This window comes from Prionailurus bengalensis, chromosome C2 (assembly GCF_016509475.1).
Source record: "Prionailurus bengalensis isolate Pbe53 chromosome C2, Fcat_Pben_1.1_paternal_pri, whole genome shotgun sequence".
Taxonomy (NCBI): Eukaryota; Metazoa; Chordata; class Mammalia; order Carnivora; family Felidae; genus Prionailurus; species Prionailurus bengalensis.
In genome coordinates this window covers 8,987,993-9,059,682 of record NC_057350.1, presented here as the reverse complement: position 1 = coordinate 9,059,682, position 71,690 = coordinate 8,987,993, and the positions used below count along the sequence as shown (strand labels likewise).

Here is a 71,690-nt window from a genome sequence, read left to right as displayed (position 1 = left end):
CATTAAGTCCATCTGATTATATTGCAATTGATTTACATTTATCTGAAAGCATTTTTTGATCTCTGTGTGTGTGTGTGTAAGTTTATTTATTTATTTTGAGAGAGAATGAGCAAGGGAGGAGCAGAGAGAGAGGGAGAGAGACAGAATCCCAAGCAGGCTCTGCACTGTCAGCCCTGAGCCTGATGCGGGGCTTAAACTCACAAACCCATGAGATTGTGACCTGAGCTGAAATCAAGAGTCAGACACTCCACCAACTGAGCCACCAGGCACCCTGGATGTGTATATTTTTAATACTTTCTTGCTGTTTCTTCTGTTTCTCTCCTTTTGCTGTGCTGACTTTTTTTTTCTCCTTTGAATTTAGCAATTATATAGTCTGGGAATTTACCTTTATAATTTTATATAGTGTGCGTAAGCCTATTTTTTTTCACACTATCAACTTCAGTAACACAACCGTCCTTTTTATTTTGTCATATAAAAAAAAAGATGAGACAATTAGCACAGTAGTCCCTCCTTATTTGTGAGGAATAGTTTCCAACATCCCCAGTGGGTACCTGAAACCATAGATAACACTGAACCATAAATATATTGGGTTTTTTTCCCCTACGCATACATTTATAAATTAGGCACAGTAAGAGATTAGCAACAATAACTAATTGGGGCACCTGAGTGGCTTAGTTGGTTAAGTGTCCGACTCTTGATTTCAGCTCAGGTCATGATCTCACGGTTCATGAGTTCGGGCCCTGCACTGGGCTCTGCACTGACAGTGTGGAGCCTGCTTGGGATTCTCTCTCTCTCTCTGCCCCTCCCCTGCTAGCGTGCACTCTCTCTCTTTCAAAATAGATAAACTTAAAAAATAACTACTAATAAAATAGAATAATTGTAACAATATATTGTAAGGAAAGTTATGTGAATGTGGTCTCACTTTCAAAATCCCCTGTTGCACTGTCCTTACCCTTCTTGTGATGAAGGGAGATGATAAATGCCTCCGTAATGAGATGAAGTGAGGCGAGTGATGTAGGCGTTGTGACATCGCCTTAGGCTGCTGTTAATCTGATGATATGTCAGAAGGGGGATCATCTGCCTCCAGACCCTGGTTGACCATGGGTAACTGAAACCACCATGGGGACTGAAATCCTAGGGAAGGGGAAACTACTGTATTCTTGGATTCTCTTCCCAAATTTTATTTGCTTATTCTGGAATTTTTGTCCTACTTTATATAATTATCAATTAAAAATAACTAAATAGTCCCTACTTTCCCAGGAATTATAATAATTATATTCTTGTTATTAGAATTTCTGTATATTTCATAGAGTCAATGCTCAATGCTTTTCTAATCCTATGACTTCCCCACTTCTGAATTGTTTCTTTTTTTTTTTTAATTTTTTTTAACGTTTTATTTATTTTTGAGACAGAGAGAGACAGAGCATGAACGGGGGAGGGGCAGAGAGAGAGGGAGACACAGAATCGGAAACAGGCTCCAGGCTCTGAGCCATCAGCCCAGAGCCCGACACGGGGCTCGAACCCACGGACCGCGAGATCGTGACCTGAGCTGAAGTCGGACGCTTAACCGACTGAGCCACCCAGGTGCCCCTGAATTGTTTCTTTTTATCTCTCGGATTACATCTTTAAGTATTTTTTCAACTTTATTGAGATATAATTGAAGTACAGTAAATTACACATATACAAAGTACACAATTTTATCAATTTCTGCACACACACACATTTGTGAAACTGTTGCTACAATCAAGGTAACAAAAATTTATAAAAAACACATACAGAACACACATTTACACACACAAGATAACACACATTTCTATATAAGGAAAAGCAGTGCTCAGTTTGGAGGACAGATAACCAAATATCCAATATATACTTAATTTTGTAGACCTAAAAAAAAAAAATAGAATTGAATAGAAAAACAATTAGGAGATATAATAAAAACGAGAGTTTTCTGAAATAAAGAAAGACATAAATTTGTACATCAAAAGAGTTTTTTATTTTTTGGGACAAAAATAATAAAGAACTATAACCTCTTTATGAAATTATTGAAAGATGAGGTTGAAGGGAATATGGCAGAAATAAAATTGTGTATTAAAAAAAATTAGTCTAACTTCAGATTTCTCCTTAGCTATTTTATTTTATTTACAGTTTATTTTATTTATTTTGAGAGAGAGAGAGAATGCGTGAGCAGGGGAGGAGCAGAGAGAGAGGGAGAGAGAGAATCCTAGCAGGCCCTGCACTGTGAGCACAGAGCCCTATGCAGGGCTCAATCTCATGAACCATGAGATCATGACCTGAGCTGAAATCAAGAGTTGGACACTCAACTGACTGAATCACCCAGGCACCCCTCTCCTTAGCAATTTTTAAAAAATTTTTTTTCAATGTTTATTTATTTTTTGGGGGACAGGGAGAGAGCATGAACGGGGGAGGGTCAGAGAGAGGGAGACACAGAATCGGAAACAGGCTCCAGGCTCTGAGCCATCAGCCCAGAGCCTGACGCGGGGCTCGAACTCACGGACCTCGAGATAGTGACCTGGCTGAAGTCGGACGCTTAACCGACTGTGCCACCCAGGCGCCCCTCTCCTTAGCAATTTTAAATGAAAGGCTAAAATGGTACAATGTCCATTGAAGGTTTTGTTTGAGGAATACTATTTGACCCAATTTTCCATACCCAGCCAAATTATCATTCGTATGACAAGGCAGCAGAAAGATGTTATCAAATGGTCAGGAATTCATGAGCTATATCATTCATATAGACTTCTCTAAAATATACTGGATTGAAGCTAATATCATATCAATGGTGAAAGACTGAGTTGTTTTCCCCAAGATTGGGAATAAGGCATATGCATTTTGAACGCTTCTATTCAATATAGTTTTGAAGGTTACAGACATTGCAATAAGGTAAGTTAAAGAAATAAAAGGCATGAAGATAAGAAGTGACACAGTGTACTTATCCCTGTTTGAATATTCTAGAGTTTTATATGGAGCCATACTGCAGTTATCTGGGTATACAGATGCAGCAGGAGATGTTAAGGGGCATGACTAAACTTTTGGAGATGATGGAAATGTTTGTTGTCTTGATTGCTCAAAAGTAATGTGGGTGGGACTTTCCTGTGTTCCTGAACACTATTTCAATCCTTCCCTTAGCATTTATTCTGAAAGATGGGAGGTTAATAACCTATGTTCTCTGTTGAGATCTTCAGTTGCTTAAGACTTTGGGAGGAAGACCAAGGTTGTAGGCAGCTGCATTCTGGAAGCTCTTGCCCTGTGGTTTCTCTCTGAATTTGTTGAGTCCATGGGAAACTGGGTTGATGTCTTATCTTGTTCTGTGCATTTGGAGTTACCTTGGCTTTCAGTTTGTTCCTCTGGTGCGAGAAGTTGAGTAGAAGGTGAGTGGGTGTGATGACGCCTTGCAGCCTAGTTTGTAAGAATTTTGTTGTGGGGACTGTAGTACAATTATTTTTATCCAAGAGCTGCTGCTTGTCTGCAGCTTCCAGAGCTTCCCGTTAGGAAAGGAGGGAGTTGACTCTCTAGGGAGTTGACATTTGAACAGAAGCACGAATGAAGGGAAGGAATAAGCCATTTGAAGATTTAGGGGGACAGCACTCTAGGAAAAAGGAACAGCACATAAAGCTCAGAGCTGGGAGAAATCTTGGTGCTCCTTAGTTGAGAGCCTTTTCTTTAAGTCTTATGTGCCTACTGATCTGCATCGGGAGCTGTTCTAGTGAGGGCTTTTCTGCCCTTCCCCAACCCGCACATGCCATTAACTCTTTCAAGCCAGGGGATGTTTTCAGGAGGGGGAGATTCTTTCAGAATTGCCTTTTTCTCTGAAAGCACTCACTGTGCTCACAAGCCAAGTACTCCTGTGTATACTCTTGGTGTGCCATTTCTCATGCATATCTGGACAATGGCCTTTGTTTTTTTGTTTTTGTTTTTAGCTTATTTACTTTTGAGAGAGAGAGAGAGAGAGAGAGAGAGAGAGAGAAAGCACAAGTGGGGGGAGGGGCAGAGTGAGAGGGAGAGAGAGAATCCCAAGCAGGCTCCAACCAGCACAGAGCCCAACACAGGGCTTGAACTGATGAACCATGAGATTGTGACCTGAGCTGAAATCAAGAATAGGATTCTTAACTGACTGAACCACCCAGGCGCCCCTTGACAATGGTCTTCGAAGTTGAGAAGGGGTTGGGGCCTTTCATAATTTTAGCCTAAATGGAGTTGTCTTTCTCACGGAACCCAGATATCAATTGTCTCGTGTCCTTTTGCTCCTGAATCCACATGTAACGTGTGCCAGCCCAGGCAAGGAACTTCTTCAATTTCCCTCCAAACATTTGGGCAAACAGTTGTCCAAAAGCATGAGTGATTTTGCAGATTTTACTGAAGGTTTAGTAGGGAGAGAGAGGGGGTAGTTATATCTTGTACTTCATCGAAAACAAGAGATCATCATTAAATGTTTTGTTCTTTAGGTCATGTGGGACCCAAGGAATTTAACAAAAATCCCCTACCCCCCCAAGCAGAGCAGACTAACTCCATTTTGTGCTACACCCACCATCTCATGTATAACCCCCAATGACCTACTTATTGCTTAAGATACTCCCCCACCCTAGTCAAGCCGCTGAGCACACCCTTACTGGAAACCGGCTCCTATAGGAATATGGAACCCCTAACCGCCAAAGAACGTAAACCCCACCTTTTGCCCGCCAAACTTGTGCGCCAATTCTGACCGGAGTGATAGGCTAGTTCAAACAGTTACTATAGGGTAAATTGTAATTCAATTGGCCACCTGCGTGTGGACTGACATGACTATGCAACTTTCTGTGTGTGTTACAATCTCATTGGCCACTGGCCCCTATAAAATTGCTACACCTCTTAACCTAGGGGTCCAAGTCCCTGCTCCGCTGTGTCCGGGTATACTTGGGCCCAAGCTCGAGCTTGCAAATAAACCCTCGTGCGTTTGCATCGGTGTCGGCTCCTTGGTGGTCTCTCGGATTCGAAATCGGGGGCATTACAGTCGCTCTTGAGCGAGTGCCAACACGTGGTGGTTTGTGTGTGGGTGGTCAGAGCAGAGAAGCAGGGCTGCTGCTGTCCCTTGCACCTTGCCGGGCTGCAGCCTCAGGCTGTGAGATCCCCAGCCATGGAGAGCCTCTATTACAACATTGAAACAAAAATTGAGGTGAAATTTACATAACATAAAATTAGTCATTTAAAAAAAATCACAGTAACATAAAATTAACCATTTCAAAGGGTACAATTCAGTGCCATTTGATCACACTGTTGTATAACTACTGCATCTATGTGGCTCCCAAACATTTAATCACCCCCAAAGAAACCCCGTACCCCTCAAACAATTACTCTCTGTTCTTCTCTCTCACCCTAGTCCCTGAGAACCACCAATCTGACTGGGCTGCTCCAACAGGGAACACACAGAGCACGATCCATACAAAGGAATATGAATCAGCCATAAAAAGGGAACAAGGTTCTGATACATACCACGACATGGACGAATCCTGAAGATGTTACATAATTGCATATATATATATATATATATATATATATATATATATATGCAATCATACAATATGTAACCTTTTGTGTCCCTGTTCAGAACCTTATTCCTTTTTATGGCTGAGGAGTATTCCATTGTATGGGTACACCTTCTTTTGTTTATCCATTCATCTTCTGATGGACATCTGGATTGTTTCCACCTTTTGGATATTGTGAATAGTGCTGCTGTAGAAACATTTGTGTACAAGCAGTTGAGTATCTGTTTTCAACTCTTCTGGGTGTGCACCTAGGGGTAGAGTTTCTGGGCCACTGTTACATTTTAATTAGAAGGATTCTCCACTCCTCAAGATGTGTTGGTGAAGCCACTCTCTGCGACTTTCTACAGGACTCCCACCCATCCTCGCACACTTTCTCAATTCTTCAGTCTCACCTACTGGAAATACTCCCACAGTCCTGGTCATGGACTCCAAGGTACACGCTGTTAGGGTTTCTTAATCCTGGGCCCTCACACACGGCTCTCGATTTGCAGTTTGGTGTTTCGGGAGTGGAAGGAGGAGGCGCTGAAATGGAGCAAGGGCATCATCGAGAAGGGCTGCTCTGCCGCCGGGACCTGGCCAACGTGGGAGGGCAAGAGCGATCGAGGGGAGCTGTGTTCTCTGGCTGCCACTGGAGCCTCAGCTTCCACAGAGTGAGTTACTTCTGGGGGACCAGTGACCCAGAACAGCACCCCGAGGGAGGGAGGGTCAGTGGTAACACCTGTGGCCCTGGGGCTCGAGCGGAGGGGTCTGACCAGAGTGGCCACTCTCACAGAGTGCCACCTTGCCTGAGCAGCGGGATGGAGTTGGGATGCACAGGACAGGCTGAGGACCCAGCTGCCGCTCCGGGGGCTCCCAGAGCTTCCTCCGTGGGCTGCGCCCCCGTGTGCCATCCTCCTCTACCCCAGGCTTTACGTTCCGGCACACCACGTTGACTCTGGAGTGAATTTGACCCAAACTCCAAAGGCAGCCTCTGGGCTGAGTGAGGCCTCTCCGAAGAATGTTCTTTAGTTGTATAGGCTACCAGATGGTATGGGACCCCAGTCAATCTTGGTGTTCCAGTTTAACCCCGTTTTGTGCCCCTTTCCCTCCACCCTCAGGAACTTGAACTTGCTGAAGCGATCAGTCATTCACACTGTAGTGTGAGTCAACGCTGCTTTGCTAGGGATCCAAGGAGGAACTCACGCTTCTTGCCTTCCTTCCTTCCAGGGAACTCTAATTAAATCATCATAGACCTATTTTTGACCCAGGGCTATGGCAGTTCTTTCACATACAACAGCGAATGCCATGGACAAAATCTCTGCACTGAAGGATCTGGAGTCTAATGGAGGGGTCAGGGAAAAAATGTATATACAAAATTATAAACCAATTACCCGTTCTGAGAAGGGTGGAGGGAGTTAAAGGTATGCCGAGATAGGGCCTAACAGGGATGTTGGGATGTGGATGAGAAGGAACCAATTATTCTTTCTATATGATCTGAGTCCTCCCCCCTCCCCCGGAAGTTTTTGAAACATCTTTTTTTTTTTTATGTTCTGAAATTTCATGAGGTTGTATCTTATTTATCTGTGTAAACTTTATTAATTCTAGGGGCACCCAGGTAGTTCAGTCAGTTAAGCATCTGACTTCGGCTCAGGTCATGATCTCTCAGTCCATGGGTTTGAGCCCCGCATCGGGCTCTGTGCTGACAGCTCAGAGCCTGGAGCCTGTTTTGGATTCTGTGTCTCCCTCTCTCTCTGCCCCTCCCCCCTCACACTCTGTCTCTCTCTCTCTCTCAAAAATAAACATTTAAAAAATTTAAAAAAAATCTTTATTAATTCTATTTAATACTTGTTAAGCCCTTTCAATTTGGAAATTCATGTCTTCTTTCTTTCAGTTCTGGGAATTTTTTTCATTTTTTTGGATAATTGCTATTCATACATCTCCTTTATTATTTTCAGGAACTCCCATCTGTCAGGTGTTTGACCTCCCACAGGGATCCTCTATGTCTTTCGTCTTCTGGTCTGTGGTCCCCTATTATTTGTATTTTTTAAAGCAATCTCTACACCTAATGTGGGGCTCAAACCCATGACCCCAAGATCAAGAGTCACATGCTCTACCAACTGAGTCAGCCAGGTGCCCTTTGATTTGTATTTTAATCTTTGTCATGCTCTGGAGTATTTTCTCTACTTTATGTTTCAATTTGTCTATTTAATTTTTTTTTAAATGTATTTATTTTATATAAAACTTTTAAATATTCTATGAAAAAATGTTAACTTAAGAGCCTTTCCCATTTTCCAATTCTTTTCATAGCATTCTCTTCTTATGGAAGAAGTAAGACCTTGAATTTCTGTAAAAATATAGATTAGAGATTGTATTTATTTATTTACTTATTTATTTTAGAGAGAGAGCAGGGGAGAGGGGCAGAGAGAGAGGGAATCCCAAGTAGATTCCACACTCAGCACGGAGCCCAGCGTGGGGCTCCATCACACAACCCTGGGGTCACGACCTGAGCCAAAATCAAGAGTCAAATGTTCAACCGACTGGGCCACCCAGGCGCCCCTAGAAGGGAGATTTTGAAACATTCTCTTCTCTTCCCCGAAGCATCTATTTTCCTCTGGTGTCAGTTTTTCTCTCTTTCCTGCTACAGGCACAGGCTTTCCTCAAATGTCTGACGCTTTTTTGAAGCCTGAGGCAATGCAGAAGCTGGTGGGGAGTGTGGCTTATGCAAGCAGGACTTGTCAAAAGGCAGGCTTGCCTTTAGCCAAATGGAGCAGGAAGCTGGACTTCTGGAGAACTTCTGAAATGCCAGTAGAGGGCTCATGGTGACGGGCAGACACCTGTGCTACTTGCCCTATGACCTTGTCCCCAGAAAGTGTGTTCAGTTGCTCTAGCCGGATCCTCTGTGTGTGTGAGGTGGGGGTGGGGGGAAGCAGTAAAGGGAGTAACCCCCCCCTCCCAGTTGCAGACCCTCCACTGCACTCCCTGTTGTGCCTTCCACCACTCTGGTTTGATAATTATATTTTCAGGGGTGCGTGGGTGGCTCAGTCCTTTAAGTGTCTGACTTCGGCTCAGGTCACCATCTCGCGGTTCGTGGGTTCAGGCCCCATGTCGGGCTCTGTGCTGTCAGCTCAGAGCCTGGAGCCTGTTTCAGATTCTGTGTCTCCCTCTCTCTCTCTCGCTGTCCCTCCCCTGCTCACACTGTGTGTGTCTCTCTCTCATAAACAAACATTCAATAAAATTAAAAATAAAAAAATTTATATTTTCACATCAGCTTTTTGTTTTCAAGAATAAAAAAAACAAACCAACCCTAACAGTCCTTCTTCTGTTCTCTTTGTTGTGCTTTTTACTATTTTATTATTTACTATTATTTTAATGGGGTCCAAGCAGGGAGAGGCATTTAAACACATAAACTTAGTCTTGAATTGGAAGTTCCCAACTTAAAAAGATGACTTTGGCTGTCTTACGAGAAGGGAGCATAAGAGTGAATCTGGTTCTAGAACCGTCCAGAATTGTTATGACCCCTTCATTAACAAATGAACTTGTATATCCCTCTTAATATTCTTTGCTCTGGAATCTATTCTATCCGGTAATATTAGAGCCAGTCCATCTTTTTTTCTTTAAGTTAGTGTTAACATTGTATATTTTTCTATCCTTTTGCTTTTAACTTATTTTTGTCCTTATTTTTAATTTGTTTTAATGTTTTTTTATTTTTGAGACAGAGAGAGACAGAGCATGAACAGGGGAGGGGCAGAGAGAGAGGGAGACACAGAATCTGAAACAGGCTCCAGGCTCTGAGCCATCAGCCCAGAGCCCGACGCGGGGCTCGAACTCACGGACCGTGAGATCATGACCTGAGCCGAAGTCGGTTGCTTAACCGACTGAGCCACCCAGGCGCCCCTGTCCTTATTTTTAAAGTGGATTTCTATGCAGGCATCATACGGCTGAGTCTTGCTTTTTTTTTTTTTTAATATTTATTTATTTGGGGGAGAGCACAAGTGTGGGAGAGGCAGAGAGAGAGGGGAACAGCGGATGCAAAGCGGGCTCTGCACCGACAGGCTGACAGCAGAGATCCCAATGTGGGGCTCGATCTCACGGACTGTGAGATCATAACCCGAGTTGAAGTCAGATGCTTAACCAACTGGGCCACCCTGGGTCTTATTTTTTTATCCAGTTTGACCATCTCTATTTCTGAAATTGAAGCTACTAGTCCCTGTACATTTAATGTGATTATTGATATGGTTAGGCTGACATCAAAAGGACATAATTCTAATTTATGCACCTGATAACAGAGCTTCAAAATACATGAGGTAAAAGCTCATAGAAGTGTAAGGAGAAGCGGACTGCTCCACAATTTACAGCTGGAGACTCCAACACCTCCCTCTCAATAAGTGGTAGGCCAGGTAGAAAGATCAGGAAGGATATCGAAGAACTGAACAGCACAGGACAGAGAGAAATAGTCGAGGAGGCAACCTGGAGAAGTCTGGAGGGGCTGGGACCCCAATTTGAAGAAGGCTCTTGAGAGGGAGAGAAGCAGAGAGGAAGCAGAACAGGGGAATCGACAAGTAAATCGGAGGATTTGGATAGAAGGTGCAGGAAGCTTAAAGCCTTTTCTTTAAATAGGGATGGAAAGGCTTTGCATTCATTATAAGAATTTCATGCACGGAAGATGAGATGTACAGATGTTTCCGAGCACCAGAATGACACTTCAGAGCCTCTCCCCAAAGACCCTGGTTTAACCCTAACCCTACACATTTGGGCTCTCTACTGTCGACTCTCCTGGTGAAACAAGGTTCAGCCTCCACTTGGAAAAAGGGATGGGCTCTGGGGCCACTGAACAAAATGCATCGCCCTACATTTTCTCCTCTGTTTCAGCTTTGGTCAAGTTGAGTTTCCAATAGCAGAGTGGCCCATGATGCCAGGAGACCCTGTTTTCCACACACTGAGGTCTTGGGAAGTTCTGTGCAAATGGATTTAAAAAAAAATTTTTTTTCTTAAGTTTATTTATTTTTGAGAGAGAGACAGAGTAAAAGTTGGGGGGGGCAGAGAGAGAGAGAGAGAGAGAGAGAGAGAGAGAGAATCTGAAGCAGGCTCCAGGCTCTGAGTTGTTAGCACAGAGCCCAATGCGGGGCTCAAACTCACCAACTACAAGATCATGACCTGAGACAAAGTTGAGGCTTAACTGACTGAGCCACCCAGGTGCCCCTGTGCAAATGGATTTTAAAATAAACTAACTCATATGTAAAATATGTGAGAAGAGTTGTATATCTAAAAGGATTCAATGGTGGCTTTTTGTGAATCATAAAGCTGTGCGTTCAGCTACAAGTCTCTTCTTGAGGAGCTGCCATGTTCAAGGCCATGGGAATCAAACGGTGACTAGATCAGGAAGGCTCACAGTCTTGTGGGGAAAGGAGGTGAGCACGGGGCAAGTTGTAAAAAACAAAACACAACAAGATGCACATACCCCAATGATTAGTATCTACCCGGAGAAATGATCATAGAATGAATACAGCTGCATAACTACCACTCAGGTCTAGAGAGGGAACGTTACCAGCACCCAGAAGCCCCCCAACTGCCCCCTGCCAATGAACAAAGTAATGATACTGATTTGCCTTCTCCCTCCTGAAAACAAAAGTTGCTGTTGCTTCACTTCCTTGCCAACACTGGATATTGTCGATCTTTTACATTTTAGCCACTCTAGCGGGCACGTGGCAGTATCTCATTGTGGTTTTAATCAGAACCGGATTTTAGGGGCGCCTGGGTGGCTCAGTCGGTTGAGCGTCCGACTTCAGCTCAGGTCATGATCTCACAGTCTGTAAGTTCGAGCCCTGCATCGGGCTCTGTGCTGACGGTTCAGAGCCTGGAGCCTGCTCCGGATTCTGTGTCTCCCTCTCTCTCTGCCCCTTCCCCGCTCATGCTCTGTCTCTGTCTCTCAAAAATGAATAAACATTTTTAAAAAACTTATTAAAAAAATCAGAACCGGATTTGATGTTAGAATAACAAAGTCGTGTGATATTCTCATGCCAGTCATTGCAAAGGGGGATGGTGAATTTCGTAATGAGGTATCTGTGAAGCCGTGAATGGAAAAAGAGGCTCCTTCTCCCGCTGAGAGGGTTGTCTGGGGAGAGGCTGGGGGTCAGGTTCTGTCTAGGCTCAAGGACTCCCAAGTGTAGCACTGGGTCCCCTTATTCACATAAGCTCCTCCCCAAGGCAGACACCAGCTTCCCTAGACACCTGCTGAAGCCACTAGACCCAAACTCTCCTATGCTGTCCTGGCTGTTAAATCCTGCCTTCTTGCTATTTACTACGCTGGGTGGGAAATCTATGCAAATGCTTTATTTTGGAAAAATGCTTGGGATGACTGAAAAAGCCCTAGACCTCCCCAGAGCTGGAGGCGGCTGATGCTGCTGGCAGGAGCTGGTGGGCCGCCCTGTGGGACAGAAAGCTTGGGCCGGTCCCTCGGTCGCCCAGCAGGGATGGCGGGTGGCAAGCTTTTAAGTCGAGAGCCCCTCAGGAGAAAGGAATTAAAGTGTAGAGTGTGCGCCGTGCTGAGCTTTTCTGAGGTGAAGCTGCCAGAGGCAGAGGTGTGAGGACGATGCAGGTGAATCGCCCCCAGGGGCTGGGCCCACCCAGATTTATGGGGTGACCTCCACTGGCCTTTCCCAGGCAGGAAATGGGCTGCTGGCTAATGCCTTTCCCCTGCCACACGCACCTGCAAAGGCCAGTTGGTAGTATTTTAAAATAACTTACTAGAATGAAATTTCTGTGTTTTCATTTGGATAGTTGCCCAGCAATCGGCTTTGTGCTTTTTGATTCAAGAAAGAAATGGCTTCAAATATCCAGGACCTCAGATTTCAATCTCTCCTCCTCTGTCTCCATCTCTGTCTCTGTCTGGCTCCGTCTCTCTCTCGGTCTCTCAGTCTCTCTCTTACACACACACACACACACCGCTGTGTCTCGTCCTGGGGGAGAAAGGCATGTAGATACTCTAGGACACTGCAGAGGATTTAATCCTCTAAATCTTAGTTCAACCAGGTTTCCTCGTGTGTCTTTCCCCCTCCCCACCCACCGCCCCAGGCTACCTCTGCTTGTTCCTCCCTCTCCAGTGCACAGTGACTGCCAAGCTACTGGGCGTTGTTAATTCTAATGTCATTTGTCTAAAACTGATGTTTCTGGCAGAAGAAATGCGTAACGGGTTTGCCTTTGCTCTTGGCCTGACTTGGTTTTGCAAGGCTGCTCCCGGGGACTCGTTTTCTGTTCCCTCCCTCCTGTCTGTGGATCATGCGAATGGCAGTGCCTGGAAACCTACTATGGGTACTTATGCCTGGTGCTTCCCTGGCCACCATGAGGAGCTCCTGCTGGGTCTATAACAGGTGGGAATACTGCCTGCGGGCCATTGCAATTCCTTCCCCTGGGGCCTTGAGACGACTCTTCTTGAGAAGTTCAATGTGGAGCCAGGTTCCTGCTGTCTTCAGGAACTGTGCTCCAGGTCTGGGCTGCTGTTCTGGGGTCTCCCAACCCCTACAGATACACATAAGGCCACTGGGGTGCCCGGGGAAGCTCTTAGGCCTTATTTCATTTTAATTTAAAAAAATTTTTCTTAAACTTAGTTATTTTAGTAATCTCTGCACCCAGCGTGGGGCTCGAATCCACAACCCTGAGATCAAGAGTTGCATTCTCTTCTGACTGAGCCAGCCAGGCGCCCCTCGGTTTATTTTAGTAAACTATTACGTAGGTGCAGAAGGAAATTTGAATTTCCGCTTGCACAAACTCTTCTCATGTGAAGGGGCTTTGAGTGTATCTTTAAGTCATTCGAGCAATTTGCTTTATTTATTTATTTTTATTTTTATTTTTTTATTTTAGCCCTCGGGACTTTATCACTCCTGGAAATCACAAATATTTTCACACCAAATAACAGTCGTTGCAAATGTCTTAAAATACTATTTATGCTCGTTACTGCTTTGGCCTTCCAGTATTTATTGGCGGATATTGTCATTTAGTGCATTTGAAAAGGAGCACAAATATTGCTATGCCACACTTTGTAAATGTGTTGACAACCATGTCAATTATCATTAGTTTCCTTTTGAAATCTTACATAGTTATCTTTTTTCTTTCTGTTCAGAAGCATTTGGGGCACCTGGGTGGCTCAGTTGGTTAAGCGTCAGCCTCTTGGTTTCGGCTCAGGTCATGATCTCACGGGTTCATGAGTTCGAGCCCCATGTTGGGTTCTGTGCTGGCAGCCGGGAGCCTGCTTGGGATTTTCTCTCTCTCTCCCTCTTTCTTTGCCCCTCCCCTACTTGCTCTCTCTCTCAGAATAAAGAAATAAGTAAACTAAAAGTACTAATGTGAGGTGGAGTTCATGGGAACCTATACAGAACCCGGTGAGAGGACCCCCAATGTATTACCTCGGGAGGGATCGATAGGTCTGCCTTAGTGCTTACACAGGAAGAGCGGGAACTGCGTATTTTCCTTGCGGGCTCTCGCAACCTCTGCACTGGACACAAGACTGTTCTAGTGCATTCGCTCTCCACTCAGGCAGCTTGCTGCTTCCACCTGGCAGCCCCCTCAGCTTTCCCTTTGCTTGTCTTAAGCCCAGCTGCCTCCCCTGCCAATGGAGCCAGCCACCGCACCTACATCCCGCGTGAGCGTGAAAGTAGAGGAGTTAATTTAACACAGCTGATCACGCCCTTCTCCTCGGCTTCTAGAACGTTCTCTTCAGTTCTCCTCACTCGCTGGGCATTCCCCCTCTGGCTGCTGGCTCCATCCGCCTCATCCTTCCAGCCTCGAGACGTGAATCTCTCTTGGCCTCTTTGATTCCTCATGTGTGTTCACTTGCAACGTGATCCTTTCTAGCCGCTGGCTTGCATGACATTCCTGGGCCGATGGCTCCCAGAGTGACCTCTTCCTGAACTCCGGCTTCATATGTATATCCAAGACCCACTCCACGGCTCCACTTGACGCAGCTCAGACCAAACACCTGGAGAACGATTTAGTCTCCCTTCCGGGACCAGAACCTTTTCTTTCCGGAATCCCCTTCATTTTAGAAAACAGCAGCCCCATTTTTCCAGGTGATCCAGGCTCAAATCTTGGCATCATCCTTTATGCCTTCTTTTTTTTTTTTTTCACACTCACAACCAAACCCGCCAGTAAATCCCACTGCTCTGCCTTCCGGTGCATCCCGATTTCTTCCCCTTCCAACCTGCCACCTGGTCCAGACCCACATCTCCTGCCTGGATTGTCACCATTCATGCCGTTCCTTTTGCTGGGCAGGGAGAAAGCAAGGAGGGACCAAAGCAGGGAGAAGCAGGGTGGCACTGTGGCCAACCATGGGACTTTGGGGTCGGACACTGACGGGTGAAAATCCTGGCCCTGTCTTCAGTTTATCGCTATAAGGTAATGGACGGTTACCACACAGGTTGTGAATGAGCCATAGTTCTTAAATTGTTTCCATTTAGGGCGACAGTGGCTGACACGAAAGCAGGCTTCTCTGGGAACTCATGAAAGCAATCAAGGTGTGTCATCCAAGAGGGGACACGCAGGTGCTCTGAGTACAGGAGGGGTGTGGCTCCATCTTAGGAAGTGGCTTCCCAGAGTCAGGGATGGGGACAAAGCGTTCACAGGGTGGAGGTTTCCAGTGTCTGTTCACATAGGGCCCGGGAGGGTCTGGGACACGACGTGGATGACTGGGGATGCACGGGCTGTGGCCTGGGAGGAGCATCGGGAGGCCCTGGGCTGTAAAGGCATCGACGCTGGCCGTCAGTGGGTAACAAGGTGTCCCCAAGGAATAAAGGCTCCTGCAAATCCAGGGCCTCCCTTAGTGCTGGGGCCCTGAGACCTAAATGCAGGGGAGGGAACCAGAAAACATGGCTGGCTTTAGACCTCTCTGGATCAGAGCCAAGTTTGATTTGATTTAGAGAAGCAAAGAAATGTAGCATTTCTTATCCCATAAGGGTCTTGCTGTAATTTAAATCCATAACAACTGTCTGACTCAAGTTTCCTTTTTATTCTGAAATTTGGGGTTGTGTGTTATACCTCCAAAAGGAGACCAGACTGTTGTCAAAGCAGACTTAGTTAAGACCAGCCAGTCCCAAAGATTTGGGCAAAACCAAAAACATGCATCTATGTGACGGCCCTGGTGGTAATGTGGCAAAGAGGGGCTGGAGCAGGGCCTGGCACTTGTGTTGGGAGTGAAGGAGGAAACTGGGAACTCATCCCTATACCCCGTTACTTGAGGGAGGGAGTCAAGGTCTTGTTCAGATCTACTTCCTGTTTGGGCTGGCCAGGCTATAGGACGGAGCCATCCATGTGTCACCGTCTTGTGTGTCACTTCCTGCTTCCTATGGGGATTCAAATTTGGACCTCGGGGTCTGACATCACATTTCGTCAATCCAGCCAGAGCCAGAAGCTCTGTGGGATGATGATTGTGGAAAGAGCTGTATGTGGTCCTGAAATAATCGCTGAATTATTTGCAAATAGTCTGGACACAAAAGTAATGAGACTATGGGTCACGTTGCTACTTGAGTGAACGTATTGGTCCCCTGCTCACCTGTCTTTTAATCCTGGGTCTTTTACTCACTGGCGCTGTGACCCTGGGCAAATACTGATCAAGCAACTTATCTCTTTATATTTTCATTTCCTCCTTTCTTTTTTTTTTAAAGAATATTTTTAAAGTTTATTTATTTTGAGAGAGAGAGAGAGTGAGTGGAGGAAGGGCAGAGAGACAGAGGTAGAGAGAGAGAGAATCCCTAGCAGGCTCTGTACTGTTAGCACAGAGCCCAATGCCAGGCTTGAACCCGTGAACTGCGAGATCCTGACCTGAGTGGAAGTCCAATGCTTAACGGATTTAACTTCCTCCTTTGTAAAATGAGGTTAAGAATAGCGTTTATCTCATTGGACCAGATTAGTAAACAAAAAGAATGAACTGGGCATATAGTAAGTGCTCAATACACTCTAATCACTATTATTATTGGTCTTTCACCTGAGTAGGAGATACGGACATATTTAATTTAGTTGTGACAGAATTCGAGAAAGAGTTTGAAAAGAGAAACCTATTTTTTTTCTTTAGTTTGTACTAAGTCTATTACCTAGAATAACTTCACCAGGCACATTCTAGACCATGACCATCAAGGTAGGACTAACAGAACATCATGCTATTTTTAGACTTTCTTTGCCTTCTTTATTGGTTCAGATTGACTGATTTGTGTAATTTAAACCGTAGGTTAAAATTGCTGGTTTCAACCTGCACGAAATGATGACGTTTCGGGTGTAAATCCCTGGTCTGAAAGGAATGGCAGATCCCAGCTCGCGTAGCTTCTCTGCGGTCGGATAAAAGCTAAAATGGACCGCACCCGTCCTTCCGAACAGACATGGCATTTGTTGCCTGGGGTCTGAAGGTCAGCAAAAAACAGTACGGATCTGCTCCATTAGTCCCTCATTTTTCATGCTGTTACGAGTCAGCAGTGGTGCAGTTCAGTAGCTCTAACTGGTAAGGCCCAAAGGGACCAGATGGGCTCTCAGTGCTTGTACATTACTGGTGAGAGCTTCCATCTGGGGGAGACACCAATGGCAGGAGAAGCCCACGGCGGCTGGGATTCCCCGTCACCATCTCCGTGGCCTGGTCTGAGGGCCTAGAGGACCTTGTCAGGAGGAAGCATGAAGTTCGTAGAGTATAAACCCACCTCTGGCCTTACTGGATCCGGGGGCCCCAGGCTGCGGCCTGCCTGGCCTCTTGACCCTTGTCCTGGAGCCTCTCCTTCTAGCCCCTCCCGGTCCGGGGGCAAGGGTTTCACCAGGCCACGGCAGCAAGCCTGGCCAGTTGGCTCCGGGTCTGTGCTGACCTGCTGTGGCTCTCTTCCCTGCAGGCAGTAATGCTAGAGCCCTGGAGCCCTGGTGGCCCTTCTACAAAACCCCTTGAGAATGGAGGAATTCGTGAAAGTGCCACTCTGTGGGTAGGTCTCAGTCTCCACTCTTCCCCCAACAGGGTATTTTCTTTACACGTTCAGAACTTGAGGTTCGGGACAGAGACAAGAGCAGGGCACCATCAGGGCACATCATGGGCAAGGCTGTGGAATGAAAGGACACGGAACAGGACCAAGCTCCCCGGACCAGCTAATGGGACAGCTGTAAGAGTCTAAGTGTGAGTGAGTGAGTGAGTGTGTGTGTGTGTGACCACGTGATTTAGATCACAACCAGAAAACATCATCAGTGTTCTGACAGCAGTCAGAGCTCATGTGGCCCTGTCAGCAGTTCTTTCCAGCTAAAGAAGTCAACAGACTCTGGTACCTGCTCTGAAGGCAGCTGGCATCATGCTTCTGTCCCCAGAAAAGCCAGCGGTGATCTGCGGGGCAGTCGGGCTTGAGCCGTGCTCCTAACTGGGCTTCTTGCCAATGCCTCGGGAGCCAAGCGGCCAGGCACCTTTTGCTCTGTCTTTTTTCTTCTGACTTTTGCTTCCTTACTAGTGGAGGCTACCAGGAGAAAACGACCGTTATCTTTACTTTGTGATTTAAAGCAATCATCTTTTCCCCCAGGGACCCCGTACTTCCTGCCCTGCCTCTGGGCTTAAGCTGGAGTGACGGTTCTTGGTGAATATCCCTCAAGCATCATTTCCATGAATATCAGCCCGGCCCTCCTCTGATTTTCCCATCGTATGTGGGTTGTGGCCACCCTCTGAGGGTCCCCATTGCTTGGCGATATGGAGTCCTGACAGTAGGTTGTGGTTACAAGACCTTAGCAGACAGAACAGACTGGAAACAGAAACAAATACTGTCCATTTCATTAACAACCACATCCAAGAGGTTTATTCCTGTATCGCAAACAAACCCCACTGACCCAACTCCCAAGTCGCTTTTCATTCAGCTGTTATTAAATCACCCACATAAATACATATAATAAATACAAAAACAGAAAGGATTTTTTTTTTTTTAAGTCTTTGGTATACAGAGCTCTTCTCCCCTCTCCTATCTTCCCTTCCTTCCCTGTGTTCTCAGCCCACTCCCTCATATTCATATTAATTCCTCTGGACAAAAAAGTAGCCCGGAAGTAAACTCTGTGCTGGGACCCTGCATCGGAGCCAGTCTGGGTCCTGGTGCCGCTGTGGACTCGGGGAGGGACGGGCCCCGGGGACTCACACATAGTCGTTCAGTCTGTACCCGCTGAGCGAGGCCGAGGTGGCCGAGGGGGCCCGGTTGTCCTTGAAGGCGGCGGGGGGCCGGTAGGCGGGCGCGGTGGCCGTCGCGGCCCTGGGCTGGGCCTGGTAGGGCCTGGAGGGCCCCTCGTCCTGGCAGGACAGGCAGAGCAGCGTGCCGCCGATGAGCGACAGGGACGAGGAGATGAAGCCGAGGTACAGGGCCTGCCCGATCTCGAACTTCATGCCGCTGGGCAGCAGCGGGTTGTAGAAGTTCTGCACCACGTCGTTGGTGGTCCAGGACACCGCCACCAGGCAGAGCAGGCCGGCCAGGATGAAGAGCGCGCCGCCCAGCGCGGCGAACGTGGTCTTGGCGGGCGTGCCCTTGGCGCAGCGCGTGCACTTCATGCCCACCACGGCGCAGGCGCAGGCCACGCCCGAGAGCAGGCAGGAGATGACCATGAGCGCGCGCGCCGCCTGCAGGTCGCGGGGCAGCGCCAGCAGCGAGCGGTAGATCTGGCACTGGTAGATGCCCGTGCTGTGCCACACGCACTCCATCCACAGCCCCTTCAGGTAGGACACGGCCGTCAGGATGTTGGTGCCCACGTGCGCCGTGCGGCGCCAGTGCGGCAGGATGGTGGTGATCAGCGTGCCCACCAGGCCCAGGAAGCTGAGCAGGAAGCCCAGCAGCTGCACGGCGGTGCTGGCCATGGCCCCGGTGGCCGGCTGCCGGGCTCGCTCAGGCGCCCGCCGGAGTCCTAATGAGGCCGGGAGGCGGGGCAGGGAGAGAAGGGAAATGGGTTAAAGATTATCTTGCTGCGTTTATTTCTGCCCCCGAAACTGAGTTTTCCGCGGGCAGTTGCTAGGACAATTAACATATTTTTCAAAACAGTTTCTGACACTTCATTGGGTGCAAGGATAAGCTGCCTGTCCAAGACATTTTCCCTGCAAGGCCGGAAGGGGAAGGGATGACAGCAGAAATCTGGCCCGCCTGCCCTTCCCCGGCGCCCCCCTCCCCGCCCCGCAAGGGCAATCCAGAGCCCCAGTTTCTGATCTATCAGCACTTAGCAAGCCGGCGTGGAAAGTTCTACCTTCTGCCTACCCTTAAACACTTCGGCTGCGTTTGAATCTCATTTCGTGCTGCTTGGTCCGTAATCACTTCCATTGTTAAACCCACACGTGGACTGGCAAGAGCTAAGGTGTGCGCTACCTGTGCCTGAGAAATTAGCCCCAGACTGCCTGTCAGGATGAAACGTCTCCCGAAAGGGGGTGACTTCCCTGGGCTCTCAGCGAGGGAAGAGTTTAATACCCACAGGCAGGTCTGACGCTTTCTTCCAGAACCCCAGAGCTGGATGTGAACTTCGAGATTGCGCACTGATGTCAGGGGCCAGGGAGTGACCAAGGTCACAGCTCCTTAGGTGCCGGGGCCAGGACCACAAACCAGGGCACCTCCCCTCACACCTGTCTGCGGAGCGGTGTGCTTGTCGCTACCTGACTCGCAGAGAGACGGGAATGCGGAGCCATTTCAGAGGTTTCAGAAATTCTAACCATGGCCAAATCCAGAATGCTTCTTGGGGGCAAGGACCCGGCACCTATGTAGTGCCAGACGAATAGGGGACACTCGGGAAGTGTTGGAAGGGAGGAAGGAGAGAGGCAGGGAGGCAGGGGAATGGACGCGACGAGGAGAGGAAGGGAGGAGGGAAGGCGGGCAGGTGAGCAGAAAACCCTGGTGAACACCACTGGGTCCTCTCTCCTGCCCGGGGCAGGGTACCAATCCACCCTGTCACCCCCACCTGCTGAGTGACTCGGGGTGTCTGTGTGGGCTCAGCTTCTTTCTCTAACGTGAGGGAGCTGGACTCCATGGCCCCAGAGTGTTTCCTGGTTCTGGAAGCTTCTCTGCTGATGACCAGTCGCTTCAGCATCCCAAACCAAGGAAGAACTCCGTGGGCAAAACCTACTTCCTTCATCTCAGTTAAGCGCAGGAAGGCTGCAGGGAGCGAAATGTGGGCTGGGGGGGGCATCTCCCAGGTGGCACAGAGGCTCACTGCGACTGTCTTTAACCCTGGGTCCCCTTGTGGAGAAACCCCCTACTAAATTACAGCGCAGGATTTGGTTAGTAACACAAGTGACATTGCCATGGGGGGCCCGTACCGTCATCTTGCGGGATTTAGAACTACCGGGCTTCGATGTCTCAGCATTGCAGCGGGTATTTCTTAGTTCCGTGCTGCTTAACAGACAAACAAAACTAGGGGACAACGAAACAGCGTGGTGCCCAGCAGGACACGCAGTGGTCAATGTTAGGGTTTTCACAGGCGTTTTAAATGATGCTTTCTTCAGGACGCGGTGGTCTCCACACGCACTTCACCCTGACAGGCCACCTGCGCCTTGTCATGATGCTGGCTTTCTTTAGACTCTGCTCCAAGGCTTCTTCCCTCCACTTAGCGAGCACCCACTCTGTGCAGGGGCTGGGGTCGGGGTGGGGGGCGCCCGACAATCTCTGCTGTCCAGAGCAGGGCGGGGCCGGCTGTCTTGCAGCCACTGCCGGGGAGGAGATGGCACCCGGGTAGGGGGTCACTCCGATGGATGAGGCAGGGCTGCTGCAGTGAGCCCCCCGCCCCATGTGCTGAGTGCCCCAACAGAGCTACCACCAAAAGTGCCCATTTCTGGGCCTGAGGGATGCCGGGCACTTTGCAGAGCACTGACATAACGTTGCCCCATGTGTCCCCGTAGTAACCCGGTCATGCAGCGACTGTTCATCCTGTTTTACACATGGGGGAACCGGGTGCAGGGGGTGAAGTTCTCTGCCTGGCCTGGCTGGTCTTTTCCCTGGTTTAATTCCTCCTTCAAATGCTACGCGTCGTGAGTCAATAGGACGGACGTTGGCATGAAGACTGAGGGGTGGTGTCATCAGTGTATTCTGGAGAGTCAACACTTGTCCCACTTGTCCCCAGAGAACATTAGTCTTGATCCTTTTGCAGTGGTTCAGGTGGCCAGGGTGACCCAACGGTTCTGGTTTGCTGGAGACTGAGAGGTTGCCCAGGGCAGGGGACTCGCAGTGTGAAACTGGGACAGTCCCAGGCCAGCCTGGACAGTCGGTTCCTACACGTAGCCTGGAGGCTCCCAACTTCTCCAAGTGGCCTTTGAGATCCTTCCAGTCCTGCATGGAGGTTGTCCCCAGGCTGATGGCCGCTCAGGCTGTCCCTGGTCCCGGCCATTCTGAGGCTTCTCAAAGCTCTTGCTTGTCAAGGTCAATCGTTAAGTACACTGATCCTCAAGAATGTGGCATAAAAGCTAAGCCCGCTTGACCCCGTTAGTCTAGGGAAGTGGACCAGAAGTTTATTGGAGGTCTAAATATTTATGGAGAGCTGTGACTGCTAATTTTAGAAACCATTAGGTTGCTATTTTTAAACTTGTACTAGAAGGATTTGCTAATTTAAGAAGTGAGTGTTAATGAGCCCCCAACTCCCAGACACCAGCTCCCCACCCCTTCCCTGGAGTTACCAGCAGCTGCTACTGGCATTAGGTCATAATTCAACTTCCCAGCAACCACTTTTCTCCGTGGGGCCATTCAATGGAAAAACAATTTCAAATGAATGCACCTCCTCGGAAACCACCTAAAACCATCCCTGATGCTCCGGAAGGATCCTGCCCAAGCATGCCTCCCAAGAGGGGCAGTGCATACAGGACCCGCCGGGCCATGTAGAGTTGCAACTGGCTTCACCTGCGGGCCACTTTTTCCTGCAGACGTGTGCGTGCTTGTGGAAGCGTGCGCTAGAGAGATGTGAGTCCAAGACAAATATGGTTCTAAGAATCAAGTTCCAAAAAAGACCTTGACGGCCTGGGTGGGTGAGGCTGAGCGTAACAAGATAATGCATTCCAGGAATAAATGTTGTGTCTTGCATCTGGGTTTGCAAAGCCTCCAAAGCACACTCCTGGGTGGGCAATATGTGGCTTAGGTGTGTGCTTGAGCACGATTTAGGATGGTGTTTCCCAGCGAGTGTTCCTTGCCACGCTGTGTTTGCAGGATGTCTCCTGTGAGGATGTAAATGTCAGGTGGGTCTGTCGAAAGCCGGTAACCACAGACCTTCTCACCGCCCTTACTATGCAGGTGTGCACTGTGAACTTCTAGAAAACGCTGCGCGGCATTTCCTAAACTTGCTTGACTAGAAACATCCTCTCCTGACTTTTCCAGGGAACGGCCTGAAGTCAAATCACTTTGGCAAGCAGGCTGAGAGGTTATAAGTCCCTTGAAAGTTTCATGGGGCAGTGATGAGCTAGAATTGCTAAAAGAAAAACCAAAAACCAAAAAACCAATTTGGTTTTCGGGAAGGTGAATGAGCACAGACAGGAAGTCCAGCAGGATGTAGGGTTTGCCCTCAGCAGGGTCTCAGAAAGCCCCGGGGCTATAAAGTAACATGAAAATCCTCGAAGGCCAGCTGTGAAACACACCAGGGCACGCTCGGCCCCTCAAACTGGATCTGGTTTTATGAGCACCAGATCTGAAAGGTGAGGGTTTTTTTCCATATAAACTTTTATGGTGCTCCTTCCTCTGTTGTCTGTGAGCTACATTCCTTTTTTTTTTTTTTTTTTTAAGGAAATAAATTAAAAAAAAAAAAGGAGCAGGAACATGGTGTAGTCTCTCCATTGCATTCAACCTCCCAGCCCGCCTGGAGTCTAGCTGCGTCAGCTTTGGAGCTTTGTCTCCTAATTAGGCGTCAACAGTGGGGGCCGGTGGGGACAGCCTGGCTGGGACAAGGGACAGACACAATGTTTGCCTAGCCCCTGCTCCTGCTTTTTTACTGTCTAGTGTCCCTGGGCACATCCATTCTTCATTTTGTCTGGTCTCCCGAAGACCTTTCTCCTGCCGGATAAGGTGTGAGCTCAGGCCTCCCTGCCCCCCAGGCTGCCTGGAGGGGTGCAGATGTGAGGCCAGTAGGACCTTTGAGTCACACGATGTCCCCATCCTGCAGAAGTCTCACCTTTGGTTACTTTAGCTCTCCTGTGGGCACACGGGGCTCGTTGGCCCTTCCCCACCCACACTGCTGAAGGGCATGTCAGACCCGGCGTGGGAGCGGTGCGGCCCGTGGGGAAGGAGGTTCATGAGCCAGGCGTGTGGGAATTTCTTTACCCAGAACCCCCTGGGCTCATGTCTTGGTGAAGAGTTGGAAGATTCGGCCACTCAGCCTCTTTTTAGGTTTGGTCTGCCCTGCAGTGGGAGATATCAAGCCATCTGGGAACGGGCCATCACACCCACCTCATCACACACATTATACTGTCCCCAAGGGCTCCTGACATGGGGTTGGATCCACTGTGGAGACAGCATACAACCTTGTTTCCTAGCGCTTATCAAGAAAAAGGAAGAGCTGCCTTTAAATGAAAATGGTCCTTGGACCTTGAAAGAAGGCAGAGTTGTCTCAACCTTGATGTTCAGCAGTTTAAGAAAATGGCTCAAAAAACTGTCTGTTCTTGTTGCCCCGGCTAGCTTGGCTGTGCATTATTGCTTAGATATTTCACAAATGCTACAACTTGGGAACTAAGAATAGACTCAAGGAAGGTTTGGATTCACCTTAATGATATAAATGAGCAAAACTAACATGAGAAAAGACAGACCTTTTATGCTATATCCGAATAATTGGATTGGACTCCAGCGGCAATACTCTAGTATTTCCTAAGCACATGCTGGCTGCCGTGTTCCTTATTAACGTACAAAGCAAATGGATCTCTTTCCTAGAAGCTGGAGGTGCGATTTTAGTACACCTTCTTACACAAATATATAAGAATTATGAGAAAGTGATCAAGTGATACCTTTGAAAAACCATTCCCTATTCATTCAGAATGGGCCACACTGTGGGGTTTTTTGGCTCTAAAAATGAAGTTTCCTTCATTACAGCTCCAAACATTCTATAACTTTCCTTGGGTTCTTTTTCAGACTGGCAGGCATCTGTATTTTAAGTTTATGAGGACTTCTCTGCCATCTACCCATGTTGTAGAACTGCAGTCTTTCTGTGACAGGCAGAGACAGAATAATTGTATGACTAACTTCTTACTACCATGGTGTTCAGGGCTTGCTCATGTCATTCAGGGATATCAATGTGAAACATGTTTCGCACGTCATAGAGAAATGACAATTTATAGATTAAATTTTTCCCCTCTCTTTTGGAGGACTAAAGAAAAACCTATTTTTCATAATAAGAACTGGTTTGGGGAGAAGCCCGTGTTAATACAAATGAAAACCATGGGTATGTGGTTAGATGCTCGTAGAGACCATTTTCAACTCAGCGAGATTGAGCAATCTATTGATTTAGTGAAAACTCCGAGTTTAAGTAACCACAGTCATAAAAATTCCAAACCATTTCTCAGGAGGCATTATCTCTCTAATTCCAACTCACCAAATTTCATTAGAAGCCATTAAAAATACAGCAGATAGATATTTCTAAATGAAATGATCAGATTTCATTTAATAAAATACATTGGTGCCTTTGCATAGCTGTTTTTCCTGACAAGATAGTTGTCTAGATTTGCTATGTTGTTGTTTTTCCCTTTTCAAGGTATAGGTGGATAAAAACCTGTTAGACAAGAAAAATATTAACAAGTAAAAAGACACAGGTTATAAGAATATTGTCTAGAGAGTCAAAGATTAGATGATTCATAGTTAAAATGTTCCATGGGAAAGCTTTATATAATAAAGGATGTTATGGGTTGAATTATATCCCCCCCAAGAAGATAATGTTGAAATCCTAATGTCTAGTGCCTCAGAATGTGCCTTTATCTGGAGATAAGGTCGTTGCAGATATAACTGCAGATAAGCTCATTATAATATAGTTAAGATGAGGTCATACTGGACTAGGGTAAGCTTCTAAACCAATAAGACTGGTGTTCTTATAACAAGATGGCCTTGCGAGCACACAGAAAAACAGGGAGGACGCCATGTGAGGAAGGAGACAGAGATTGCAATGATATGTCTATAAGCCAAGAAATGCCAAGGTTTGCCAGCAACCACCAGAAGCGGGGAGTGGAACAGAGTTTCGCTCACAGTCCTCAGAAGGAACAAGCCCTGCTGACACCCTAGTTTTGGACTTCTGGGCTCTAGAACTGTAAGAATCTGTTGTTTTAAGCCACCCAGTTTGTGATACTTTGTTACAGCAGCCCTAGGAAGCCAGTACAGGGGACTAGCTGAATGGCAGTATGCGGAGTTGTAGAAAAAAAGCACTCGTGTCTGAATAGAAGTGGGTCCTTTCTAGAACAGGTATTGAGCACAGTCTGGTGGCTTCACATCTGTCATGGAAAACAACAAGGCAGTAGTTAGCTTTGTGCCCCAAAGCATAGAGGACAGAATCTATGGAGAAGGAAGAATTTGGAAGACTCGTTGTAGTTGTGGAAACTCAAGAGCAAGTGCCAACTACAGTAAGTAACCCATACAGCAATCAGATGACTCAACCTCTCCAGATTGGAAAAGTGTATGAATCCACGGATCCCAGCCTGCCAGACTTTCCCTTGGAAATCCAGTAGAGCTCAGTGGGACCTCCCTTTCGGGCTTAACGTCAAAACAGAAATGAAAACAAGCAACAGGACATTGTCCTAGCTGGACTGGTAACCTCCATGAACAAGATAACTCTTCCATGAAATTTTTAAGCTTGTGAAAATGATTTATCTGGGCAATGAACTGGAAACATTGCAGTGATAAAAAATGTAGTGTTAAATGAAAACATGAGACTGAGATTTACTAATGTTAAATAAAATACAGTTAAGTACAATGTCTAATGCTCATTCTCTATAAATTTAGCTTTCTGAACCCAACTTCACAGATGCTGTTAGTTATTAATGATCGGAATAAAAATAACCACAGCTAAATGTAGTGAGTGGCTTGTGATGTGCCAAACATGTGCTAAGCGCTTCCGTTGGCATTAACTTATGTAATCCTTCAAGAAATCTATCACGTGTATGTTGTTGTCCTCATTTACAGGTGGGGAAACTGAAGCTTAGGTTAAGTAACTTGCCCAAGGTCACGCCTGGGCTGTTTCAGGGAGACCTGTGATCATCCAGGTAGGAGATGCCGGCAGTGACAAAAGTGAGTGCTGGAAGTGTTTCACTGATGGGTTAGCTGTGGGGTGTGAGAGACAGGTGTCAAACATAGCTCCAAGGTTTCTGCTTGGGCATCTGAAGAATGGAGTTTCCACTTATTGAGAAGGTGAAGACAGTGGGAGGTGGAAGAATCTGGGTTTGGAGGGCGATGGGCACAAAAGAGGAGTTTTGTTTTGGACATGTTGAGTTTGGGATAGCTGTCACTGCACAGGTGGGGACACCCATGGTTGGATATAGAGGTGCAGAGTTCAGCGAGGAGACTGGACTGGAGAAGGCCATTTGGGACACAACAGCATAGACTTATGATTGAAAGCCATGAGACTGGATGAGAGCTGTAGACGGAAAAGGGGAGGGCCTTGCCAGTGACTCCAGGAATTCTCCAACAGCAGAGATTGGGTGATCCGGAGGACCCAGTAGCATGGGGCACGGGAGTGGCTACAAGGGAAGAGGCAACCCAGAGTGGTGAGTGAAGACAGAGGTCCACATTGGAGAGAGTGAGCCACCATGCCAAGTCCTCAGACAGATCAACTAATAGGAGTACTGAGAAGTGATCACTGGATTTAGCAGCATGGAGGAAACTACAGACCCTGGTAGGCACAGCTTTGGTGGAGTGATTGTAATGGGTTCAAGAGAGAATCAGAATGGGGCACATGAGCCCAGAACATTGTTTTAAGGACTTGGACATCAAGTGCCCTCCCAGAGCCCCCCATAAACTTGTTCTTACCATTACAGTCCTCCTCTGGGACCCCAGCCCCTCCTGAGCACTCACTCACTCCACCTCATGTATTAATCCTGGCCAAGAAGTTACTCCACAGGACACTTACATTTTCCCAGATGGCCCCTGAAAACAAATCTCCTGTCCCTGGCCCTAACAAATAACACTTGCATTGGTAAGAATATGACTGGGTCAGCCCTCAGAGGGAGACCAGTGATACCTTCAGGCATGTGTTTTTAAAACACTTAAGAAGTTTAGACTTAATTGGGTCAAGTATGAAATTTCAGATTGCAGAATTCTTCATAAAGGCAAAGGCCTTGCAGATGAAATAGCGTGTGGTGTTTCTAGCTTAGTCTTCAGACATAATACAAAGGGCCATTTTGTGCTTTTTCTCTGAAGAGTACAGGGCACTATGGGTTACCTTTGCCTGTTCTCAGGACTGGCTACATCATTTGCAGAAGGCAGTGCAAAACGAAAATGTGGGGCCCCTTGTGCAAAAATCATGAAGAATTCCAAGATGGCGACCATCAAACCATCAAACCAGCATGGGCCTCTCCTGAGGGTGGGGTCCTGTGGGACCTGTTACAGATGGAGCCAGGAACTGGAGGTTGGGATTTTTCCTTATTTAAACCCATGAGTACATCTAGGTGAAATATTGAAAGGAACAGCAGACACTTTTGCAGTGTTCTGAAGAATAAAAAAATATGGTTTCATATATTTATTTTTTCTTCGTTTAAGTGTAGCCCGCTGTAAGTACTTGCCAAGGAGGAGCCTTTCAAAAACAAAGCTATTGCTGGTCTCCTGTGCCCAAGAGTGGCCTCCGATGGAAACAGACCTGTCGTTCTAAATCTGTTTTCACTTCCCTCTTGTTCCAGGGAAGCTGTTGGTGTGCATGGTGTGGGTGTGCACGTCCCAGAGTTGAAGAGGGAACATCTGCCTCTGGGTGGCTTGCTTCTTCTTGGAGACTCTGCTCCAAGCCCCCAAGCTCTGGCAGGGCCCCCAGCCCCTAGCGAGAAGTGGCCGAGGGTTCTGAGTCCCAGCTACTCCTTGTTCCTTCCAGAGTGCTCCTTCCAGGGTCCTCCACATAGGAGGATCTCGGAGACCAAGCGCTGGGTGCCCTCCCCAAGAACGGCCCCCAGTGGAAAATTCCCGGTGCGTTATTGCCGTTGGCAACCCGGGGCCAAGAACTGTGGCCCTGGCAGCCATCCGTCCCGCAAGCAGAGTGAGGAATATGAAGATTAGCTGAAGGGAGGAATGTTTGAGCTTAAAAGCGCCAAGAATCACCCCTGAACTGGCAAGATTGACTGTCTGCATTTTTAAAAAGACATCGGAAGAAGCCTTGAAAACAGGCTTTTAGACTTCTTGTTCTTCTGTAATGGAAGACAGTCTCTGATAGAAGAGAATGAGCCTTTTAAGAACAAAAACTGACATTCAGTTGTATTGATTTTTATCTAAAAACAAAAACAAACACCTAACTGGAAAACAAGTATTTATAGTAACATTTTCATGGTACCAGAGGACGAATCTGTGTTTCTTCCTTTTCTTTACAGATTTCTCTGTAGAGGCTTAAAAAGCATTGATCCCATTATATATGCAGGTAAGTAAAACACAGTCAGCTTAAAAGATTTTTGCAAAGCAGATGGTGCCAGATAAGAATGGAGGCTGGCTTCAGGTCTGAGTAATTTTGAGCAACCAGCTCAGCCTTACGTGACTCACCTGGCTATCTACATCATAACAGCTGCTTCCCAGAGCCGTCTAGAAGATGCTAAGATAATATATGTAAAAACCTGTAAGCCCTGTAAGGACGCCCAACATATGCAAGGCCTGTGCTGCTAAAGATTTATCATCATGATGGATGAATCCATTCCCGAGTCCATCGAAGCTGCGACCCCAGCACCCGGGCTGAGCCCAGACCCGGCGCTGAGTCGCTGGAGAATGGAACCACGGGGCTCTTCTCTGGTTTCCCAAGACTTCACAACCAAACCGAGCGATTAAGAGATTTTGGACCTTGGAAACTGCAGGAATTAAATCTCTTGGTGGGAATGTGCAACCAAAAAAGCCAGTGTCCTGAGTGACTCCACGGTTTGGGGACCCTGTCAGGGCACTAATCCCGGATCCCTTTCTACTTTGCCTGTGGCCCTCCCAGCAGGCCTCGGGAAGACCGCCCATCCCGGGAAGACCATGGCAGCTGTTGGGGGTGTGGGGTTCAAGGTAGCTGAAGGATTAAGTCAGGGGTCAGATGGCATGGAATTTCCCCTGTTTCACCCTTACTAAGAGAGATCTATAACTTCCCCTCCCCTTCTCCCATGCCAGTGTGTGTGTGAGCTGGTGGGAGGGGTGAGGGCCGTGGGGAGGATAAGGCTCCCACGTCTGGAAACTGAGTGCCCCGCCTGGCCCTCTTCGCAGGAGAAGCAAGCCTGTCACAGTGCACAGGGTCAGTGACAGCGAGCTCAAGCTGACACCACTTTGAAACACTCAACAGATTTAGCCCTAGACCCGGCAGGCAATGAAAGAGTTCTTCCCAAACACTCAGGGACGGGATCTTGTCCTTTCTGGCTCACTAGGAACCCAGCTGCCCTCACAGTCGGCTGCTGGGCTCCCCAGGGGTCCCCGGCCCACTGCAGCTGCCCTTTTGAAGGGGGGACGTGGACTGTGTCACCTGGAGAATCCTTGCCTGCCCATAGCTCTGGTAGGCGGGGGCCTCACAGCCCCGAGACACATGACTGTCAACCCCAAACCCTCCCGGCTCAGAGCCTCACCCCAAACTCACATGTCTTTGCGTCCCATCCACTTCATGGGGTCCCTCGCCAGTGGGGCTGCTCTGGACCCTGGCTGGGGCGCAGCCTGTGTGACACAGGACTCTGCAGGGACGCTGCCGCCCTCCTGTCCTCCCTCTCCCTCCAGCTGGAAGCTTCAAAGCCAGAGTATTTGAGAGAAAAGTGCTACCTTGGTCTTTGAGAAGGGCTTGCGTGGGCACGTGTGTCATTGGTTGAATGGTTCACTGCCCCGTGCACGATGTGAGGCAGCTGGGCCAAGGCGGACATTCAGGACCAACCAGAAATGTCATTTCTGTACTTTGGAAAAATGCCCGATACACATAGTCATCTCCCTAAAACACCCTCCGGTCACTCTCTGGGGCTAGTGGGATAAAGCCTTGACTGCCAAGCCCGGCACGGAGGGCCGCCCACTGTCAGCCCAGCCTGCCTGCCCACACTCCCTGCACTGGGCCCACTGACGGCACACCCCTCCCCTCTATCCTTACGGCTCCCCGGGGAACGGCCTGATTCCCGCCGAGGATCACCTCCTGTTACCCTGTCCGCCCATCCTGCTCTGGGCCGGTCACCTGGCAGTTGTCCCCACACTGCTTGGGACTTTGATCATATTGAGCAACTCAAGGGTTTCTCAACTTGCAGGCTGCTATGCTCTGGTTGCAAATCACTGAATTTTGACCAAGGTGCAACTGTGTTTGTTTGTTTTTTTCCGGGTACAACGGCAGATACGGGCCATTAGGAGAGTCTGTTGGTAGAGTATGGAGCTGGGTGGGCCGTGGGGCACTGCATGGAAGGAGGGACAATGTGCCATGAGTTGGAGATAAGGGACAAGGTGAAATGTGAAGCCAGTGCCAAAAGAAGAAGGTGGCTTTCTTGGGATGTACAGGGAGTTTGCCTGGAGAGCCCAGTGGGGCTGGGCATAGTTCTAAAAGTTAGGACAGCACCCAAGGGTGGCCGAGGGAACCGCACTGTGCTGGGAATGCCTCCAGCCTCTCCAGGTGTGCTGCTGGTCATTCTCAGGTACAGAATTGCCAAGAACCACCATTGAACTTGATTCCTGTGTCTGTCCCTTTCTCATTGATTCCATCGTGACGGTCCAAGGGCAGGGACTTGGGCTTCTGTATTCCTTTAGCAGCACCCCTCAATCTGTGTGGCTTTGGGTGGTGCTTAAGGACAGTGAAGGGGGCACCTGGACAGGTCAGTCCAACTCTTGGTTTTGGCTCAGGTCATGATCTCACAGTTGTGAGTTCGAGCCCTCTGTTGGACTGTGTGCTGGCAGTGCGGAACCTGCTTGGGATTCTCTCTCCCTCTCTCTGCACCTCCGCCCCCACCACCGCTCATGCTCTCTCTCTCTCTCTCAAAATAAATAAATCTAAAAACATTAAAAAAAAAAAAAAGATGAAGGAACTCAGCCGTGGGCAAATGGCCCTGAGCATGGACCAGGAACCTAATCCCTATGTCCCTGGCAATGGGACGGTGATGGCAGAGAGGGTGTCCCTTGGAAGTGCTGGGAGCTTGGAGTGGTTTAGAAATGTCTGTTAGATATGACTGATTGAGGATTGACCCACAACCCAAATCCACAAAGCTTTTTAATCTCTTCTCCAAAAGTAACCGTTGTAAACAAAATCTTTAGTTGAGAGGCATTCATAGGTTCAGAGCCTCTTGTGTTTAGTAAATATCATCTATAGTAAAATGCACCTACATGATCTATAATTTTAGGCAGGGAATTTGGGGGAGTGATTTTTGGACTTTTGTCTTTGGGGGAGATTTGGCAACTGCCTTTGATTTCTTGGCACTGATTATGTATTTTTGGGAAATTCTGCAAAGAGAGAGAAAATGCAAACCCAAATTGTTTCAAAAGATTATAGTATTTTTATAAATACTACATGTAACCATCAACAGAATGGACATTATGTTATGTTTTATAGACTTTCATTAAACCTTTATTAATCTTTATTTTCTCTGGAACAGTTCATTCCTGTTCTGGGCTGAAGTGTGAAAGCTCCCAGACCCATGGCCCTGGCCTGTGGCTCCTGATGGACGAATGAACCTTTTCTGGGCCAGAGGGCAAAGTTACAGGTTCACTGTGTGACTCAATCTGTGTATAGATGTATCGATTCATTTTTTTCATTCATTAAATATTTATTGAACTCCAGCACATGTCAGCAACAGGGTGCTTGGTGAGCAAGACAGACACTACTCCTGCCCCCTCAGAGTGTGGGGGGTCACAGGCACGCAGAGCCAGCTGCACCAGGGACAGTTGGCAGGCAGGGAGGTTAGGCTTGGGGGTCCAGCCCTCCTCTCCCACCCACGACCCTCATCCTCGTTTCTTCGACGTGCCATCAAAGTCCACTTTTGGATCCCTTTTTTAAAGCTCTCAGGTGCAAATGACTCATTATGGCTTAACATTTTATCACACCCGGGAGGTATTTTTAAATATAAGGTATAAAGATTTAATAGTGAAATTTCAAACACCAATCAGGATGCAAAGGAGAACTGGGCAAAAGAAGTCTTGAGCATTTTCCTAACATCCCTAAAATCATTCCATTGAGTTAGGGTGACCTCTGTCCTTGTGGATATGATAGAAACCAGTAGATACTTCACATTAGATGAATGGATGCATGGATGGATGGATGGAAGGATGGATGGATAAGTGGATGGATGATGGATGGATGGATGGATGGATAGATTGATGGATAGGTGGATGGAGGAATGGATGGATGGGCAGATGGATGGATGATGAATAGATGGATGGATGGATGGATGGATAGATGGATGGACAGATGGATGGATAAGTGGATGGATGATGGATGGATGGATGGATGGAGAGATGGATGGATGGATAGATGGAGGGATGGATGGAGGGATGGATGGATGATGGATGGATGGATAGATGGGTGGATGGGCAGATGAATATATCACCTTTATTCTGCTCTCAATTGGTCTTTGAAGCTTGATTCATTTTTGATTCCTCATAGAGCTGGGCTAAGGTCTGACACACATTAGGAAGTTGGTAAAAAGTTTGTTGAATGAACAATTTAATGAAAGGGAAGCTATATATGCAGTAGGCCTGTGGTTTGGGGTTCGGGCTCCTTTTGGGTCTGCAGTTAGCAGACTCTCAGCTCTCTTCCTGGGGGTAAAGGCCATTGCAAAACTTGACCTTGCTAAATTTATTGACAGCATATCTAGTCAAAGCCACTAGACTCCAGTGGAAACCATTGTTCTAGGTTTCACGTTAACTTGACAGAGGCCTGACTTTGGTGGATTCCTCTTATCAGTAATAATGATAATAAAATGATGCCAAACACTAACATAGCACCCACTGTGTGCTACATGTGATTTTAAGCACATTACATATATTTACTAACTTAACCCTCAAAATAGCCCTTTGCTTTACAAGGCACTACTATTAATACCATTTAATGGTTGGAGAAATGGAGGCTTCAAGGAGATAAATGACCTGTCCAATGTCATCCAGCTTTAAGTACCAGAGGCAAGACTGGAACCCAGGCAGACTAGCCTTAGTATCTGGGCTCATATCCCCATATATATAAATCACATCTCCAAAATGTGCTGGCAGCTGCTGGGCTCCTGTTGCACAAGGAGAGTTTTTGTCACTCTTTCACAGAGAGGGCTCTTGTGGGTGCCAGGTTGCTATGATCCTGGTTTGGGGTTTTTTTGGGGTCCTGGGATTGACCATGGTGTTATCTACAGAGGGACAGGCTTGGTGGAAGAAGCTCCTTCCCTGCCTGCTCTTTTTTTTTTTTTTTTTTTTTTGAGAGAGAGAGAGACAGCGTGAGTGGGGGAGGCGCAGAGAGAGAGATGGAGACACAGAATCTGAAGCAGGCTCCAGGGTCTGAGCTGTCGGCACAGAGCCCAACGCGGGGCTTGAACTCACACCCCGTAAGATCATGACCTGAACTGAAGTCAGAGGCTCAACCAAGTGAGCTACCCAGGCACCCCGCCCCCACCACCCCTGTTTATGCTTTTATCCTGGAAGACTAGGTAGATCTTAGTTCAAGCTGGGCTTCTCTGATGTTGTCTGAACATAAATATTTTGGCTAATGCTGGCCACTTGGTGTGAAATGAGAAGTTTCTGAAATTTAAACAACACATCTGTGAGACATGACCTCACTTTTTTTTTTATCTGGTGCCCATAATTTAGCTGTCAGCAATCTCAGCAACACACATATCAGCATGATCCTGTATGTGCTAATTGGTCTTTCATACTCTGGACACAGGAAGATTTAACCTTTCGGATGAAATAGCTACTAGTAACTTCACAGAGTGCCCAGAGATTACCTGATATGTGACAACCAAAGAATTATGTCTTAAATATTAAGAGATCACCAGAATTGAAATTGGAAACTCAAACAGATATCTGTACATCCATGTTTATAGCGGCATTATTCGCAGTAGCCTAAAGGTGGAAACAATCCAGATGTCCAATGATGGATGCATGGATAAGCAAAATGAGGTCTATCCATGCAGTAGAGTATTATTTATAAGCCTTAGGAAGAAAGGAAATTTGGACACACGCTACCACACGAACCTTGAAGACGTTATGCTGAGTGAAATAAGACAGTCATGAGAGTCAAATATTATGTGATTCTACTTATCTAAGGTCCCTAAAGGAGTCCAATTCATAGAGACCGAAAGTAGAACAGTGGTTCCCGGGGGCAGGGGAGGGGGGATAGGGAGTCAGAGTTTAATGGGGACAGATTTCCTTTTGGGAGGAGGAACAAGTTCTGGAGATGGATGGTAGTGATGGTTGTACAATGTGAATGTACTTAATGCCATAAACTATACAATGAAAAGTGATTAAAATGGTAAGTTTTATGTTACATGTATTTTACCACAATGAAAGACACACGCACACATGCGCACACACACACGCACACTCACAAATTGTGTGTCTTATATTAGCCATACTGAGTGGGACCGCCCCATCCACTGTGCTCACAGTAGTTCTTTAGTTTACGTGCAAGGAGTTTCATTGGAATAAATATTCTCAGACATTAGCCCAAACAACACTTTCCTCTTGTCTCTGTTCTAGATAGTGCTGAGAGCCAAATGCCCAAAGCCTGACCCTGGTCCACCTGGGAGGACCAAGGACTATCAGAGGCTTTAAGGCCGTGGAACAGTGGCCTCCCTGCAGTGAGCCCTCCTGGCCTCAAGGGTGCGCTGTGGGAAGTTCCTACTCAGCCAGGTGCCGGCGGCTGGGCCACCGCAGAAGCAGCAGCCACGCAGCCCCATTGTGGGACCTGCGAAGCATCAGGTGGGGCCTGCGAAGACCGCCAGGTCATCCACTTGCCATTCTAGACTCGCCCACCCTGGATTCCTCCTAATTGCTACCCCCTCATGGTGCAGAAAGTCGGCTGATGCTGGTGTCACACCTCCGGGTTTCCTGCGCCTTCTAATTTACCAAGGGCTTGCACACAGACTATCATCTCATCATACAGATGACTCTGTGAGTCATCCGTTATCAAGTCTAGGCATCTTGTCCAGTCCTTACAGCTGATCATAGAAAAATCTGGGCCTCTGACCCAAGCTCAAGTTCCTTCCTCCCTAGGCTGCCCGCCCAGGGTCACCAGCCCTCCCTCAAGCCGTGGGAAAAGGCAGCGGTGAGGAGCAAGTGGGTTCTGGGTGGAGGTCTGCAGGCGGGCACTGAGCGCTCCATCAAGATTTGGTGAGTGAACAAGGGTGGGTCTCCAGCAGGATTTTCAGAAAAGCTTTGCTCTCCAGTTCCATTCCTGGCTTAACGTCCATCGCAGCTGAGCGACCAGCATGGCTTTGCTGGGTCCTAGCTTAAAACGCTTTCAGAATATCTCATTTGCCACAGATCAGGCAGCATGTGGATGAGAAAGTCAGGCTCTCGGGACACACTCAGACACCATCAGGCCTTTTACCAAAGGGAGAGGAATACTCTGAGTGTTCAGTTTGAGAAGTACGGAGCGACGTGTGCTTGTGCCCTGATGGACTTGCCTCACAATCTCCTTTCTAGAGTTTGTGCCCTAAAACAAGACACTTTAATCTCCACCTTTAGCTCAAGAATCTCCCTTCTTTGACCAGGGGCCTCTTCCATAAAGAGGTTAACCAGAAAATAAGAAAGAACGCACAAAGCTTGCAAAACCAGAGCAGCGAGGAATGTAATATGTTTCAGAAAGTCAACGAAAATAAGAAAGGAGCCCGATGTCAAACTTAACACCATCATTTTAATTTCCAAGTGCTTTTGGGTTTTTTCATGTTGGTTTCATGGAAATTTATGTTTGCGGAGAGCACTGTATTTGCTACAGGATCTTGCTGTGTTCATTTAGCCCGGTAATAAAAACCATCTGCCCGAAATCCTTTTTGGAACAAGAAAGGGTATAAACAAATAAGCAAAGGGGCATAAATGACCAGGGGAAGGGCTGTTCCAGAAGCAGGGAGTGTGGGTGAGCCTGGAGCAAATGCCACAGGCCAGTGTTTGCAGGCGCTGTTACTTTCGGAAGGTATGTGTAAGGCTATTATGAAAACCCACACAGCTTGCATATAAATATGGTACATTTTGGCAGAATGGGGCAGGATGAACAGGCGCCTTTCTCTTCCCGAGCACCGAATCTGCTTGGGGTTTTGCCACCAGAGTGAGAACAATATTAGGAAGCATTGACCCATGAGACCCTGTAGTGTTGAATAGTGCTCCCCTGACCCCAAAACTTATGTCCACCTGGAACCTTATTTGTGACTTTATTTGGAAGCAGGTCTTTGTAGATGTAATTAAGTTAAGATGAGGTCATAGGGCACCTGGGTGGCTCAGTGAAGCGTCCCAGTCTTGATTTCGGCTCAGGTCATGATCTCATGGTTGTGGGATCGAGCCCCATGTCGGCCTCCGTGCTGAGTATAGAGCCTGCTTGAGATTCTCTCCCTCCCTCTCTCTGCCTCTCCCCTGCTAATGCACACTCTCTCTCTATCTCAAAAAAAAAAAAAAAAAAAAAGAGGTCATACTGGATTAGGCCGGGCCCTAAATCTATTGGTTGGTGTCCCTATAAGAGAAGAGAAACACAGGAGAGAAGAGGCCCATGTCAAGACGAGGCAGAGATTGGGGTGATTCCGTCACAAACCAAGGAACACCACTGGGTGCCAAGAGACCCCAGAGGCTGAAAGAGCTAAGAAAGGATCCTTCCCTGTGGCTCTTGACACCTTCGGGGAGCATGGCCCTGATGACACCTGGATTTTGGACTTCTGGCCTCCAGAACTGTGAGAGAATCAAGCTCTGTTGTTTTGGGCCTCCTGGTTTGTGGTGATTTATTGTGGCAGTCGCAGAAAATGCGTACACCCCCCACTTCAGGCTGGGAGCTGTTTAGACTGGGAGAGGTGGGGCATATTAGAACCCGGGAGAACTTGGTCAAAGTCTTGGCCCTTAAGTAAGGAGCTGAGAAGCAGGAAGAACTGATCTTGAAAGAATACCTATTGAGCCAGTTTTTTTGGTAGCTGGTCTGTTTTTTGCTACCTGAGAGGAGGTCACTGGATGGCCACTTAGATGCTCCTGGGTCCAAGGATGAAAGAAGCAAGCCCTAGAGACAGCAGTTGATGAGAGGCTCTGCCCTACCCTCCTGGTCTCAGGGCCAGCTCCACAGAGAGGTGGCACACCGTAGGAGTCCCAGCTGAATTGGGATGCTGTGGGTAGCGAGGGCTGCTCTGGAAGGCAGGGCGTGGAGAAGAAATAGCAAGAAGGACTAGGTTTCTGGCTTGTGATATTCAATACAGGTGTTTATGTTCTCAGAAAGACAGTGTTTGTGAAAGCCAGGCATTGATTGGCAAGAGATAACTTTCAAAATTCCTTTAGCTCCTATTACCATATAAAGATCTGGGCCCAGAGATTTGATGCCTGAACTTCTTATAATCTAGAAAACTCAGGACATTGCATGTAAGTTTCTGCCCCGAGGAGCAGGGGAAACTCAGTTCTTGCCAGCCCTCGTGGATAAGGAAGGGAAAGCCTGTGGTCACATATGCTTGCCCCCATCTCCCCCACATTGAACGTTCTGGGGACCCCAAAGAAAATGGGCTTTTCTTCTGCTACCTGTTTGAATCCTTGGAGGAGACAACCCCATCCTAACACTGGGGTGCATGGGTGCTGGGAGTGCAATGTGGTCACAGGAAGGTGGGATGGATGAGCTTGAGTTCAGGATTCCTGGCTCCCTTTGTCTCCTCTGAGGCCTACAGAGGACCCAGGGATCCTCACATGTCCCCAAAGCAGGTATCGCATGTAGCCAAGAGTCTGGCTGGGAGTCAATGGCTGCAAAGAGCCCGCCTTGGCCAGGGATAGAGTGGGCATCCCACCAGTCACTGGGGGATCTCCAAAGTGGCTTGGTCACACGTGAGAACGCCCAAACCTAGTCCTTCAGTTCCTTGTCTTTAGCAAGGACATCAGCTGAATGCCCAGAAGGCAGACCCAGCCCATGCTTCCCTGAGCGGGTAACTATCAGCACGCTCACCAGGACCAATGTGGCTTCCAGGTAGAAGAGGCCAGTGCAGGGACTGGATGGGAGATCTGTCCCTTCCCCATGGGGCCCATGAACTCCCCTGTGTACTAGCTGCCATCTTGGTATGAGCCTAGGAAGGAGAGACCCAGCACTCATGAGAGGTAAACTCATGAGAGGTAAACCGGTGAGGGTTTCTCTCATGAAGCCTGCTCCCCTCAAAGTAATTGTTTCAACAGAAAGGGCGGAGGTAATCCTGATGACAAATAAAAGTCCCCTCTGCTACCCAGGGGACAAGGGCTCAGGAGGAAGAGAACTAAAGAAGCTTCATGGCACCCCCACACTTGAATGGTGGAAGTGACTCTGAGCCCTCACCATCTTGGCATGGAAGAATGACTGTCATGTGCTGAACTGTGACCTCCCCTCCCCCATTCTTGTGTTGAGGTCCTAACACCCAGGCCCTCAGAATGTGACTCTATTTGGAGGCAGTGCCTTTATAAAAGTAAAAAAAAGCAAAATGAAGTCATAATGGTGGGCCCTGATCCAATCTGATTGGTGTCCTTATCCGAAAAGGAGAGGAGACACGGAGAGGAGACCATGTGGAGACAGAGGCAGAGACCAGAGTGGAGCAGTCACACCCCAAGGGACACCAAAGTTTGCTGCAATGACCAGGAGCCGGGAGAGGCAGGGAAGCATTCTTCCCTAGAGCCTTCAGAGAGAGCACGGCCCTGCTGACACCTTGATTTTGGACTGTTAGCCTCCAGAACTGTGAGAGAATAAATGTCAGTTGTTTTAAACCACCCAATCGGTGGCACTTTGTTACGGCAGCCCTGGGGAACTAAAACACCGTGGTGTCAAGGTCAAGATTTCTGAAGGGCCAAGTTCAATCCAAGTGGATTTAAAAGCCTTTCTCCTGAGGGCGGATTCCTGCAGATTTAGAACCTGGTGGGGAACTCGGGGTCCAGGAGGCGGCAGGGCATCTCCGGGAAGCATCCCTCGCACCTGCTTCCTGGTTTAAGTCACCTGGTCTGGAGCCCTTAGACCAAATGCCCGTCACCCACGCAGGACTCACTCCTGAGGAGCCAGCTGCGGGGGAGGAGGGAACGGAGGCTGCAGGGCACAAAGGCTTTCTTGCTTCCCGGAAGGAAGCAGTTCTGAGTCTGTTTTCTTTTCTCTTCCAGGAAGTCTGCTTTCTTTTCGGACTGATCTTCCCTATCTCCAGTAACTTCTACCTTTCAGCAAACTCCAGCAGGCCCGGCGAGAGCAGTGAAAGTACCTAACTTCAAAGCCTTCACATAAATCATCTTCGAGGCCTGCCCCGAGCCCGGGGAAGCCGGAACGAGGCGGAGAAATCACTCCTTATTTCATCGCTGTGTGACGGAGACTTTGTTCCCCCGCACAGGTCACACCTGTCCCCTTAACTGCTGTCACTGGGGTCCCAACCACCTCAAGACACCTGCGTGAGCCCCCGTGCAGGGGCTGAGTTATGAGCTGCGCCTCAGATCTGCTACCAGTGACTTCGATGTTATTCCAGGGGTGCGAGGGCTGGGGCGGCCTCGCGAGGGTTGTGGTTTAATTTCCTCTGCCGCTTTCAGGGCAGCCCTGAAGGAAGCCTCTGGAAGTGGTGGTGCTCCCCGGTGGTCAGTCTTTGGTCTCAACACTGGTGGTGACATTGTTGACAAGGAGGGGGTGCCTTTGTGCACGGGGCCAGGTACGAGTGGAGAGAGAAGAAAAAGGGAAATGATAATAATGATGCCTTTTCCCTGGTTCTGGAGGATGAAAAATTGCCCTTTCTTCCTGCACAGAATTTTGTTTTGCGTCTCTTGTCTGGGTTTAGTTATGAAAGACCAGTGGGACAACGGAGGGGAGAAGCTGTTTGTATGGTGGCAGGTTGGTGGAGGAAAACGAGATGTCCAGGGTCAGACTAGATACGTGCATTGAAGTGCAGCAAACAGGCTGGGATGCCCTGTGACTGGAGAAGGTTAAGGCTGACAGTGCCGGGGACAGACATGCCCATGAGACCGCCCACAGCAAGGTGGGAACACCCCTCGCTGAACCTTGAGCTCCAAGGAAGAGGACCCAACGATCCTCGGTTCCGGATTGGGACCGGGCTTGCTGGGCCCACCTGTGCAAATGGGGGGCTCACAGACCTGAAACTCAACCGGGGCTCTGCTGGCCAAGCCTCCCTCCCTGCCAAGGGGTCACGTCATCTTCTCCTAAGTGGCTCCCTCGGGCAGGGACACCTTTTGTAATTTAGCCACCCAGACAGGGGCCTCCTTCGGTTATCCAGTCATCTGGTGAGACAGCTTTTAAAAAAATTTATTATTATTATTATTACTATTATTATTATTATTATTTTACCAACTGGTCATGTTGGTGGACACGAGCCACCCTGATATGACAGAAGAGCAATGTTTGGTTGCATTTAGGAAATTTCACCGAGGGAAGGGGACACACAGCGATGATACCAACGAAGGCACGCCGCAAGTGACTTAACATACCGGTCGGGGGAGCCACGGAAGCCCGCAACTCATGGGAAACCAGCCTTGAGAGTTTTTGTGTGAATGGGGCCATTCTGCCCTCAGCCTTCTCCAATTTTGAATTTATAGGGGAAGTCCGGGGCTATAATTTAGTGAGGAAAATGGGGGCATTGTGTTTTCTCTTTGAAACAACCCAATACTTAAGTGGAAAAACAAGACCCGCTCTTAACAATCGTTGGGCACACATTTAATAACCAGAAAAATCCTTTAATTTCCGGAGAAGGCTCAGAAACCTCGACTAAGCATGTGCCTACTGTGATACCTGTTTAAGAAATACGTGGAAGAGGAAATAGGAAGATGTGCAGGGGTGGGGGCAGAGGGCGGAGCCCACGGCGGCTGCAGGCTTCCTCCTCGGAGGATTTTGCCTCCTGTTTTCCGTGGATACCGCTGGGGGGCCTCACAGATGCCTGCCCGGAGTCCTGGGGCCGCAGCCCTATCTCTGGGGCCTCTGCCATTGCCTCACCATCCTTCTCTCCCCAGGGACCTGTCCTCACCTTCTCCTCTTCCTCAAGCCCCCTGCAATAACTTCCTGGGCCTGCCCGAACAGATGGCCACAAACCGGATGGCTTCCAACAACAGAAGCTAATTCCCCCACACTTCAGGAGGCCAGAAATCCAAGATCAAGGTGTCAGCAGGTTGAGTCTTCATGGGAGCTCAGAGGGAGAGTCTGCCCGGGCCTCTTTTCCCAGATCCTGCTGGTTGCCCACAATCACTGGCGCCCCCTGGCTTGCAGACACATCACCCCAGTCTCTGCTTCTGTCATCATCCCTCTGCGTCTGTGTCTTTTGTCCTCTTATCAGAAGGACACCAGGCATATTGGATTAAGAGGCCACCTTCCTGGGGTATGATCTCATCCTAACTCTACTAATTACATCTGCCATGGCCCTACTTCCAAATACGGTCACATTCTGAGGTCCTAAGAAGGACACGGATTTGGGGAGGGGACACACTGTTCAACCCAGCACATCCTCATTCTCCACCTACACGGAAGTCCACAGAATTCGGTCCTTGGGATCCCAGGGAATTCATCCATGGAAGCTCCCGGTCTCGCGGTTCATCTCTGACAGCTCCTGTCCCAGAAGAGGCCCTTCTCTTAACATTATGCTGCTACTAAGAAACCCATTCCCCCTCTCCCTCTGTCATTAGGATCAAACTCCTCTACCTGCATGATCAACATCCTTCCCCACCGCCCCCCGTGCCTCACCCTACTGTCCCTGTGTGCTCCCACTCACCGCATCTCCAGCCCTGCCCTCCTCTGCCCTCCGGCCACCACGCTCTGGTCCGATGGCCCCTGTCCTCCCTCCTGACAGCGAGCCCTCCCCATCCTCACAGTGAGCTTCCGTCGGCTGTGTCGCCACACCGGCACACAGTGGGTCTTAGTTCGCGCTTGGTCCGTTGAGCGGGATTCTCTGACTCTCTCCCAAGCACGTTAGGCTGCACCCACAGCTTCTGTGTCCAGTACCCAAAGGGACGATGTGGAGGTCACTCCTTCCCGGAATCACTCGCTGCCTCTCCCATTCGCTGGTGTCTCTCTCTCACTCACAAGCCGTCGCCCCAGCTAGATTTTAGGCTTTCGAAAGGCTGAGGCCAGGATATATCTGCTTCTGCCCCCACGGCACCATCCAGGGACAGAACACTTAGTAAGTTGTTCCCTTCAAATGTGTATGAATGCAGCCATTTTGCTTTATGGGCCTGGGTTCCTAGAAAGAATTACTCACTAGGGACTGAGTCAGCTGAGGATGTTAACACAGCACGACTGGGGGTAAAATCGAGCTGTTTTATATGCATTTTGAGTTTCTCAAGGTGGACCTGAGGTCTGCCTGTGTTAGCATCTGCACGGTTGCTTGTTCAAAGGCAGGTTCCAGGGCCCCGACCCGGACCCACTGAAGCAGAATTTCAGGAGGCGGGTCTGGGAATTTGTGTTTTTACGTCAGCTCCAGCCCAATCCAGGTGATTCTTGTGCACGGTAAAGTTGAGAATCACGGATCCAGACCCGTGGGTAACAAATGTGGATTCGAAATACACTGGTGGGGTCAAGGACACACGAGTGGCTTATTAGAGCTCACGGAGCCAGCCGGGGCAAAGCCAAAAACGATTTACTGCTTTCTGGGTGACCAGCGGCTTCGAGGACTGCCATGGTCTCCTGGTGCAGAGTGATAGCCTCACAGAATCAGGTGGCTGGTGGGGAGAAACTGGGGGGTCTCCTGAGTGACCCCACGGGCAGTGCCGGGCTGCCCCAGCTGCAGACAGAGCCTACGTGTCTTCCCATGCTGGTCTCCCCCGAGGCGGAGAATTAGAGCATGCTGTTCATTTATAATGTTTGCTTTGCTTTTGGAAACACCTCAGGGCAACTCGGGATAGGTTTCCACAGCGGTGTTTGACTTGGCTTAGTTGCAAAGTTCCCCCTTTTTAGTCTATTTATTGCAAGTTAGCACACGGCCCCATATCCAGGAGTCCGACACCGGGTCTGACAGAAGTCGAGGGCAGGCAAATGAAAGGAAATGGTGGGAGGGCTGAATCGCGTCCCCCACCCACCTTCCTGGCTGAGAGCTCAGCTGAGGTCCGACCTGTTACCGCGGCCTAAGGTGCCTCGGGACGGAGTGACGCGTCCAGCCACTGCCTGCCCTACAACAGGGTCTGAAGGATCCTTTTCCAAGATGGAGATATATCTTTTGTTTTGTTTTGTTTTGTTTTTTATTTTTTTTTATTTTTTTCTTATTTAAAAAAAATTTTTTTTTTCAACGTTTATTTATTTTTGGGACAGAGAGAGACAGAGCATGAACGGGGGAGGGGCAGAGAGAGAGGGAGACACAGAATCGGAAACAGGCTCCAGGCTCTGAGCCATCAGCCCAGAGCCCGACGCGGGGCTTGAACTCACAGACCGGGAGATCGTGACCTGGCTGAAGTCGGACACTTAACCGACTGCGCCACCCAGGCGCCCCTGTTTTGTTTCGTTTTAAAACAACTACCTTTCAATAGTAAATTGCTGGTCCTCTTGATGTTTACTTTCAAGTTTCAAATAGATGCCATATTACATTTTCATAATAACCTAATGGCCATCACTGTGCCGTCTCATTTACATCATTTCATTTAATCCGCATAAAACTCTATGTAGTCGGCATCATTAGATCCCATTTAATAGTGAGAAAACAGGGGTGCCTGGGTGGCTCAGTCCGTTAAGCGTCAACTTCGGCTCAGGTCGTGATCTCGCGGTTTGTGAGTTTGAGCCCCGCGTCCGGCTCTGTTGCTGACAGCTCGGAGCCGGGAGCCTGCTTCCGATTCTGTGTCTCTCTCTCTCTCTCTGCCCTTCCCCCGCTCATACTCTGTCTCTCTCTGTCTTTCAATAATAAATAAACGTTAAAAAAAAATTTAATAACGAGAAGACAAATTCAGAGACGTTAAGTGAGTGGCCCAACATGACCCAGCTCATAAATGGGGACCGGGGCCTGCAACTCAGCAACATGTTTTCTCAGCACCATGAGCCCTCTCGGTCTTCTGATGACCTACCTCAGGCTGAACCTTGCCTCTTGCCTGGAAGAAGGCAAAAAACCAAGTCTGGCTGAGGGCTGAAAGATTTGCATTATCCTCCTAGTTTGTGTTAGCAAGATGAAAAGTGAGGAAATGCATTCATTCACACTGACGTGTCTGCAGAGAGCTTCTGTTCACATATTTCTTTCCATAAACCTGAGAAGCACGACTGAGAGTCACTAGTGTGAGTGGCAGAAACAGCTTAAGATCCAATCAGCACATAATCAGCACCTTTGGGATATGGCCACTGTCATCTGACCCACGAAGCGTCCTGCTCAAAGGTGTGGGGGTCGGGTGGAATTTGGGACGTTTGGAATCTGAGACATTCGTCTCTGGGCTGAGACCGGCGAGCTGAACTGGGGACCTACTCACTTGAGGTAACGGGCCCCAGCACCCCACATTTCCCACTCGGAGGTCCCTTTCATGCGGCTTCCCTCCCCTATTTCCTGCACCAAGGCCATGGGCGCAGCCCTCCTGCCCTGTACCCAAGGGTGGCCATTGCGGTCCATGGCAACTGCAGGCTCTCTCAGTCTCTCTGAGCAGCAGCCTCGGCCTGAATTAGAGGACCCGTGGTTCTCTCAATACAAGGGACACATGGCAGGCTCCCAGCCAGTCCCTGGTCCTGGGTAAGGGTGGCTTTTCATGGAATGAGGAAGATTGAAATGAGAATAGTTTAGGACTTGGTTACTCGGCCGTGAAGGAACACTGGATAGAAAAGAGTTCTCTGAATTTAAAAAGCCCAGTGATTGATGAAGTCCAAAGACCCCAAAAGGGGCTCAAGTTTTGTTTTTGTTTTTTTTTTTAGTCTGAGAGAGAGAGGGAGAGAGTCTCAAGAGGACTCCACACTCAGCACAGAGCTAGATCCGGGGCTCAATCCCATGACCCTGGGATCATGACCTGAGCCAAAATCAAGAGTTGGGTGCTCGACCCGGGCACCACTTGGCACCCCTCAGCTATTATTTAAACATGAGTTGCATGCCTGGACCTTGTACAGCACAGTTTAGAGAGTCTGAACCAGACAAGCTGGAAGGGCTTAATGGTACTGCTCTGCCTTAAACATGCAGAAAAACACCATCGTTTGATTCTCATAATGAGGTAAAAGCAGTAAGAATAAACCACCATGAGCCACAGTACTTACTATTGGATCAGCTGCCCATTTTGTGTTCCGTGTTTACACATGTGAATTCTAGAAGCCACAATAGTTGAAGCTGGTGCTGTTATCCCCAGTTTGCGTAGTGGGGAACAATAGATTTGGCGAATTCGGTAACTTGCACAAAATCACAAAGTTAGCAAGTGGTAAGGCCCAGAAATGAACGGGGTCCTTTCTTCTCTACACTGTCTCCCATGAACTATTCTTCTTCTCCCCACTGTAGTCTCACGCGGTATCACATTCTACTGCTCCACTAGCCAGGTCAAGAGCAGTTACGCCATCTTTGTAATATGCTGGGGGGGGGGTCAGCCCCGGAATTAGCAGGGTTCCACTCCCAGCCAAGAAAAGAATATTTCAAGGAAATGATACCTTAGATTTTTTTTTTTTTTTTTGCCTCAGTGGATAGACATTACGTGAGAGGGTTACGGTATGTTAAAGATATATTACTGTGACGTCTTGTAAATTTTATAGCCACCGTTTTACACTTCATTGACATTCCTGATCTTATTGTGGTGTTCACTTCAAATAATGTTGCACAGATGAATGTGTAAGAATCAAATGCAAGTTGTACGTTATTTGATGATGCACTAAATGATGATATCTTTAGGAATGAATTTTTTCTTGAGTATCGTGGTTTTAATGTTATTCGTGATTGCTTTAATGAGTAGAGTTTCTTTGCCTTCAAAATTATAATAGTTATAAGAAACATGAGTTGTTTAGTTTTTGTTTATAAAACAAAATACTGAACATTTCTTGACTCCTAAAAAATCTATACAATCTCAGAGACATCTGACTTGAATGAAGGAAGGAAAAGGTTCTCAGTCTGGGCAACACATTTAAAGGCTTGGGAAGCTTTTAAAATTCTTAATTCTAGAGCAATTAGGTCAGATCTCTGAGAAGCGTGCTCTGCCTAGTTATAATTTAGAAAATTCTGCAGGTGATTCCAACATGTAGCCAGTGTTGAGAACTACTGGGTCTAGACAATAATGGATTTTTAAATTTATGAAGTTAGAATATCAATGCATTGGTGTAACATAAAGGATAAAGACATACATTATGCATTAAAATTAATAGTTTTGAATATAATACATGCAATAAGTCCGTAAGTTACAGATACAATTCAATATTCAATAAATATTACTGAAAGAATGAACATCCTACAAAGTTTCATATCGAAAATCCTATTTTGACGAAACAAAGATAATTGTAAGAAGTTATCGGTGAGACAGAAACATTTTTAATTAAACCATAATATGCCATATATTATGAGCCACACTCCCAGTTTCAAAAAAGTTCAAAACAGGGAAAAATCTGTTCTATAATTGATGAAATACAGTGCAGTGCATATTATTAGTGTCCACTAGATGCCGCTGTAATCTGCTACTTCAGGTTTCAAAGGCAATCTGAAAACCAATGTTCTCCAAGTACCTAAAATTGTAATAATCCACCTCTTTTGAAGACAAAAGACTTAAAAGTCTCATATTCTGAGGAGCTGCTGCTCACTACGTCCCTTGTATTAAGACCTAACCAAAGTATATCCCAAGGTGTAAAATTATGTAAAACGTGAATTGAAAAGTTTGAAAGGCTTGAAAGAAAAAGTGCTATTGCTTCCCTTGGATCCACACCCCTAGATTTCACATTTCTCTTGTTTGTAGTGGGTTATAGAGAAGAGACAGTAATAGGAAGGCTGGTGTTTGACTTAAATCAAGGAAAAAGTAAAATCTAAAGGACAGAAAACAATGTCTTCTCATGAAGGCGGCAGATCATGGCACCTTGTGCATATGAGTTATTTCTTGCCACCACCAGAAAGGTCGGGGGAAAGGGGGGAGGAGCCAGGGTCAACGGGACTGGGCCTCAAGCTTAAACCCAAGCCCAGTGTAAACCCTGGGAATTAAACCAGGGCCTCCACGGATGAAAACCTGGATGAATCCCCCTATTGGGTGAGAATCACTCTCCCAGCAAAATAATAGAGGCTTTGGGTCAAAAGGAAGCTTGCAAAAGCTTCTGGAAAAGTGCATAGAGTACTGCTGCTCAAACTGTTCCAGATCTCCAATGAGATGAGAACAGAAATTGAGATTCAGCATTTCAAAATACTTTTACAGCAAAATAACAAAGTCATTTTTGTGTCTGTGAAATGTAATAGAAAGAAACTGAACTCATATTTTGTATGTATTTTTGATTTCATTTTTCTAGTAATTCAGTATATCTAGTATTCTACCAAAGTACTGGTCCGTAACACATTGGAAAGTATTAAAAAACAGTCTTTCACCCCAAATAGCTTGGGAAGGACTGCAGAAAGCCCACCTGAGCTGTAGCGGGAGGGGGACCCCAGGACAACAACCCTATTAAACTCCTTACTAATTTTCTAGTGGACAACATAGGTCAAAAAGGGCTGAAGAAGGGGCACTTGGATTGTGAGACACAGAATGACTGGAGGGGTAAAAAGAAATCCAAAGAACAGAGCACCTCGGGGAGCCGCAGCCCTGAGCCCACGGTCGACAGCTCACCCTAGAACCCCACGAGCTCTTCGAGGCTCAGAGACTCCCCACCATCACCCTTAAGCTGCCCCCCTTGCCAAATGCACACACACAACAACCTGACCTTGGGATAAGAGGAACTCGGGGGGCCACAGTGAAAAGAAAACACACAACCACTCAGAATTGCTCAAATCTTACGTGTTTAGTTTTGTGAGAGAAGTGCATTAACTCCTTCCTGGCTCGGCCTGGTCCAAACCAGCTGGCTTTGATGGAAACGTGGCTTAGAGCACCATGGCTTTCCACGTATGGATAGCCGAGTTGACAATTTTGCTTCTCTGAAAAAATGCCCTGTTGATGCTATCATACTATCGAAACGTCAATTGTGAATACTCTTTAACCCAGCGGTTTGCCTGCTAGAAATTCACCCTACAGGTACTCTCTTACAGCAAGCAAAGGCAACACTCGTTGATTCTTTTTGCTGGTGAAAAAACTGGATGAAACCAAAATGGCCCTCAACGGGAGTCTAGTTAACCAATGGCATCCCGCACGGTGGAAGAGAGCGCCCCATTAAAAGGCTCAGCGCTCCTCTGTGTAGTCCTGTGGAAAGAGTTCCAAGGCGCAATTTTAAGTACAAGAAGCCAGTTGAGCACAATGGGTACAGTGTGATCATATTCGTGTGAAACAAGAAGCCTATGCATTTTGATCATGCAGAGAGCGCTTCTGGAAGCTGCATAAGCATCTGTTCACAATGGCTACCTCTGGGGAGTGAAGCAAAGGCTCTAGACAAAGGAGAAGGAGTTTTGTATCCGCCATCACAGGCTTCTGTCTTCTCTTTTAAGTAACAGTGTGTATTAATTTAACACGGAACAAGGTGCCCGTCCCAGAGACGCAAGAGCTGCCGGAAATGGCAGCAGGTATCGGTCAGCCAAAGGTGTAACGTGAAACGAGGGGTCGCATAAAGTCAGTCATGCTGTAAAGGTCAAGAGGCATCGACAAAAGCAAGAAACGCCAACTCCTAGATTGCTCTCGCCCATGGCTGGTGAATAGTTCTAGTAACAGGCAGTATCAGCCTGGGGGGACCCCATCAAATCCAGGGGAACGTGTGGCAGGGGATCTGAGGCTTCCAGGATCTGAGGCCATCACCAGGTAAAAGAGTCCAGAGACAACGGCCTGAGTGTTGAATTACTGGGTGGACACAGAATGGGCAGAAAGGGGATTGGGGCGAAATGGTACAGGAACCTGGGGGCCAGGTTCGGAGAGCCCCTGGGGACAGGGTGGGGGACGTTGCGATCCGAAGCAGCCTCACAAGCAGTACTGCACACCTGGGAGAGCCGACCGGGGCCGGGGGTGACGGAGCGTCCAGGTGGAAGCCAAAATCAAGCTGATAAAGACGTGAGGAGCAAACCTTCCTGACTTCTGCTCCCCTTCTGTGTCACGGGGACACCGTGTTGGGGGGCCTGGCCAGGGGTGGTGGGCAGGGGCAAGCCGGCAGGGGGCCACCACCCGCAGGAGCACCGGTGTGCTTGGAAAGAGACCTAACGCCCTGTTCTATCAGCCAGGTTGGGCAGGGGCAGGGGAACGCCTGCACCATCATAGAAAAACCAAAACACGGCAAGACAGAGAGACAATAGTCTTTTCCACTACTGCCCTCGGGGGGAACAGAGGGGGACAGGGAAGGATTCTTGAATGCGGCCGGGCCCGGAGTGAGGGGTTCCCAGAGCCAGAACAGTGTCTTCTGACACAGGCCGGTGCCCTTAATTGCCGGGCTTCTGTTTTGCTGCAAGCGGGCTGCAAATTGGGAGCCAGAAATAAAGTCTCTGGAGCGGAGGGGAGAGGCTGAAGCTGCCCCCAAGGGCCTTTCTTCCTGCTGGGCCCTTCCTTGATTTATTCAGAGCACTCAGCCTTTCCTCTGAGTAAATACTGAACAAATATTTTAAAACCACCGTTTAAACAGTGTGGAATTATTAGCTCGTCTCCACCCGGCCCCGGGCACGGCCGCTGTGCTAACCGCATCCCCCGAGGCCTGCGGGTGGGGGAACGGCCCTGGGCCCCGTACACTTCCGGTGGCGGCACGGCCGTCTTGAGAGGAGGCCACGCTCAGGCTACGCTCGGACCGGAAGCTGCTGGGGCCGGAAGCTGCTGGGGCCGGAAGCTGCTGGGGCCGGAAGCTGCGTGGCCAGTGCCCCAGGCCTCATTTTGGGCTAAGCTAGAGAAGGGTAGATGGGCATGGAGGTGTCCACAGGAAAGTAGGAGTGGGGATGCCATGGAACTTTTCAGACCCAGAGAAGAAGGAGAGCTGTGGTAAGGTGACTGAGGTGTCGTCTGAAAGTCTCCATGAAGAAATAAGGAGCAAGGCAGAGGCAATGCTGAAAGGAGGCTGCCCCCACCACGCTGAAAATTTCTCTAACAACATCGGCAGTCCCAAGGTTCTTCTCTTGAGGAATACAGTAGTCACTGCCTTAGAGGTTTTGGTTTAGAGCGACACCCTAGAAACCAAGTCTGCCTACCGATCTCCTGCACAACCTGCCAAAGGGGCACAGTCAGAGCCCTGCCTGAGACGCGCTTTCACCCTTGGGGCTCACGGGAGCCGTCCAGCCTTGGCTAGAGAGGGTGGTATGAATAGCCAGAACCCCGTAATATCCAGGGCTCAATCGTCTTCTTGGCCTCCTCAACCTCAAATGCGGTGAGCACGGCTCCCTCTCAGCCCCCCAGCATAGAGCTGCTCAGGACATTCTTCCACCAGTCAGACCAGAAATACCGGAAAAGCAAAGAGAGCTGCCCTCAGAGGCAGCCTCGGCGGTATTTTCTTTCCTTTTGGCCGGTTCAATTTTAACTAGAAACTGGAATAATAATTATAATGATACATGTTTACAGGTTTTAACTAATTGATCCCTTGGAGTCCTCTTCTAGGGGGAGAGCATTCTACCCACCTCATACATCAGGAAAACAAGAAGCCGTATGGTTGGGCTGGGCTGGGTGGTCGCTGGTGTCAGTAGGAGAGTGGAGACGTTGGCTTCAACAGTTCTTGACTTCTTGGCCTGTGTCCAGATCGCTGGGCCTTGCAGCCCCTAGAAAGGGTAACACATGAGAAATTGACATGGACCAGACCATAAACTATCAGGAGCAGTTGGCGTTCCTTGGGAGGGTGGGTTCTGTGGCCCTACCTGTGCCTGTTTCTCTTGGAGAGACAGGCTTGGTGAGGAGGAAAGCCCGTCTCTTCAGGAGTGTTTTGCCCATCTTTAATTACCAGTTAAAGCAAAAACATTCTGTAGAGAAAACTCCACTTGAAAGAAAACTCCCACGTTACTGTAAAGGTTTCATCTTTCCCTTTTGAATTCCAAGATCTGCAGCCATATAATCCAATGTTGGCCTTAAAAAAATATTTGTTTACAGAAATACCCACATGAGGTATTGGGGACACCAATACCAGGGCATGGAGGTGGAGCCTGTATGGTAACCCCCAGCCAAATCCCTCAAATCAGCTCTGACCTACTTATTATGAACCCTCTTACCCTGTTTTAGCAAGTGGTGTCTAGATTTTCTCTTGATTCTACCTTCTCTATCTGCCAGCAATAGTTTTCTCAACGAATTAGGGTGAGATGGTGGGTGAAGGTGAGGGGAGAAGGGTCATAAAGCTCTTCAATGGTCATGACGATTTCAAGGTCAGGGAGGTGATAGAAACAGAGGGAGGCGGGTTGGGAATCCTCCAACCCCAACAGATGAAGACACACACACAGAGGCATGCAAGTCAGCAAAGAAATGCAGGCTGGGTTCCCAAAGAGAAATGCTTGTATTTTTTATACAAGTGGAGGGTCAAGTACAATCCTTTCGGAGTATAACAAGGCAGGTTGCCAGTCCTGTTGGGAAGCATAGCCTTGCAGCTCAATAGATTTTCCCTCTAAACCCACAATAGGCATTTACTTAGTCTTGATCCCATATCACCTGGTGGTGGTGTCCAATATTTCATGTGGGTGTCCTGTTTCCCTAATTCACATGTAGGCTTTTGAGTAGGCGGGACCAGAGTTTTCATAATCAATATTAATTAAAATGATTGATCAAACAGTTTCCCCTTGTGTGTTATCAGCTGAGGGACATAAACTAATTTCAGTTTCATTCCTATTGCTTGATTTCTTTTCATCGTCCCAAGTTTCCTGTTAAGGCCCAAGCTTTAAGAGTCTTCCCCAATGCAAAGAGCACATCTGGGAGACATGTGTTTCATTTCTTTACTTTTTCACAATGGTGATTTTTTTCGGCTACTACAGGAAGCTCGTGGATTCAGAAGTACAAGGAGCCCCACCAAGGCCTAAGATGATATCCGCTGATGCTATCAGCAGGTCTGAATGCCAACATCTGCTTAAAGAGTGATTGCCCTGAGAGGTTCATTTGGTTGGTCTGTTTGCAGGTGATAACCTCATATTGAAGTAATTTCTCCCCACCAAAGGGTCTAGAATAGGTTCAGTTGTAATCTATTTTATGTAGTTGTGACTGCCTTAAGAAACCTGGAAAGGGTTATTAAGAGTGTGTGTCTAGGCAAATGGATAACTTTTCCAGCTCAACAGTCTGTGAACACCATTAGTAGCCCTTGAAATGGTTCTCCAGGAAGTGTGGGCTGTTAATAACTCTGCCCCGATGCTCCTATGTGAGCTGAACAATGAGATAATGTATAACTTTGCAAGTAGCCCAAAGTGCTCTGAATTGACAGCCTGCTCAGGGAGAGGGAGATGTTGTGCCATCCTGTACCCAGAAAACGCTACCAAAGCACCAGTGGAAGATGACCAACTTTCTCTTGCTCGTAGATTGATTTGTCACTCTTGTCGATGGGCCAAAGAATGACAAACTGATAGACCATGGTGCCGGATACCTTTACTGGCTCAGAAAAGGGCTCCTTGTCAGTCCATCAGAGGTGCTAAGACAACTCAGGTGGCAAGGGAGAGAGGATCCTTTCATCAATAGCTATTAATTGACTTTCACTTTGCAGGAACATTTTATATTAAGTGTTTGGCTGTAGAAAGAAAAATATGCCCTCAGGATATTCATACTCTAGCTAGGGAGATAAGGCCCAAGATTGAAAAGCTACCTAAGATACAAGGCAGTGGAATATCTACCCTTAGGGATAATATTCAGTCATTACAGTGAATCAAGTGGATCCAGAAGTACTGAGAGCCAAGTGGAAAAAGGCCATTGGCAGAACAGGATACCATCTACGTAAAAAGGAAAGCAAAGCACCTATGTGTGTAGTGAACATATGTATATATGCAGATGCATAAAGGGGATAGGAAGAGGAGACACCAATGTAGAGACAGAAGTTCCTTCTGGGGAGGGAAGTGAGGTTGGGGGAGGGCGGCGAAAGACACCTTTCATATTTCTACTCCACATACTTCTGTATGGAGTAAATTATTTAGAACAAGAAAATACGTATACATTTCTTATGTAAAAAAAAGGAAAAGAGTGGAAAAATGTAACAAAGCAAGTACATGAGAAACACCAATGGGTGACCCCAAAGGTTAGTGCCGTGGTCTCGTAAGCTCTTCAGCTGCCCCTTCCACCTTCTCCTGGTGTTCAGAACCCGGCTTTGCTCAGGAATGGGTGCGCATGTCTCTGGACACACCTGAAGAAAACCAAATAGTGATGGTTCCCATCCCTCTGCAATGATCTCTTGCGCTTGACCATATGATATAATCAGGGCCAGTGAGATTTAAAGGAATGCCCAGGGGGCTGCTGGTTAAGCTTTGCTCTTAAAGAGAGGAGCAAAGGGGACAAAACGCTCCTTCCTTCTACTGGATATCGCAGTGTCTGGATTGAGTGTTGGCACACAGTACATGCAGTACGACATGCAGCAGCCATCTTGCACCTTAGGAAGCTACCCCAGGGACCAAGCCAAACACTGAGGATGCTGGGAGAAGGAGAAACTGGAGTCCTTGAAGACGCTATGGAGCCACTGAATCAAGCTACCCAGAGCTGCCCTGCCTCAGGACTTCTGCTCCAGCGAGAGAACACATTTTTCTTTTGGTTGAAGTGGGACTATCCATTACTTGCAACCCAACTCAGCCTGATGGACTTATCAGTCAGCTGGAGACCTGTCTGGGGCCTCAAGCCCCTTGGGCACCTCTGAGGGGACCTTCGGCCCCTCAGCACCACACCTCCCGGGCAGTAGAACATACTCCAGAACAGAGAAGGAGTCGTGAACCCTTTGGGCTGGGAGGAGCCTGGGAACTCATCCTGAGACCGGGGGACCCATTCCCCTGGCATGTCAGCGGGTGAGGAGAACGTCAGACAAATAGCCCCAAAGTCTGCCCCTGGGGGTTTTGATACAAGTTCCTAACAGAGGCAGGAGCTGCACTTGGAAGGCCAAAAGAGCCATCACAGCCAAAGGCTACTTGGAGGAAACGTTTCCTTTCCTTGGAGCAGAGAGCCCCTCGGCGCTTCTGGAGGAGTGAGAAAGGAGGACCTGAGCAGATTCCCAAGAGAGGGAATTGAGTGTGGGGTTGGAGGGGTGGCTGCCCAGAGCAGGACCACAGCCTTGCGGAGCCCGGGCCAGGCAGCAGTGGACTTGAGCAGGCTGGAGGTGGCTCGCAGCCGCACGCACAGGGGAAGAGGCGAGAAAGGCTGGGAGTCGGCCTCCTGCAGGTGTTCCCAGGACCCCCCACAAATTTCCCCAGAAGCGATGATGGTTTTGATTGGTTTGTAGAGGAGTCTACCTGAATTAAACTCCAGCCCCTAAACTGCTATTGATTTAAAATGTTTTACACTGGGGTGATTCCTTTTAGTGTGTTGGGGCTCCTGAAGGGAGGGCAGGGAAATGAAGTCTTACTTACTGTGGTTGCTTGAGGGGGAGAGAAGGAGAGAGGGAGGAGAGGGATGATTTCTGGTCCTAAACCTGGTCCTAAGGAGGGGGTGACTGGTTTCTACTTGGGCTCTGAACACTCAACCCTGCATGGAGGTATCTGTTTCTTTTCCTGGTCTCACCTCCAGCTTGAAATCAATCACCTTGCTCACTTCTTGGAGCGAAGTCAAGGAAGGCTTACTGTTAAATCACAAACTCTGAGAGGGGGTACAAAACCCAGCCCCCGCTTTCAAACTACTCTGTGGCACTCTAAAGTGACGTGACTGTGCTCCAGAGGCCCCAAACGCTCAGCTCCAACCTCATTAAAAAGATTTCCCCACCTCACACCCAGTAGGATGGCTACTATATACATAATTATACATATAATATATATAAGAGAAAAAAAAAACAAACGTGTTGGTGTGGTGGTAAAGAAAGTAGAACCCTTGGTCATTGCTGGGGGCGGGGAGGACATAAATGGGTGCAGCCACTATGGACAACAGTATGGAGACTCCTCAAAAAATTAAACATACAATCACTATCATATGATCCTACAATTTCACTCCTAGATATATATCCCCCAAATTGAAAGCAGGGACTCAAAACAGATACTCGGATTCCCATGTTCACAGCAGCATTAGCCACAATAGCCGAACGGTGGGAACAACTCGGATGCCCACCGATGGCTGAATGGAGAAACAAAAGGTGGATATGCATACAACAGAGTGTTATTCAGTCTTTGAAGGGACTGAAGTTCTGATATATGCTACGACTCAAAAACATTTTGAGTGAACGAAGCCAGACACAAAAGGACCAGTCGTGTGATTCCATGGTTGGGAGGTACCTAGAGGAGTCAAATTCATAGAGACAGAAAGTGGATTAGTGGCTTCCAGGGGCTGGGGAGGGAGGCACAGGGAGTTAGTGTTTAATGGGTACAGAGTTTGTGTTTGGTATCACGAAAAAGTCCAGAGTACTCAGCGTTGCTGAATTGTACCTTCAAAACTGGTTAAAATGGTAAATTTGATGTTACATAAATCTTGCCACAATTTTACTTTGTTTGTTTATCTTTTAAGTGTTTATTTATTTATTTTTGAGGGAGGGAGGGAGGGAGAGAGAGAGCGAGGGAGCATGAGCAGGGGAGGGGCAGAGAGAGAGGGAGAGATAGAATCCCAAGCGGGCTCTGCGCTGTCAGCGCAGAGCCCGATGCGGGGCTTGAACTCACGAACTGTGAGATCACGTCCTGAGCTGAAATCAAGAGTCGGACGCTTAACCGACTGAGCCACCCACACGCCCCAATTTTACAACTTTAAAAATTAAAATAATATTTAGAATTATTAACATTAAATAAGAAATAAATTAATAACGGAAAGCTGTAATAAAAACATCATAAGCATTCAGATAGTCAAAAAATACCCTGTTTATACATTGGAGACCACCTGTGTGTTAAATTGGGCTTCCTTCTTGCTTTCTCTTCGTGGCCGCTCAGGAATCAAGTTTCTCTCAGCATTTCTCTGAGGGAGTTCGCATATATCACAAATATGCCAGGGGTTAAGAAGCTTGTATCTCCCGCCCTAATCTTTTAAAAATTCAGACCTATTCTTATCCACTCAGATAAAATTGTGGGAGCCTAGCTGTAACCTGCTGTCATCACAGCCCCCGACCCAGTTGTGTAAAAACACGTCTGATGTGCCCAATCATTTTATATTTGTTACTTATTTAAGTTTCCGATGCATCACGCATCACTTTGGTGTTTCTGAATAAGAACACAAACTACCATTAGATACTGTCAGTGCTCTGCTTTGGAACAGAAACTTCCCTCTCTCTCCTCTTTCAAGTTTAATCAAAGAGCATCTTGACACCGCCATCTGGAACTTGCTCCTGATTTTCTATTCATCAGAACATACAAACGTCATCCATTTGAACTCATAAAATAAAATTTTGCAAATAAAATACCATGTTCGTTTCAAACATGGGGGTTGCTATAAGATTTGAATTCCAAAAAGTTTCTGCTGAGGGAGAAAGTTTGAAAAGCACTGTGTTTGCTCAAATCCCACTTGGTTCAATTTGGTAAACATTTATTGAAGTCTCTGTTCAATTATTAGCTGAACTCACAGTAAGTTCATGGGGAAGCCAAGGAATAGAGTTAAATTCACATTGCCTGTAAGATAGAAATGCTCTTTACATTTTAAATGGGTGGGGGAAAATCAAAAGAAGAATAATTCATGACACACGAAAACTTATGTGGAACTCAAACTTTAGTGTCCAGAAGTAAAGTTTTTTACTGGAATACGGTCACACTTATTCACTTTTATATTTTCGTCACTGGTTTTGTCCTACATTGCAGAATTGACTAGTTCTGATAAGGACCACCTAGTCCCGAAGCCTAAAATGTTTACGATCTCATCCTTTACAGAAGGACTTTGCCAGCCCCTGGATTAGACAATGGCTATACCAAGTGTAGTCTGAATATCAAGACCTGAGAAGCCCACCAATAATCTTGACGTCCCCAGCACTGGGGAATGTTACTGCAGAGTCACTCAATCTGGGTCAGCGGCTCTCCAGCTTGGGCAGAACCAGTCCCCAGTGGGACATCCAGAAGCGTGTGGGCATAATTTCTGTTGTTACCATAATGGGAATACCATGGGTGTTATGTGGACAGGGACTCGGGATCTGAAACATCCAACGGTGCATGGGACAGACCTACCCAAAGCTGTTCTGCCCCAAACATCAATGGCACATCCATTGATAAATAGCAATCCAGATAATCACTGTGATGGTTAATCTTACGTGTTGACTTGACTGGACCACGGTGATTGGACATTTGGTCAAACGTTATTCTTTTAACCTTGAGTAAAGGAGATTACCTCCATAATGTGGGTGGGCCTCCCCCAATTAGTTGAAGGCCTTAATCAAACAAAAAAAGGACTGGCCTCCCTGAGCAAGAAGGCTCTTTACCCAACGATAGCCGTTGGACTCAAACTGCAACTCTTCAGAAAGTGGGATGTAGAGATCTGTTCCATCCGTTCCCTCAACTCATTCTGGTCAGCCTTTCCTGCTCCCGGGGAAGGAAACACGCTGATGTTGACGCCATTGGCCAGAGCGGCTTCTACACTGCTCCCAACCGCTCAGTTCCGTGCTTCCCCACGAGAGAGTTCACAGAGTACAGAGTCCTGAGAGGACGTGTGAATCAATGCGAGAGCCACAGGCATCAGAGACAATGTCTCAGAGACCTGGAGCTGTTGTCACAACTCAGCCCAAACTAGGTGGCTTAAAACTATAGAAGTGCAGGGGCGCTTGGGTGGCTCACTAGGTTAAGCATTTGGCTCGGGTCATGATGTCACGGTTGGGGGGAGTTGAACCCCGCGTCGGGGTCTGTGCTGACAGTGCAGGGCCTGCTTCGGAGTCTCTCTCTCCCTCTCTCTCTCTGCCCATACCCAGCTTGCTCTCTCTCTCTCTCAAAATAAATAAACTTAAAAAATTTTGTTTTTGAGAATAAAACCAGTAGAAGTATATTCTTTCACAGTACTGGAGGCTGGAAGTCTGAAATCGAGGTGTTGGTGGGGCCACGCCCCCTCTAAAGGCTCTAGGGAAGGGCCTGTCCTTGCCTCTTTCGCGTCTGGTGCTCACCCATAATCCTCGGTGCTCCTTGGCTTATAGACACGACATTCCAGTCTCCTCACCCGCCCGTCTTCGCGTGGCCATCTTCCCTCTGTGTGCTGTGTGTCCAAATTTCCCTCTCCTCACATGGATGCCAGTCAGTGGATCAGGGCCCACCCTCCTCAGTACAACTTGGTCTCAACTCGATCATGTCTGCAAAGACCCTACTTCCAGAGGAAGCCACACGCCCAGCTATCAGGGGTTAAGGTCTGATCATCTCTTTTGGGGGGACACAATTCCACCCGCCACAGACACGGACTCCATACGGACTCTAAACAATCCACCAGAAGCCACAAAGACGCCACTTAGAACAACTGCTCCCGAGGCCGGCACAGCCCCACCCTCCAGCCATCCGTGTGCACACAGGTGCCATCCCAGAGGCCCAAGGCAGAGAACAGAAAAGAAGTCATCCGCTTTGATTAGACGTCTGGCGGGAGACCCAGTATGTCTCCTAAAACGCTGCCCTCCTGGGGGCCTGGGTGGCTCAGTCGGTGGTGGAGCGTGCGTCTCTCTCTGTCCCTCCCCACTGCTCACCTCTGTCTCTCTCGCCTTCAAAAACAAAGAAATATTAAAAAACAAAACAAAAAACCCAAAACACCGCCTTCCTTTTACCTCTCCCCACGGAGCAGGCTCACGGCTCTGCTGAGCGGCTCTTGTGGGATGCGGTAGAGGCCGGGCACTGGAACAGCAGCTCCCTCCAGTTCCTGAGTCCCCCGGAGCAGGCGGCCAGAGTGGCAGTGGCTTGGGGGACAGCCAGACTTGCTCGAAAAGCTGTCATTTCAGAAAGGAAGGGGAAAATCCACTTTTTTTTTTTTTTTTTTATAGGCACTGCGTACCAAAGTTCAAAAACTTGCCGATGACCACAAAATGTCTGAAGTGGAGCTAGTCTGTAAAGATCAGCCGCTTCTTAAACCAGCAGCCCCTCCAACGGGCTCCTGGCATCAGCTGGGCTACCTGGGGCTTGCTGGGGAGAAGCCTGGAATCACATGGCCCCCGGCTGGTTTGCAGCTCGCAGGGACATGGAGGGAAGAAGGGAGAACAAAGGGAGGCAGTGGGTGGAAACATTTTCTAAAGGTGGTCTCCTCCCCTCCCGGCTTCCCGATACACAGGAGAAGGGGTTTGCTGAATATCTATTTAGCACAGAAATACAGCCTCAGACATAGCATCTTGTAACTAGAGCCACGCAAACCTCTACTTCTGAATGTTCCCATGGCAAAGACACAAATTTTCACAACATTCCAAGAAAATCCTGAAATTGAGTCCTGTAGATGGCTTGGAATTTTTGGGGGCCAAGGAAATAATATTCCACGCATCAGAGGTGCATCTGTGTGGGCAGATGTCTTGGGATCAGCGGAGGGAGGGAGGCCCAAAGCTGGTGGTCACTGCTGGGGTGGGGGCCCGGAATGCAGGCAGGAGGGCGAAGCGTCCCCTGTGGCAGAGAAACTGCTGGGGGGAGGGGCAAGACCAGAGACGGGGAGCAGCAGGGTAAGGACTCAGGAATGCATTTCTCTTCCCCATCCCCACCCCCTGCTTCTCAATGGAAATGGAAGCATTGCCATGATTTCCCAACTGAAAATCACACTGGAGAATGTTTAGTGTTTTATGCATGAAGGCCCGTGGCCATTATCATGCCCTCGGGCGTCAGAATTTTCTATCAACAGCAAGATGTCAGCTAAAAATATCCCTATCGAATCATTATAGGGAGTTTATTCATGTCGTAACTTTAAAAATAAAGGCCTGGGCCGCCAAGCAGAATCTCTGTGCTCCTCATTGTGGATTAAACTGATCCCAAATGGAGAAAATGGCAGGCTCTCTGGCACCTAGGTTTATTATCAAATCCGTCTTCTTTTCATGTCCAATATAATCAAGGCAGCCACACCCCACGCTCAGCCAGCCTGGCCTTCCTTTCCCCAATTCCAGACCCCACTTTATGTGAGAATATATATAATTACCCTGGTGGACTCGGAGCCTGTCTTGAAATAAAGCGTCAGAACCCCAGGGGACCGACTCAAACCCAAATCGTGCACCCTGACTTGGCACCCGTGTCCTTCCTTGTCAGCTCTGGTTAACTTGGGGAGGCACTGAGGGCTCCCCGGGATGGGCGGGGGGGGGGGGATTTGCAAACATGCCTGCCCCAGGCCCCGCAAAGGCCTGAGGAACAGAGACCAGAACTGCCTCCGGCCCCCACCGCAGCCCCTTTGGAGACAGAAGGGTAGCCCTGCCCATTCCGGCTGCCCTCATTTTCACAAACGCCATGCAGCAGCCTCTGGAGGCCGCGGTGATATATGGTGCCTTCCAGAGAACAGGATACAGATGCGTGGGGGAGGGTAACCCGAGCACAGTCCGAGAAGATGCTTCTGTCCCCGGAGTTCAACACATAAATTACAAACCACGATTTCAAATTTGAAGGAAAGTATTGACATTCCCCTCTTTCCCGAACTTTGGCCTTTTGTGCTCCAGGTTGAGTTCGAGAGGAGTGTAGCTTTCGCCCAAGATGACTTCTTCCCATCCTGTTTCAGTCATCTGCTGGGTCCTCCACAAGCAGTGAGGACGTCTGTCTCTGTGACCAGGTCACAAGCAGCGAGGACCCTGCCTCTGGCTGCTCGGACGCTGGCCAGCCACGGATCCGTACTGCTCACGCATGGTCTTTCCTGGGAGCAGAAGGAATTCGGGAAGGGAAGGGGGAGTTGGGACGGTGCGCACACAGACAGGCAGACATCCAAAGCCAGAGACCGACCAGGGCATTTGGTATGGGCTGTCCCCCTCCGCGCCCCACCTCGGTCTGCCCAGCATCACTCGGTGTCCTGAATGGACGCTTTCCTCACCTTGTGCCTCTACCCTCCCAGCTACAGGGAGCAGGGAATGAGCCTGAGGGCACCCAGGAATCCCACGGACAGACAGCCACAGGCTCCATCACCCTTTGCGTGTGTTGGTCCTTCTGACTATACAGAGCAGACAGACGGCGTCAAATAATAGCTTGGCTGCCTGTACGTCATGCCATGGCTGTCCCAGGTTTTAGAAAGCACTGATCGTCCTCTTGAGATTTCATTTGGATACGAACGCATGGTGTGTGTGTGTGTGTGTGTGTGTGTGTGTGTGTGAAAACTGGGACATCCTTAAGCTAAATTGTTTAGATGATCTGTGTTCACCTAAACTTTTGCAAACAAGGAATTGCACTTAGGACTTAAACCCCATCATAAGATGATTTAGGAAGTATCCCACTTTCGGTGGAAAGTGGATTAGGCACCGTGCTATACGACAGACGCTAGAGCAGTAACAGGACAGAATGGGGAGACACGTGACCTGGGTACCAGGGCCGACTGCCCTCTAGGAGCACGAGGAGCCCTCTTCTAGATGAGTCTGCTGCAGCAGGGCAGGCTGCTGGCCACGTTCATCTGCCCCGAATTTCAACCTGCACAGGGAAATGGGGAGTCAGGTACTCTGAGAAATTAGGCTCTCCTCCCTGCAAACGAGACGTCACATGACCCTGGCGGAGGCCCAGAAACCAGGGAAATGGGCAGTGTGGGTGCCATGCGATAGCCAGGCTTATATATCCAGACCCTGCTGGACCTGGGCCCACTAGGGCAAATGCAGCCAGCCACTTGTTGGGCAAACGTTACATGCAGACACATAGCCACCAGTCACTGTCCAGTGTACCAGCAGGTACCTGTTAGGACGGGAAATAGAACCCATGTGGAGATGTCCTGCCCCACCCTACGCCCTCTGCCCCAGGCCATGACATACAGTGGCACCTGCACCAGGGTGAGGGTCCAGAGATGCACCCCTCTCCTCAGGTCATACTGGGCGCATGCTGGGACATGATGCACAGGTGCAAGGTGCTTTCTACTTGGCCCTCCCTCCACTGCTGGGCCACCTTGACTCACACCCATGGAGTCCCGGGCGCTTTGGGAGCCTTCTCCTCTCCTGCCGCCCATGCAGCTGTTCCGTGGAACAGCTGAGCAGACCCTCCAGTCACACGCAGGTGCTCTGTGGGACATGCTCGTGGAGAAGAAAGGTAGGTTGGCCAGACCACTCAAAACTCAATTACACACTGACTCCCTAGTCAAGGCTCAATCCTGTGACCTCACGGGAAATAGGAGACAGAGATCCCACCCTCAAGAACACGTAGTCATGCATGGAGCCAAAACCGCAGTGTACAGAATGAGATGTCGGTCTGCTGGAATACGCTGGAGGGGAGCCATGGTGCCGCGTCTTGAGAGACGAAGACGGCAAAGCTAACAGCAGGGAGAGAGAGAAGGTTCTGGAGCTAGAGAGCAGCACCGTGTTCGGGGAGGTGGGGTGAGCGGAGGGTGAGAAGCTCACGGGCAAGACAGGGACGGCAGGTGGCACCAGAGGAGCCAGCATGGGGATGGAGGGATGGGGGAGGTTGGGCTGAGGGGGCTTTGGAAACTGGGCAGAGACTTCAAGGGGACTCCCTGACCAGGGAAGCGAAGGCTGGGCAGGGTGGCCACACGTGGCATGCCCGGAGTAAGATGCCCTCGGGGCTGCATCAGGTGCTGCCCGTTGAAGTGCCACCAACCATGTCTGACCCATGAGCTACAGCTGTCCTGCCTGTGGAAGGTCAGGCTTTCAGAATGGTGCACTGGGGCCCCTTGCCCGGCCCATTACACTTCCACTGTGGGCTCCCAAAGCATGGCCCCTGGGCCAGAGGGAAGCATACCGTGAGGGGAATTTCGGCCCATCCAGGCTCCCCTCTCTGACCTCGTCTCCATCTCAGGGCCGTCCCTTCCACCCAGGCACCCAAAAGCCTCGTATTCTTTCTTTCCTCCCAGAATCATAGATTTCAGAGTTGGAAGGAACTTACAGGAGGATCACCTAGTCCAGGGGTCAGCAAACTTTTAGTGTAATGGGCCAGACAGTGGACGTGTTAGGCTTTGCTGACCATACAGTCTCTGTCACAACCGCTCAACTCTGCTGTCGTGGTGTGAAAGCAGCCATGGCAAAAAGGAAGCAAATGGCGTGGCTGTGTTCCAATAAAACTTTATTTATAAAAACAGGCAGAGGGCCAGACGCAGCCCACGGATCACAGTTTGTCACCGCCCCCCCCCCAATCTAGTGTTTGAGATTCTTATTTTATAGACGGTAAAGCTGAACCCCGAGAAATGAACTGACTCCACCAAAGACTCAGAGAACTGAAAATCCGATCGGGCCTGTTGGGATGTTTGTGTTTTCACTGAGGAAGAGAAAATAAAAAACAGTGTCATTGTCAACCAGAGGAACTGTGCGTCCCAAATGAGACGAAAGCAACGCTTTAAAGGGGAAAACGGGAGGGTGCAGGGCACAGCTGGGCCAACACCACGAAGCCTCACTGTCCTTCCTTTTGGACGTGATAAGTTCATATTCTTGGACCACCCCGCCAGCATGTCAGGTTTAAAATATTACACGTGGAATGATGAAAAATTGCCAACATCTCAGCACCGTCTCTTGATTAATGGGTAGTTCCTCAGAGATTGATCAGTTTGTTTGATTTTGTTACTCAGAGTGACTGATGGCTGCTTTAAAAAATACTTAGCTTTAGAGTTACCCTACATGAGATAATTTTCACATGCCTCGTGTAGCCCCGTCTAGAATAATTGGACTTTATTGCCTTCCTTCCATGCATGAACCGAGGTTCCCTGGAGAAGCAGAACAGATTCAGACATTGTTGCCTTAATATTTCCATGCAGATCAGCTGCTGTATTCATAGAGCGGCTTTGGCCAGATGGCCAGCCAGCCTTGTAGTGACATTTCCCATTTCCCGTCCATTACTCACCAACGGAAAATAATGGGATGTGAATTCCCCATTTGGGGTAATATGTGGTTACAGCCTTGTTGTACCTGCACTGAAGATAAATGACTTATCATGCAATCATTTCTGAACTCTCTGGGGAAAAAACAGGAGAAACAACACGGTGTTTGGCAGGAAGAGGAAGCGTCACTGTTACGGCATTCACTGGGACAGCTAAATTTAATTTCCGATTTTTGTCTTCTATTGCTTATTTTCTGTTGCTTAGAGGGAAAGAAGAGTTTGTTTTTGCTGCTTAAGATATTTAAGGTCAGGTTTGAGAAGGGGTTCTCAGACACCCCGATGTTGGTCTATCACCAGGATGTCCTTTTTCCAAACACCGGTGTGATACAGAGCTGAGGTGACAAAAATTGCTGGAAAAAAAGTCCAGCCGGATCGTGCAGACTTACTCAAACGCACTGAATTCTTGTTCAAAGTTGTTTTCGAATTTTTACTTCTTGAAATATTAATTATCATCCCTCAGTGTTTGACCCAATACAGTCAATACTGTACCGAGCTCATCCTTGGTTTTCAAGTTCCCTGTTTGATGTCACCCTTAGAGGTAAATATTTTTGGCTAACACTCCCTGTAATTATTGTTAAAGACGAGTAAGTAGGAATGATAACATTATTAATAGAGTATGCAGAGTGAGAACAAACACGTCTTCAATCCTTAGCGTGGGCCAGGCAGTGTGGTAACAGTATCCCCACGTAAGTCATTCAATTGCCTCTGTTGTCCTTTGGGGCAAGTGCCATTACCACCATACTTTTCCAGTAAAGACAAGTGATACAAGAGAGGAAGACTAACCTGCCCAAGTCCTACAGTCTGAGCGAGATTTGAACCCACATATCGGATTTCCAGCTTTTAACCCCCTGCACACTGGCGACGCCAAGTGCTAGGGAACGCTTCTTTCTGGAACATTCCGAGTTTTCCCTTCTCAGAAAGAAGGTGACTCAGCTACTTCCCAGCTTCTGCTCTTCCTGCTGGGCTACAGGTCTCTTCTTGTCTGATTCTCACAGGAGGGCAGAGCTAAGGAGCTGGGTGGGGGTCCTCGTGGGACCCTCGAGCCGTCCCATCCGTGCAGGGGGCATCGCTCCCTGCCCTGAAGATGGGTGATTCACCCGGGGCCCCAGGTCGGCTGATGGCAAATCAACTTTCCTCAATGAAATAATCTGCATGTTAGAGGCAGCAGAAGGTTTGGGAAACTGCAGATGTTCTGGAAATGGCTTCCTCCTTCCTCCTCTCCCCCATCTCCAGCACAGGCAGAGCCTGTTACAGAGGGAGCTACAACCTTGCCATGGCCTTCCATCCACCAAGCCCAAGGAGAACGTAAGCCAGGCTGCGGCTGACAGCATTCGGCCACAGAACTTAAACAAAGAAGGTCACCTGCCCGGGAGTTTACCCCGTTAGTAACTCAAGCCTTTTATAAACTCATTTGTATTCATCCAGACGGCTGTTTTGGCTAGAAAGAAATGCTTTCTCCTCACTAGAATTACCAATAATTTGAGCAGAAAGCTACAGGCAAGACATATTAATCATGTTTGAAAGGATGTATCTTTTCATACAAGGGGTTTGCTTCAACCAAAAAAAACCCCCCACTTTCCCCGAGCTGTACTAATATTTAATGGCGGTTTCCAACACAGAGAGAATGCACAGCTCGCTTTGTGTCTTTATCTCATCGCCACCTCCTCCCCTGCAGGTGAGACATCAGATTCATACCCCGTTTACATCATCCTTGGTCACTTGTGTGGGGTTCAGAGGAGTGAACCACGGTGGAAAATTTTCTCTATTTTCCTTTATCCCTCGTTTATATTTGTTAGTCTAAAATCATAGCATTGCCTGATACAGGAAATAAATGTAGTGAGGGAAATGCTGTATGCAGAGCAAACTCCTAATGCATAGTTACTCTGCTAACGTGAAGTTGCATGCCTGCTAAATCTGTCTGTCTCCCAAGGATCCAGCCCTATAGATACGTGAGCGGCTGACTCCCAGAGAGGTGGGCTTTTAAAAAGGTTAGCATTTCCGTGATTGGTTTATGCTTCCCCCTCCATTTCAGTTAAAGATTAAGTCTTTGCAGCAGGCTGTAGCTCCAAGGCAGGTTTGGGAGGGATGTGGAATACTTTCTTAATTAAAAAAAAAAAAAAAGAAAAGAAAAACCCTCATAGATAGAGTTAGTTTATTTTTAACAGCAACAGAAGCACTGTGGGAAGCTGGTTTGCAGGTTCCGTTTCATTCACAGACTGTGCTCTGCAAACAAAAAAGCAGCCTTGAGTCTCCCTAATGAAAAAGCGAGCTGGGGGAGCTCTGAAGCAATCTTGCCCCCCTCCCGCCCTGCACGGTGGCCCCTGCTGTTTAGGCTGCTCTGCAGAACTGCTGCCTTCTGTTTGCCCTCAACTTTGTGCAGCTGTCTTCTGACAAGCTCACTTGCCCCACCTCAAGCAGGCCAACCACCCTTTTACTGAGCACCTATTATGTGCCAGACATTGAGCATAGTTGCTGGGCGGTCAATAACATAAACACTATCCCCATCTTCACAGAGATAGTCTGGTAGAAAAATATGTATTAGGTTAGGGTTGGGTTAACGATACCTATAATTTAGGGAAGCGCATGCGATAATAGAGACACAAGTAATAACGGGAAACGCGTGCAGATCACAGGGACGGTGCAGACAAGGCTGGATTCCGACAGAGGCAGAGGGGCAGAGAGCCCTCCAGCAGGGAGGATGGCCACCAGGGCTAGGAAGGGGCAGCTAGGAAAGGGGCAATATTTCAAACAGTGGGAAGAGGCTGTGTTACCGATGCACCTGGTGGAGGCAAGGAGGAGGCCCGGAGCAGAGAGGCCAGAAGCAAATCTTCCAACAGCCCCGATAAAGAAATAAGAGCTACATCTCTATAAACAAACAGAAAGAGCTCCGAGACAGACTGGTGACCGAGAAAACAAGATGTGAAACAAATTAACCCATTAAAAAAAAAAAAACACTAAAAACAATATATGTATGTGTGTGTCTATAAATGCATTTTTTTTTGCTTTTAAATGTTTTAAGATTTATTGATTTTTGAGAGAGAGAGAGAGAGAGTGAGCACCAGCAGGGGAGGGGCAGAGACACAGAATCCGAAGCAGGCTGCAGGCTCTGAGCTGCCAGCACAGAGCTGGACATGGGGCTCGAACCCACGAGCCGTGAGATCATGACCTGAGCCAAAGTCAGACGCTTAACCGACTGAGCCATCCAGGTGCCCCAGTAAATGCATTTTTAAAGGTCTCTATTATACATATACCCCAAACCAATAATAGTCTCTAGGAGGGGCAGGAGGGCATTAAATGGGGGTGAGGGGCAGGGTGCCCTTCAATTTTTTTTCTGTAATCTTGACTTTTTTTAATTAAGGAGAATATATTCTGTATTACCTATGTAATTAGAATATATATATATTTTTAAATGTAACCAATAATCTATTTACTTTTCATTAGAACACATGGCACTTGAGAATATTACATTATGTCTGACTAGGTTTGGTATTTCAAAGTCAAATGGATTCTGGAGAAACGGAATTCCTGGTCCATAAAAAGCAAGGTTCACCGGGTCCAACTCCCTTATTTTACAAATGGGGAAATGTGGGTTTCTCACGGTCTTTTCGTTTATAGGTACAGGAGGAAGTACGTAAAATAATTCATGGGGAAGTCATTGTTGCCTTTAGGCTTTCCGGGCAGCTATGAAAACTACATTAAAATATTTGTTTTCAAAAAAATTCGTTTGTCCAACCGCAAAAGCCATTTTCTCTGCACAGGGGAGCTCTGGTACATGCTTGAACGTAACATACTAGCAACTGGGTCAGGAGTCAAGTTCTGCCCAAGGGCCACCATGTGACCTTGACATAACCTCAGTGTCCCCATCCTAACACTGGGGATTTTCTGAGCCCCCAAGAAAGGGGGGGGGGAGGGTACTTAAACCTGTGAGGATAGAACGCTAGCCTTAAAATAGGTGCTTCAAGCATTCCTAAAGCCAGGCTCTAACCGAAGTCTTGCAAGATCTCTAATACATAAGCTAGTTTGGTGGAGGTGAAAAAAAGAAAGTAAGGGCTTCTCTGGAGAATATGGTGAGAAAGAGAAATCAGTATTTTGACTAAAGAAAATATTTAAGTTATGATTGGAAATATATTTGCAGAGCAACAAAAAAGGACTTTTTCCCCCTTAAATATTCACAGCTGGCTCTCGGGGACTGTATAAAGTTACTATGCTACCAAATGACTCAACTTGCAACATCTGTAATGGTGATTGACACAATGTATTAAGGGCTATCTAACTCTTGGAGTCACGACACCCCTGTTTGATTAGGGTTTATTTTATTAGCGCCAAGAGACTCACACGTTTAACATCTGTGGTGCTGCTCCTGAAATTCCGAGCCATAAAACAAGGAAATTCAGCATGGTCTGAAATTCCAGAACATAGCAAACAACTCTACAGAAAACACATTCGGGGGGGGGGGGGGGGGGCTGGTCGGTAATCCAGCAGGGCTTAGCTCAGGCGGGACCGCACATCTGGCCGCACCTTCCCTTAGCAAATGTGGGAAGGAGGAACTGGGGGTGCCAGAGTCCAGCTGGGCAGAGAGGGTTGGGGACAGTCAGCTTGGGGAAGGGCCTCTCCTGTTGCCACGCTGTTGAGAGGGAGTTTCTGTGCAGTTCACCTCTTGAGATAGTGCACTACCCGCTTAACCCCGTGTTTCAAGATGCTCACGGTTTATAATCGTGGATTCAGCTTTGTGCTCCGCATAGGAGAGAGTGAAGCCACCTGAGCACCCCCCCCCACCGCCCCCCCCCCCGTCTCCTGGCTATCGCAGAACCTTTAAAAGTGATGGCTAGCTGTATGTTGTACCAGTGTGGGAAAATACTGATGCGCAGACAAAGCCAGAGACGGAGAATGGACAGGATCCTGGGCAGCAAAATCACGCCACGGTAACAAACTGGCAAGACCTGACTGACACTTGCAGCCCAGGGCTAGAGCCGGACGCAGAAAAATAACAAGAGTTCAGTTTACTGGGGTGAAGGGATGCTTTTAAAGAAAAAAAGGCTATTAATGGGAATGAAAAAAAATTGTATTATATTAATGGAAGTTACACTAATGGAAATTAATCCTTTTAAAGACATAATCCCTACTTTTTCGGAATACTAGAGTCCCGGGGGAGGTGTGGGGGCTCGGTGTGAAAAAACCCAAGGTCAACCTTGAAGAGTTATGAGAGAAGTCCCGCGGGACCCGGGGCAAGACCACAAACTTCAAAGCTCTTTGACAAGTACAGGACGATAAAAACATATGGCTGGCAGGCAGCTTATACTGCCACATCTTCCAGCGTGGCTGATACCCACGGGTCCTTCGGCTCACTCTTTCTTAGGAATACACAGCGTGCTTTGGGTGCAAATGCATTGCAGAGAGGCCGGGGCGGCTGAAGCTCCAGAGCACCGTCCCACCAAGATGCCACACAGGCTCCTTCGCAGCCCAGCGCGGTCCTGGCCACGTCTGCCCGACACCCTAGGCCGGAAGCAGCCCCTAACGTGTCTGGCCCAGCCTGGGTGTTCCATTGTCACAACGGCATCCAGCTCTGGGTTCATTCATGCTACGGCCTGTGTCTTCACCCCTCTCCCAACACTTGGCATTTTAATACCGTCCCCCAACCTTAGATGAGCTGGCGGCCTCTCTCCCAGCCACAGCAAGAGGAAACGCGGTCGCCTTCCCCCTGATGACGGCAGAATCGAACCCTTGCGAGCCAGGAAGCGTCGCGGCCAGCCCTGCACTTACTGTAGAATTATAGCCACAGGAGTGTGATTTATGCAGGATGAAAAGGAGCCGTAAAGTAATAGGCTTTGCCCACAAACAGGGCAGTGGTTCATTAAACTGCAGCCCATCCCTCCAATGGAAAATCACTTATCTCTTCGAAAAAAGTGGTTTCGTAAAGACTGCAGTAACGGAAAAAAGCACATGACACAAAATTGAGAAAAGGTGCCGTACAAGACGTATACAAAGTATGATTATAAATATGGAAAAAACATTTTAGAGACTGGAAGAGAATACAAATATGGAGAGGTGCATGAGGATGCGTCTGAATATAGATACCTATATAATCGCAAGTTCTATTGCAGAAGGGAATAAACAGGTCCACTGACAGAACAGGAGGGTCGATGTGCAAGTGACTTAGCTGATTTTCAGGAGTGGTGGGATCATGGGGGATTCTTTTCTTTATTGCCCCAAATTCCTATGACATCTTACATAACATGTAATCGAAAGTTATTATCTGAGAGAACACGTATTTTGGGTTTTTTTTTTTTTTTTTTGGCAGACTCTTTCCAAAGTTTGAATGGACATACTGAACTGTGTGATTGCAAGGGGTACACTTTGCAGCTAAGTCGCCCTGGTAACCTGCCTGGAGGTGGAGGCGGGATGGCAATGAGAGAGCCAGACAGGTCCTCCCTCCTCATGGAGAACGGGAGTCCGTTCAAGATTCAAGAATCTTCTCTCAGTGTTTTCCGGGGGGAGGGGGGGGGAAAGCAGCATGGCTGTGCTGTTCTGAGCCGGGGTTCGGCACTTGCACAGACAGAAAAGAAAATCATCAGAAAATCTTGGTAGGGCTTGCAAGTTCAGGTGCGGCTACCTTTGCACAGAGGTAGTGGGCCAGGAGCAGGGGTGGGGGGCTGTCTGTGCTGGGAGTCCAGGGCTCAGGTCCTCTCAGCTTCATCTCTGGGGCCAGCTTTGTACTCGTTCTGTCTCTATCCCCAGGGTCCAGTGGGGACTTGCCTGCTCCTGGGGACCTGGCCAGGGGAGTCGGCGTCCACAGGGGGGGATTGAGGACAAGAGCCAAGGCCAGGTGGCCAGGTGGTCTATTGTCTATCCGTCCTCAGGGCATGCCAGTTCTCTCCTTGTATCAAGAAATCAAACTTGCCGGGGCGCCTGGGTGGCACAGTCGGTTAAGCGTCCGACTTCAGCCAGGTCACGATCTCGAGGCCCGTGAGTTCGAGCCCCGCGTCAGGCTCTGGGCTGATGGCTCAGAGCCTGGAGCCTGTTTCTGATTCTGTGTCTCCCTCTCT

General features: G+C 48.2%; 1 protein-coding gene across 1 annotated transcript; it reads right to left on the bottom strand.

Moving 5' to 3' along the window:
* Window positions 1-18,276: 18,276 nt before the first annotated feature.
* CLDN14 (claudin 14) lies at window positions 18,277-30,696 on the bottom strand. The gene is made up of 2 exons (XM_043593630.1): window positions 30,204-30,696; window positions 18,277-19,394 (listed from the first exon to the last, which is right to left on the bottom strand). Exon 2 carries the CDS (start codon window positions 19,345-19,347, stop codon window positions 18,637-18,639), a length of 711 nt encoding a protein of 236 aa, XP_043449565.1. The 5' UTR covers window positions 19,348-19,394; window positions 30,204-30,696; the 3' UTR covers window positions 18,277-18,636.
* Window positions 30,697-71,690: the final 40,994 nt, after the last annotated feature.

Coding starts and splice junctions, on each gene's coding strand:
- CLDN14 (XM_043593630.1), bottom strand. CDS start 19,347: ATGGCCAGCACCGCCGTGCAGCTGCTGGGCTTCCTGCTCAGCTTCCTG.